Below are 68979 nucleotides of genomic sequence, written 5' to 3' on the forward strand. Positions count from 1 at the left end.
ATGCCGTACCTCCGGGAGACCGGCCTGCCCCCTGGCAGCAGGTTCACGGACGTGAGACCCCGTGTTGGTCAGGAGCCTCCAGAGAAACCGCGCCAGTGGGATGCGCGCATGCGTGCTCACTCACTCAGTCGTGTCTGACTCTTCGTGACCCCCTGGGGCCCGCCAGGCTCCTCTGCCCTGGGATTCTCCAGGCAAGAATGCTGGAATGGGCCGCCATGTCCTCCTCCAGGGGATCTTTCCCACCCAGGGATGGAACTCGCATCTCTTAAGTCTCCTGCATTGGCGGGCAGGTCCTTTACCACTGGTGCCACCTGGGAAGCCCACCAGTGGGATATCTGTCTCTATACCCATCCACGCATCCTCCGTTCATCCACCCATCTATCTCTCCACCCTTCCATCTCTCCATTCTTCCATCTCTCCACCCTTCCATCCATACACCCATCCACCTATCATCCAGCTATTTACCTACCTTCCTGTCTATAAAATATGTACTACGAGGAAATAGCTCTCGTGGTTATGGGGCTGGGAATGGGCACACTGGTGGCTCAGGAGGGTCAGTTTGGTGACGTCATCCAGCCCAAGTCTGGAGGCCTGAGCCCCAGCGATGCTGTAAACCTGGGTCTGAGGGCAGGAGGAGGTGCCAGGAGCTGCCCCAGCTCAAGGGGTGGGGCCGGAGGAGGGCGCGTTCTCTTTTCCCCCCATTGTGTTCCGTTCAGGCCTCGGGGGACCGGCTTGTGCCCCCCAACATGGGGGAGGCCACCTACTTTCCTGCGTCCACAGTTCAGTGCCAACCTCCCCGGAAGTCACGGCCCACCTGGCGGGTTATGCTGGTGAACACGGCCCCCGCTTCACGGGAGGGGCAGCGATGGTTCCCATCGGCCGGCCCTCGTCCTGCTTGTGAGTGCCCCCTGCCCGCGCCCCTGCTTCCCTTATTTACCGACTTAACGCCCTGCTGCCGTCCTAGTTCCTCACGGATCCCTGTTTCTGGGCAGGGAGCTGACCTTACAGCCAGAGGAGCAAGGCAAGGGGAGGTGCCCTGGGCTCCCCGAGGGCCACCCCGGACCACGCTCCTCAAGGAGAAGACCCCATGGGATGGCAGCCCAGCCCTGGCATCGTTTAGGACCATGGCCGGGACAGTGGGGTGACAGTGGCCCTGTGTCCTGTAGGACATGCTAGTCAATGCCACCATCTCCCCCAAATCAGGATGCACCGGGTGGAGGCCGCGTGGGGGGCGCCTGCTTCCTGTGATTAGAGTGAATGGGCGGCTGGCAAACATTCCGCCTCTCGCCCCCGTTGGTCCCCGCTTGCCTGGTTTTCAGTCCCAGCAAAGGGATGCTTTGAACAAAGCAGTGGTGACCTTGGGTTGGAAGAAGGTGGGGGCCCCACCTGGCCCACCGGGGCTCCTCTGCCAGTGGATTCAGGGGCCGGAAAGGGGGCCACGGTGATGGGTGGGTGACGGGATCAAGAGGAAATGGGGTCCTGCTCCTGAGTGAGGGCGGGACGAGGGGGTGATGAGCCCACGGCAGAGGTGACCCCAGGAAGGAGGCCTTCCTTCCCAGCACCCTCCCCACGAGGAGTGGGCTCACCAACGGGAGAAGCAGGGGAGGGGGCCTGGGCCGGGTGGGGCGAGAGAGGGGCGGCGCGCCTGGCCGCGGAGGGAGCGCGCGCGCCTCCGGCGCAGACCCTTCTCCCGCGCGCTCATACCCGTGTCTACGGGATCTGACCCTGACGCACGCCCTCTCCTCTCTTCCTCTCTGGTCCTCCGCCCGCTGCCCGGCCCCTGCGGTGGAAGCGCCGAGCGTCCAGCGCCGGACTGCCGGGGAAATCCCTACTGCAGGCCCGTTCCCGCTTCTTCCCACCAGTACTGGTGCCTTCCTTCAAGTTTATTTTGTAAGATGAGAAGAACAGAACCGGGAGAGGAACGCACCTCCCTAGAAGCCCTGGACGGTTACCAAACCCAGAACCGCGGAACCGCGAGGCTTCTGCCCACGAGCTTCCGGCGCAAGTCTGCTTTGTCCCGGGGGCAAAGCTCTGGGAGCTGTACTGCGGGGAGGGTGTGTGACTGCAGGCAGCGGGTGTTGGTCACTCTGTCCCCTCACAGACGCTGCTCCTTGCTGGGGAAGAAGCCGACTCTGCCCGTTTCGGTGGGGGCGGAGCTGCACCCCCTTGGTGGAAGCTCAACGGGCCGGGCCGTGTTCCCTTGTCCTTTGGCAGCTACGATGGGGCCCCCGAGCTGGGCTGGGCCTGTCTGGGGTCCCGCCCAGGACTCTGGGACTTGAGCCCAGGATGCCAGTTGTCAGGTGGTCGGATGGCGGGCAGCAGGCAGGAGTTCTCAGATGCAACCCCGGGACCGTGCGCACGGCATCACTACACACGTGATTTCTCCTTATGCTGGGGAGGTCACCGGGTGGTCATCACCTAACCACCTGGGCCTGCAGACAGCCCTCCCGCCCGGAGGGTCAGAGGGGAGCAGGAGCCCTCCTGCCTGCGACGTGAGGATGGGGGGCCGTGTGAGGAGGGGAAGCGGTCTCCGGAGGAGAGCAGCCCGCGGACAGCCCACGCGGGTGGGGCCTCAGTCCTGACGCTGCGCAGAACTGAACTGCTCCCAGTCTGCCCGAGCCTGCAGTGGGTCCTCCCATCTCCCCAGAGCCTAGGGGTTGGGGGCCAGGGAGCCCTACCAAGCCCACCTTCTGCTCCCTCTGAGTGCACTCTCACCCCGCTAGCCTCCCCAGAGTCTGCGGTTGACCCCTGCTCCCCCAGCCCCCTGTCGGCTTAAATGGAGGTGCTGTCTAGTCAAGCTTCTCCCCCCCACCCCACCAAGTGGAGGGAAACAGCGCCTCCCCTCCCACAAGGGTTACATGCGAGTGCAGACCGTAGCGTCTCCGCTCCCATGGGCAGGCGGGTGGGTGTCCCGGGGCAGCAGAAGCTGACCAGAGCGTCTGCTTGGACTCAGACGGCCCTTGGGAGCGTCCGCTTTGGACGGGCGGCGAGGAGACCGGGATCCCTCCTGGATGTGTCTGTAGACTCTGTGCTCCTGGGGAGGGCAGCTGTGGGCCCTGAGGGGCAGAGGGGTGGTGAGAACGCAGAGGGGCGGGCCAGGGATCTGGGCCTGGAGGGCGTGCAGGTGGCCAGAGCAGAGGCCGGGTCAGTGGTGGCAGAGCCTGCGGCGTAGATGCAGGCAGGGGGCTCTCCTGGGGGCCCCAGCAGCCCCGTCTCCCCACAGTGGTGGAGATGCCACAGTGAGACCCCGTGTCTGCAGGGGTGGGGAGGGGGCGGAGCCTGCTCGGCTGAGTGCTTGCTGCCCCCAAGCACCTTCCCTAGGGTGTCCGCCTGGGCCCTTCGTCCAGGGGCCCCACAACTGGGCAGAGGCGGGATCTTGGGAGTGGGAAGGGGTGGTGCTCTCTGCCCTCCTCCCGCACCTGCAGGCCTGTAGGACCCTTCTGGGGAGGTGGCGGCACCGGGGCGGGCGGGCCTACCGTTGGCTCACGGAGTATCTGCCCGAGTGGATGGTGAACCAGATGAAGGAGCTAAGCAGCATTGCGTACACCTGGGGCGGGTGGGGGGAGCACTTGTCCCAGCAGCTCTGGGGGCTCACTGTCCCCCCCCCGGGGGGAAGGGAGTCAGGGAGGCCACGTCACCCCCAGGCCTGCTCTTCCCTGCTCCCCGTGCAGGGCGAGCCTGCAGGTCCCCAGGACCCTGGGGGTGGGGGGCCGCGGGGGACGAGGGCTGTGGGGGGGGGGGGCAGTGAGAGCTACCGTGAAGGCGAGGCCCAGGCCGATCAGCGTGGAGACGATGTTCCCGTGCACCCTCAGGAAGCTCTGGATCCCCCGCAGGCAGTCCTGGGCAGAGGGCAGCGTGTGGGCCTGGACTGCCCCTCCCGGCCCGGGCACGGCACCTTCGCAAGGGGTGTGGGGCCGCAGCGGCCACTGGGACCCAGGCTAGGGGTGCGGCCTGTCCCGGGACCCGCCCCGAGCTCCGGACAGGCACTGAAAACAGGCAGAGACAAGCAGGAAGGAACCTGCCTCTGTGGGGATGAGGGGCTCCGGAGGTCCAGCGGGGCCTGCCTCTGGGTGAACGCTAAGCAGCGGTGTTGGGCCGTGTGTCTGCCCCCAGGGTAGGCTGAGACCCAGTTACTCTGGGTCCCAGGTTCCCTGTTGCGGGTGGGATGCAGATCCTGGCTGAGGAAAGGGCGCTGGCTAAGAGGGAGGGCCGTTCTTGCTCCATGCTGAACCTTCCCAGCCTCCCCAGGGCGTGGTGTCCACAGAGGCACGCTGTCTCCAGGGAAGAGGGAGGGGACCGCCCCCGCTCTGAACCACTTCGGCTCCGGGGAAGGACTTGGTGCTCCGGGGGCAGGCTGGGGCAGGGTGTGCGGTGGGGCAGACGGCATTGGGCTCTGAAGCCCGAGTTGGGGGAGAGGAGGCCGGCTTGGTGTCTGTCTGTCCATCTGCCCGTGAATCCCTTTGACAGGCTCTCGTCCCCGCCCCCGAGGCTGCACTTCCTGTTAGAAAGCGACAGGGGGTCCGCCCTCCCTCCCCCCCCCCCAGGGGTGCCTTCCCACAAGGCCTTCACCGGCTCCCATGCCGCCTGCCCTCTCAGAAGGTGCAGGAGGCTGGCCTTCACCCCCACTTTGCAGGCGAGGACCTGGGGCCTCCCCCTGCTGGTTTAAACAAGCCTCCCACCCCCCCATCCCTCCTCTGCCCTCGCCCCCCCCCAGCGCCAGGGCCCAGGGCGCTGTGTTGGTTCTGTCCTGGACTGGGCCTCCAGCCATTTGCATCCTCCTGTCTGTTTCTTGGAGGGTGGCCAGGAGCCTCTTGCCAGAGATGGGGCGAATTTGTTCCTATGGGTGGGGGAGGGGAGCCAGGGGATGGGGGGAGGGGAGGCCACTGTCTTTGGGAAGAAGAGGGTCCCTGCCTCCGACGCCCTCCTGGCCAGATTCAGGCCCGGGCTGACCTTCCAGGAAATGTCCTTCTGGCTTCGGGGACCCCAGCCCAGGCAGAGCCACCCACCACACTCTCTGGGTGCTCGGCACATCTCAGCCCCTGGGTCTCCTACCCTCCCCTGCCCTTCTAGAGGGTTCTGATGGGAGGGTCTCAGTCCGCCAAGCTGAGAGCTGTGCGAAGGAGTGAGCACCTGGGCCCAGCCGGGTCAAGTGACCCCAGCCCAGGCCAGCCCCCTCCCTGGGAGGGTCTGGGGCAGCCAGTGGCTGAGCCCCCAGGGATGGTGGCGGGCCCCTCCCCTCACCTGTCTGGTGGCCTCCTCCCCCTGACACAGGTCGGCCTCTGAGCCCCCCAGGAGCCCGAGGGGCGAGCTCTTGCCACAGCACCAGAACTGCAGAGGCAGAAGAGGGAGGCAGTTTGCTCTGAGAACCCCAGGGGCAGAGGGGAAACCGAGGCGCGACGTCCTCCCTGCGCCCCACCCCAGGCCAGGATGGGGGCTCAGGGCCAGGCATGGGGGCACCCAGCTCCCAGCAGCCTGGCCTGCGTGCCCCAGGATGGGCTGTGCCACCTCCATCTGGAAGCTCACGTGTGGACGCGGGCCCTCGCCCTCTGCTCTGGGCCCGCAGACTCAGAAGCCGGGCCTCCCAGGGCGGACGGAAGACGGGTGCGCTCTGCCCTGCGCCTCCCCCCCGCCGTGGCGTGGTGACCCAGGATCCTCAGCTCAGCACCCGGCCAAGCTGGCTCTGGGGGGCTGCTCCCCTGTGCCCCGTTTCTGGATGGCAGGCCGCCCAGAGCTGCCCTGGAGGGGTCTTCCTGCACGTGCTCACCGTGTCCTGGATGGCCACCAGCTCCTGCCGCCCGGTTCCGGATGCGCTCCTCACCGCCTGGTCATAGGCCCGGTCGTAGGCATCCAGCACGGCGTCCTCCACCTGTGCAGAGGGCACCGGGAAGGCCGTGCTGGTGAAGCTCACGTCCCTGACAGACCCCCGGAGGGTCTCAGGTGCTGAGCAGCGCCCAGCCGGCCTCCTCCTCCTGCTCCCTGGGGACCGGGACCCCTGGAGCAGGGCCTGCGTCCCCCGGGTGCTGGTCACAGGGATTCCCATGCTCCAGCTGTGGGGACCTCCCCCCAAGAACGATTGTTGATGCCACCCTCGCCCCTGGGGGTCCTGCAGGGTAAACCAACTCTTGTCTTACGATGGGAGGAGAGCCCGGCCTAAGTGTCCACCTGCTTCTGCTGATCTGGAAACGCACGGTGGGGAGGGAAAGGCAAGGGTGGGCCTGGGGGAGACGGCCAGGAGCCGCCTCGTGCCGGGGCTCAGCTCACAGGGATGCTCCAGGTCTTCCCGCAGATCCATCCGGTATGTTCTGGAAAGCCCAGACAGCTGGGCTCCAGGCAAGGCCTAAGTACCCAGCACTGACGAGGCCCCTTGGGGATGATGGAAGAGAGGAGCTCTGCCTTCACACCCTACCCCTCCCCCAGACCTCCTTCCGTCTGCCTAGCTTCTGTGCCTTCTGAACTGTCCTCCCCTTGCAACTTATTTCTCCAGAGGCAAACTGGAACCCTGCCTCCTCCAGGGAGTCTTCTGTGATTGCGCTGGGGTCACTGGGCTGGCATGGACAAGGCCTCTGAGCTCCCTGCCCTCCTTCCCCACCTCAGAGACCCTGAGCCCAGCCTCCCTTCCCTTCCTGCCCTCGAGTCGCGCGCCCGCTGGGATGGGTGGGAGGGTGCTCGGGGGTACCCTGCTCTGGGCAGCCACCCCGCCCTCCAGAAAGGAAGCGGCTTCCCCAGTCCCAGCCTGCAGGTCTTGGGGGCAGGCGGGCGGGGGGGTGGCGTTGCCCAGTGCTGCCCAAAGTCCTGGTGCCCCTGTAGGGATGGGCGGGTCTGCACCCCCAGCATCGCGCTCAGAGCTCATCACCCCTTGGTGAGACCTGGATCTCAGAGCCGCCCGGATGCTCCGGCGGCTTTGTTCCCTACCCGAGGGGGAGGTGGGCAGCGTCCTGGGCGGGGGGCCAGGCGCCAGGCTGGCCCCTCCTGCAGGAGGCCTGGCGAGGAGCCCTGTCTTGGGGGTGGAGATCGGCCAGGCTGTCCTGGTCTCTGTGGGAGGAGGTCCCGGGTGGGGGGCCTGGAGCCAGCCTGGGGTCAGGGGTGCAGGAGGCTGTGACGGGGGTCTAGCTCTCCCCAACCCCCACTAGGGCCCAGGGAGACTGCGGCCCCTCTGAGGTGGGGTGCTGCTCCCAGCAACGCTGGCTGGAGGGGACGCCACTGGGGCTTGAGCTGTGCGTGTCTTTCCTGCCTCCCCACCCCCACCCATCCCCAGAAGTGGGGGCCACAAGCCCCTCCTTTGGGTGAAGAGGTGGATCCGACAAAGCCACACCCTGCCCGAGACCCCTGGCCTGGACGCGGGGGCCAGGCAGACTCTCCCAAGGCCCAGTGACTGGGTGGGTGGTGCCCCTTGGGGGCCCAGGCTCAGGGGCACAGGGGTCCTGTGTGTCTCTAGGAGAGAAGTTGGGGGTGCTGGGAGGTCTCAGAGGCCCTTGGGCCCTGAGACTTGGGTGCTCCCTGCAGGGCACCCTAATCTTTAAGCTCTGTCTCCCAGGGCGCCAGGGCTGCCCCTCGGGACAGGGTTCCTGGGCTGCTGAAGTCAAACCGGGGGCCTGGGGTGCCCCTGCCAGGCCAGCTCCCCACGAGGGCCCCTCCCAGCCTTGCTGACCAGCCTCCCATAGTCTGCTAGCCTGCCTGGCGGGGGACGCCTAAGGGGCGGGGGCAGTGGGAGCTGCAGGTGGTCCGCAGACCAGCCCCCGGTGGCCCAGGGCCGGCTCTGGCAGCTAGTGGACCTTGGGGGAGGAGAGTGGCCTCCAGGGGCGGGGCCCAGCCCGGGAGCTGGGGGACAGGCAGCCTTACACCAGCTCGGGCACCGCCGTACTCAATCCGTGCCTGAATTATTAAGCGGGGCCTGGCAGTTAATCGCCCGCAGGCCTGTCTGGGGACTGGGCAGAGCGGCTCTCAGGCGCCCTCAAGCTTTGTATTCACAGCACGGCCGCCTAGTCCTGCTGAATGCCCGCCAAGCTTCAGGGCAGCTACCAGGGCCTGAGGCTGGGAGGGGGGCTGGGGGCCTGCGGGATGGCTCCGGGGCCACCGGAAGTCACGGCCGTCCACAGGTAGACGGGCCATCTGGACCCCGTGTTTCAGGGTCTCTCGGGGGGTTCCAGGGGAGAAATGGGGGTGACAGACCCCCTTAGAGCAAACGCACTGCCCTTTGAGAGTCTCTGCTTCTGCCTCCAGGAGGACCCCAGGGAAGAAGGCGAGATCTGCTGGCTTGGGTTGGCCTTGACGCCAAGGCCCCCGCAGGTTCCCGGGGTCCGGGGCACAGGACAGGCGGCTCCTCGGCCCCTGCCACCCGGGGCCCGTGCCCTTATGAGTGCGGGTACGGAGGTCAGACCCGGGCTCAGGGGCTGCAGGCAGGTTCCGCTCATCCCTTCACCTGTGCTCGTTCATTCCTGCACAGGGAGGTCTTCATACTCCTTTACAGATGAGGACATGGAGGCCCAGGAAGGTGGGCTGATTGCCCAAGAGCGCCGGGCACGAGGCTGACCCCACCCAGACCCCCCTGCGCCCACGCAGGTGTGGGAGGAAGCCCCAGCCCGCCCCAGGGCCAGCCAGGGCCCAAACACCGGACCCCGAAGGCCAGCTGCAGCACAGACCAGACCAGAACGACTTCTTTGGGGGGGCGGGGGCCGTGCAGGGAGGAGGCCCAGCTGGGTCCTGTCTGTTTCCACCCCTTCCCCTTCCCAGAGCGGGAGCCCCAGAAGGGTTTCGGCCTGTGAGCCCCGCCTCCACAGACCCACCAGCCATGGACTTCAAGCTGTAAACACAGGGTCACAGCCAAGAAGGGGGCTGCAGCTGCCCGGGAGGAGCTGCCCGGCCCGGGCACCCTGGCAGTCGTCTTGGCAGGGACCACCCTGCGTGGCGACCCAGACCTCGCCTGGCCCGGCGGCTCCTGGGTGGTGGGTCAGCAGCCTGGCACAGTGCTTCTGGGTCACTGAGAGCCGAGGCTGCCTTTCCGGGCTCTGAACCCCCAAGAACCAGAGGGAATGTCCTCTTCCCCCTCTGGTCAGGGGTGGGTGACCCCAGATGATGCCAGGGTGGTGGTGAACAGTTTGGGGTGATCTTTGGGCAGAAACAGGAAAAAAGGTGTTGACTCAGGGCTAAGAGTGCTGACGGTGGCCCTGCCAGGGTGACCTGGCTCCCTCCCTATCCCCGTGGGCCTGAGTCCCTCCATCTGTGGACCAAGAGGATGGCACCGCCCTGGAAGGTCTGGGGATGGCCTCCTCAACTCCAAGGAGTTCAGCGGTGGCAGGGGGACGGAGGAACTAGGCCTGTGCTGCGTGTAAGGGAGGACAGGGCCAGAGTGGGTAAAGAAAAATGTGAAAGTGTTAGTTGCTCAGTCGTGTCCGACTTTTGTGACCCCATGGACTGCAGCCCACCAGGCTCCACTGTCTGTGGAATTCTCCAGGCGAGAATACTGGAGTGGGTTGCCATCTCCTTCTCCAGGGGATCTTCCCAACCCAGGGACTGAACACGGCTCTTCCGCACCGCAGGTGGACTCTTTACCCACGGAGTCGCCAGGGAAGCCCCCTGGGCTTCAGAGTGGTAACCACACACCTCAGAGCACGCAGCACGAGCTTGGCCTCCTGACCAGCCGTTCTCTGCATGGAGCAGGAATGTCTCGGGGCGCCCGTGCAGCCAGGGCCGGGGCCGCTGGGATCCCTGACACACGGTCAGACACGCCACCGGTCACCTGCCTGTGCGGGGTTCTGCCTGGAAACCCAGTATCCTCCAGGGCTTCCTTAGTGGCTCAGTTGGTAAGGAATGTGTCTCCAATGCAGGAGACCTGGGTTCTATCCCTGGGTCAGGAAGACCCCCCCGGAGAAGGAAGTGGCAACCCACTCCAGTGTTCTTGCCCAGAAGATCCCGTGGCCAGAGAAGGCTGGCGGGCTGTAGTCGCAAGCGCCAGATACGACTTAGTGACTAAACCGCCGCCCCCCAGCAGTGTCCTCCAGCAGGAGTGGCCATGGTCTCCCCGGGCTGGTCCTTATGGAGTGCAGGGGAATCTGAAGCCCAAGGAGAGGAGAAAGGCGCGCTCAGGGTCTCAGAAAGTCTGGCTGGACAGGGTCTGTGGGGCTGGGCTCCCAGGGACTGCTTTGGGGTCTGGCCTGGGGCTTGGCTGTCTCAGGCAAAGCCTGGGCCCGAGTTCTCCTGCCTGGCTTTGTCCAATCCTGGGGGCTGGGGGGAGACCCCTGCAGGCCCTGGCCACTCAGTCAGAGCAGCCCCTTTGGGAGGGGCACCCGGGGGCTGCCCTTCAGCCTACTGGCTCGGCTGGGGAGTGAAGCTGAGCCTGTCGGGGCCACGGGCACGGGGCGTGGTGGGCACTGGTGTTGGCCAGCCTCACTCTGCCCAGCTGAGACCCGCCATGTGGACCCTCCCGGCCCTGCCAGTCTTCGGCCCCTGCAAACAGGAGCCCATACGGGGCTGCGTCCTCGTCTCTCTGAACCTCTTGAGCACCCATTTCCTCTGTCTGGCCACAGAAGTTCTGACCTTGACCCCCAGCCCTGGTCTGGGAGGACTCAGCTCTGCTCATGGACTTGACCAGTCCCGTTTCCCAGGAAGGCTTTCAGCTCTGTCTCAGGGCCTGGAGCTCAGGCAGAATTTCTGGAAGGCCAGGCTGACCCCGCCCTGGTCACATGGGAGCAGTCTCTCCAGAGCTGTGGTCCTGACCTCCTCCCTGGGGTTGTGCGCACCCTAGACCCGGGCCCACAGGCGTCAAGCCCCGTTGGCCGGGGGCCGGCGTCCCACGTGACTGCATGATCAGAACTGGGGCCTCCCTCCCTGCCAGCCTTGAGCCGCCCCGGGGTCGCTCGGAAGCAGCAGCACCCAGGGAATGGAGGGGTGGGTGGACGGAGGAAGGAAAGGAGACCAACGGGACCCACGCCCACCATCGCCATGGTCACCACCGACGTGAGTGTCCCTGGGAAGAGTCCGCAGTGACCACGGAAGGAGCGGGTCGCCCGGGCAGCCCACCGACAAGCAGGCCAGGGCCCGCCCTGAAGGGCCACTGGACACCGCGTCCCCTGTCCCGCGCCCCCACTGCCAACAGGCCTCTCTCCCGGCCAGGCCCGGCCCCCGTCAGGAGTGCAGTCCTCGGAGCTGCGTTTTCTGGAGCCGACCCCCCCAGTCAGCCCTGCAGGCCTGGGAGGCTCCCCTCCCCCAAACCCCAGGTGCCATCTCCCAGGCCTCTGGGGGGCCTTAGAGAGAAGCGGGTATCCGCGGCCTGCACCTGCCTCCTTCCTGCCCCGGGAGTTGCTGCTCTCAGCCCAGCAGAGGGCCGGCCCGCAGGCAGAGAGTGTCCCCAGTGTGGCCGCCACACCCGCCCATCTCCCCGGGTGACCGCAGGAGAGAGGGAGCAGGGGCCCTCCCCAGCGTGACGGGGCGCGCTCACCTGGGTGGGGTTGTGGAACCTCCAGAAGGCCGCCTGCGCCAGGGCGCAGAACACCAGGGCGAAGCTCAGGAAGGCCTGGGAGGGGGTGGGAGAGGGGGCACCTGAGTCCAGGCCCCGCCGTGGCCCGGCGGCTCCCCCTGCCGAGGGCAGGCCTGCGGCGGCGGGCACACTGGCTCCCAGGCCTCTCTAGGCCCTTCTCGGGAGGCCCCCACAGCCGGCTTTGGCTTCCCAGGGCCCCAGGGAGGCGGGCGGTCAGGCCCCGGGATGAGGGAGAACCCTGCCGTCTGAACCTGCGGCCGGGAAAGGCACCGACCCCAGAAGGGCTGGGGGCGGGGGCCTCCCCTGAGCCTGAGATTCAGATTCAGAACATGTGCCCCCCTTCAAGTGGTCTGGCCCGGAGGGCGGCTCGGTGCGGCTGCCCTGGATGTGCTGCGCTTCGTCACTCAGCCGTGGCTGACTCTGACCCCACGGACTGTGGCCTGCCAGGCTCCTCTGTCCATGGGATTCTCCAGGCAAGAGTACTGGAGCGGGTGGCCACGCCCTCCTCCAGGGGATCTTCCTGACCCGGGGATCAAACTCTCCTGCATTGCAGGTGGATTCTTTACCGACTGAGCCATCAGGGGATTGCTTGCATAGGAAGGGCCTTTTCCAGAAGGGACAATTGGTTTTGCTTGGTTTTCTGAAACGGGCCTCCTGGAGGTTCAGGAGCTGGGGTTCTAGCCAAGAGCATGGCCCAGTGGGCACCCTGAGATGGGGTGACCCCCAGCAGAGGTGCTTCTCTTCCCACCAACGTGCACTCCAGGACCCAGGGGGCCCGTCCACCTCCTGCCAATCCCCGGGCCTCGGGCTCTGGTGGACCCTTTCTCTCACGGGGTTTCTGAAGCTGATATTTGTCCCCTCCCCTGAAAATACACACGTCCCCAGAGCTCTTTTGTGGGTCGTTTCAGAGGCTCACCCCAGGCTGCCCAGGCCTCTGTGCTGCCCTGGGGACGCCCCCCCCCCCCACCGTGGTCTGACTGGTCACCTTGTGCTGGGGATGCTCCCATTCAGGCCTCGGGCTGAGCCGCCTCCAGGAGCTCTGGATGGTCAGTCCGCCTGCTGACCACCTGGCTCAGGGGTCTGGAGTCCAGTATTGCTCCCTCCTGGGAGTGGGACTGTCTGCTGCTGGGCCTGAGTGGCCAGGCTGTCCCGACCCAGGGCCCTTACTGGGGTGACACCAGAGAGTACGTGGCCAGCATGGGGTCCATGGCCAGCATGGAGGGACACCCTGGTGCAGAGACACTGACACTGCCCGGGCTGGACGGGGATGGAGACTGTTCCTTCTGCTCCACACTTGGTGGGCGTGTGGCGGTGCGTCCACCAGGCTCCAGGAAAGGGGGCCAGCCCGCCGGCTCCCAGACTCCACGCAGGGACAGGGACCTCTAGCTCTGCTCAGGGGTGGAGGCCCACCAGCTTTCACCCCACGTTTCCTCCTGCCTGCCCAGGGGTCCACCAGGCCTCAGTCTCCAGATGGCTCTGGGATGCCTCTTCCTCCTCTCCTCCCCATCCTCCCTCTATTTCTCTCCCTCCTCCCCTCCTCCTCTCCCTCCTCCCCTCCTCCTCCTCCCCCTCCTCCTCTCCCTCCTCCTCTCCCTCCTCCCCTCCTCCTCCTCCCCCTCCTCCTCTCCCTCCTCCTCTCCCTCCTCCCCTCCTCCTCCTCCCCCTCCTCCTCTCCCTCCTCCTCTCCCTCCTCCCCTCCTCCTCCTCCCCCCTCCTCCTCTCCCTCCTCCTCTCCCTCCTCCTCTCCTCCTCCTCCCCCCCTCCTCCTCCCCCTCCCCTCCCCCCTCCTCCTCTCCCTCCTCCCCCCTCCTCCTCTCCCTCCTCCCCCCTCCTCCTCCCCCTCCTCCTCTCCCTCCTCCTCTCCCTCCTCCTCTCCTCCTCCTCCCCTCCTCCTCCTCCTCCCCCTCCTCCTCCTCCCCCTCCTCCCCCTCCCCTTCCTCCTCCCCCTCCCCTTCCTCCTCCCCCTCCTCCTCCTCCTCCCTCCTCCTCCTCCTCCCCCTCCTCCTCCTCCCCCTCCTCCTCCTCCCCCTCCCCCTCCCCCTCCTCCCCTCCTCCCCTCCTCCCCCTCCTCCCCTCCTCCTCCCCTCCCCTCCTCCCCCTCCTCCCCCTCACCCTCCTCCCCTCCTCCCCTCGTCCTCCCCCTCCTCCCCTCCTCCTCCCCCTCCTCCTCCTCCCCTCCTCCTCTCCCTCCTCCTCCTCCTCCTCTTCCTTCCCCTCCCACTCTTCCTCCTCCTCCTCCCCCTCCTCCTCCTCCTCCTCCTCCTCCCCCTCCTCCTCTCCCTCCTCCCCTCCTCCCCTCCTCCTCTCCCTCCTCCTCTCCCTCCTCCCCTCCTCCTCCCCCTCCTCCCCTCCTCCTCCCCCTCCTCCTCCTCCCCTCCTCCTCTCCCTCCTCCTCTCCTCCTCCTCCCCCCCTCCTCCTCCCCCTCCTCCTCCTCCCCCTCCTCCTCTCCCTCCTCCCCTCCTCCCTCCCTCCTCCCCTCCTCCTCTCCCTCCTCCCCTCCCTCCTCCCCTCCTCCTCCCCTCCTCCCCTCCTCCTCCCCTCCTCCTCCCCCTCCTCCTCTCCCTCCTCCCCCTCCTCCTCCTCCTCTCCCTCCTCCCCCTCCTCCCCTCCTCCTCTCCCTCCTCCTCTCCCTCCTCCTCCTCCCCCTCCTCCTCTCCCTCCTCCCCCTCCTCCTCTCCCTCCTCTCCCTCCTCCCCTCCTTCTCTCCCTCCTCCTCCCCCCCCCCCCAGGCTGGCCACGGGCCTCCTTCCCCATCTGGAAGCCATTGCGCAGTGCCGCCTCCCAGGCTGGAGGCCCGGAGCCAGCTCAAGGGACCAGCATTTTCCAGGAACTGTTCCATTCCTCGGGAGAGGGAGCATCCCTCCGTCCCGCCCACCCGTCCGCCTTGCACGGAGGGTCCTGGGTGGCACACGGGCCTGGCTCCCGGGCCACCTGTGCGCTGAGGCACGGGGTGCGGTGGGCCCTATGCCCGCCGCCCTCTCTCCTGATTCTAAACAACAGCATAAATAAATCCAAATGGCTTCCTTGGCGCAGCGGCCAGCCCTGCTCTCAGCCGCTCATTTCCTGTGTGCGAGGCTGGTTTGGGAGGCGGCGGGGGCAGGAAGGGGGAGCAGCAGGAAGGTGGGGGGCAGGACGGGAAAGATCGCCCTCTCCCAGCCCCCGGGGGCTCTCACGCTGCAGACACACACAGATGCCGGACGCAACACCGCACCCCAGGGTGCACACAGGCCCCCGCTCGGCGGGTGGGCACGGCGGTGGGGTCCCCCAGCCCCCTACTCCATCTCAGCCGCCCGGGGGCAGTGCTGGGCTCCCGTCTTGGCTGCGGGCCCACGGGAGCCCGGGGTGCAGCAGGAGGCCAGTGGTGGCGCCCAACCCGCGTCCCGGGCAGGGAAGCAGACCCGAGGCACTGGTGCTCCCGGGTCCCTGCCCCAGAGCAGGGCGCAGAGCGCGGTGGTCGGGGAGAGAGGGAAGGGCCTGGCCGGAGCTCCCCGGCCGGCAGCAGGAGCCTTCGGCAGAAGCAGCTTCAGGCCGCGGCTTTGCGCCCGGCACCATGGCGCCCCCTGGCGGCGGACGCGGCAGGCTGGCCCCGCCCGGACCTCCGGGTCTGGCCCCGCTGCCCGCAGCCTTGACCTCCAGCCGCGAGTCCCTGCAGCAGGCCCAGGCCTTAGGGCTCCCCTCCAGGGAGGCAGTCCACTTGCCTGGTCGGATGCCCCTGGGGCCTCCCTCCCTCCCCCGCCCAGCCGGACCACCCAGGCCAGGTTGGTAGCACCGCCCACGGTCCTGTGGGGTCCTGATTGGGACCCAGCTGCCAGATGGGCCTCTAGCACACCAGGGCCCGGCCCGGCTCTGGGAGGTGACTCTGCCCCTGGCCTTGGTGTGTCGCTCAGTCGTGGCTGACTCTGCAACCCCGTGGACTGCAGCCCACCTGGCTCCTCTGTCCATGGGATTTTGCAGGCAAAGATACTGGAGTGGGTTGCCATTTCCTTATCCAGGGGATCTTCCTGACCCAGGGATCGAACCTGGGTCTCCCACACCGCAGGCAGATTCTTTACCAACTGAGCTACCTGGCCTTGGAGATGTCTGTAACCCAGGAGTCATTCAACACGCTTGCTGACACCACTGGCCACAGACCCCGCCAGCCGTGGGGACTCAGAAGGCTGCCAGGGAGCCCAGGCTTGGCAGCCCCAGAGTCCACCTGGGAAACACGGCCCCCGGCAGGAGCTCCCGGGGGGGCTGCCCCATGAACTGCTCCCAGGGTAGGGGTGGGGTCTGCGGGAGCAGAGGGCTGGAAGCCGGAAAGTGGGTGCCGCAGGGACCCGTGGAGTCCCGGGAAGGCTAGACTTGGTGTCTCGGGGAGCCCCAGAGGGGTTGGGGGTGAGGTGACAGCACCAGCCAGGGGCCGAGGCCCCGGTTCAGGCGAGAGGGGGGCTGGCAGGTGCAGTAGGACCGGCCGCTTGGAGCAGCAGGCGTGGGGGCAGCAAAGGCCCCTGCAATGGGGCGAGGTCGGGGCGGGAGGGAGCCCCACCACTGGCGCTGCCACGGAGGGAATGCTGCTCGGGAGGAGCCCGGGGCCTTGGGCTCACGGCCCGGTCCTGACCCACGGGGGACCCATTGGGCCTGGCCTCATCCTAAAGGGTGGAATTCATCCAAACTGTGTTCCTAGAGCCTCCAGTATCACAGAACCAGACCTTCCGGGCCTCTGACCAGCATCCAAGGCCGGGAGGGACAACGCTGCCTTTCAAAGCCCCCATGGATGATGGGGGTGAGGTAGAATGCCCATCACACCACCCCTGGGGAAGGGTGCCCAGATGGAGGGGTCCTGGCTGTCCTGGGTAAAAGGTCCCGACTCTCCTGAGTTGCGGGGGGTCCTGACTCCGGGCGGAGGGGTTCCAACTGTCCCGGGTGGAGGGGTCTTGATTCCCAGGTGGGGGGTCCTGAATCCCGGGTGGGGGAATCCTGACTCCTGGGTGGGGAGGTCCTGATCTCTGGGTGGGGGGGATCCTGACTCCTTGGTTGAGGGGTCCTGACTCCCGGGTTGGGGGTTCCTGACTCTGGGTGGCGGGATCCTGACTCCTGGGTGGGGGGGTCCTGACTCCCTGGTTGAGGGGTCCCGACTCCCAGGTTGGGGGGTCTTGGCCGTCCCACACCCCTTGGGCTTCGCTTTCCTTAGGGACACGGGGGGAGGTGGGCTCCCTCGGCCCCCAGCTCGGAGCACTCACCGCAGCCATGAGGCCCCTGGCCCCTCTCACAGTGGCCGTGGTGCTCAGCACGGCCCCCAGGGTCAGGAGTGCAGCCAGGACGATTCCAGCGAAGAAGGCTGGGGGCGGGGTGGGGGGGCGGTCAGGGTGCCTGGGCAGGGGTCCCAGGGGTGCAAGAGTGGACTCGAGGCTGCTGGGCTTCCAGGGGCCCTGAAGGGGCCTCATCTTATCAGCAGGGATGTGCCCACCACGCCCCCCTGCCACCCCGCACTGCCCCCTCCCCCTCCCCTCCACCCGTCCCCCCGCACTGCCCCCACAGACCCCCCCCCCCCACCATCAGAAGCCTGTTCCTGCCCCCAGGCCCTGCTGACAGGCTAGTAATCTTATCAGTCCAGGCCCAGCCCCAGGCTTCCTGCTCCCGGGGGTCTGGGGTTTGGGGCTCGAGATAAAAACAGGAGGCCTGGGTCTAGGACCACCGTTCCCCGCTAGCCTCAGTTTTCACCATATCTGCCCTCCTCAGCCTCTGGTGATCTCTCCTGAGGCCACGACCCCCAAGGGGTGGGGTTGGGGGCACATGATGCCATCTCTCTGAGCTGCTCAAGGCCTCAGCGTGGGTGAGCACCCCTTCCTGGACGTGGAGGACAGGGCCTAGATACCCCCCGACATACCCACGCTGCCCCAGGGGCCCAGGAAGATCCAGGCAGACCCAGACTCTGCCCAGGGGAGCTGGGACCCCAGGGCGGCCCCTCCTGCCTCTGACCCCGCTGCCTGCCCCAGCCCAGCTTCGCTCAGCGGTCCTCCCCCCGCCCAGGGCTCCTCCCCAGCCGCCTTTGCCCCTGAAGCCCCCTCCCCGGCAGTGGCCACCCACAGCGTCACTCACCCCAGTGGTGCACGGCCTCATAGGTGCTCCTGTCTGTGGACACGTGGCTGATGACGGCAAAGTGGGGCCCGAAGTAGCTGAGCGCGGCCGTGGCAGCCATGGCGGAGCCCAGGAGCTGTGGGCAGGCATGTCCAGCTGGTGGCCACGGGGCTGGGCTCCGACACCCACCACCCATCTCCGCATCCTGGTCTCACGAGACACAGGGTCAGCTGCAGGGCTTCTAGGTGTTCTGGGGGTGGCCTCAGTGGGGCCTTTGCTGCAGACACCTACCCCCACACCCTCACACACAGACATCCCACATGGAGACACCCCAGCACACACACACAGACACCCCATCACAGGCATGCAGACACCCCATCACACACAGACACCCCATCACACACACTCCACTACACACACAGACATCCCATCACACACAGACACCCCACTACACATGCAGATACCCCACCACACACAGACACCCCACCACACACACCCCACTACACACACAGACACCCCAGCACACACAGACACCCCAGCACACACAGACACCCCACCACAGCACAGACACCCCATCACAGCACAGACACCCCATCACAGACACAGATACCCCACCACACACACAGACACCCCATCACAGACACCCCACTACACACACAGACACCCCACTACACACACAGACACCCCACTACACACACAGACACCCTGCCACACACAGACACCCCACCACAGACACCCCATCACAGACACCCCATCACACACCACACAGACTCACATTCACATCCCCCCATTGCCAGCACACACACTCACTGTCCAGCACCTCCAAGGGCCCAGAACCTCCGATGGTTCCGTTTGTGGACCCCCAGCCCTCTCAGCTCCCCCCATCCTGTGAGAGCACCTCCAAGGGCAGGAGGCCAGCCCCCCCAGGCCCCTGGGAGACTTCTCTTCGACCCCAGTTCACCAGCCACCCAAGGCCCTCCAGGTCAACTGCCTGGCAGGAGGATGAACACTGCTCGTGGGGCAACCTTTTGCCTCCAAGACTTTGCCCACAGGACCCCAGGTGCACGGGCACGGGGCAGCAAGGCGGGTGTGTGTGTTAGGAGGAGGACCCACAGTTCTGGAGGCCCAGGAGCACGGTGCACCCTCCCCACCCCCACCCCTCACCGCCTCCTGCCCAGCTTGCCTGTTACCAGAACAAAGAAGCTGGTGGCCAGCATCTGGCATTTGGCCACCCTGACTCGACGGCAAGGCTCCATGGAGGTTCCTCTGCTCTCCTCTGCCCTCCTTCCCCTGCCCTCCCCTGCCCTGCCCTGCCCTCCCCTCCCCTCCCCTCCCCTCCCCTCCCCTCCCCTCCCCTCCCCTCCCCTCCCCTCCCCTCCCACTGTGGTTTTGTTTTCCAGCTGGGTGGGGACCTCAGACCACAGTTGCCCGTGAGGAGCTGGGTCGGTTGGTCACCCGTCTGTCTGTCTGTCAGCATACACGGGAACTGAACCTCTGGGTGTCCCAGAGAAAGCGCAGGGAGGAGGCAGGGCGGACAATGCCAGCTTCCATCCTCCTGCTGCCCCTCCCCTGGCCCAAGCCCCCAGGACTCGAGCAGGTAAATGAGGCCTCCCTGAAGGGTGCGCCCTTGCTCCTGGCAGGGCGGTGGAGGACCCTGGGCGGAAGTGGGCGGGGAGAGAGGGCCCCTGGGTGGGGGTGAGCTTCCCGTCCCAGGAGTGTGCAAGCAGAGACCGGACCCCCGGGAGCCCCGCCTGGGGCGGCTGTCCTCGCAGGACTTTGGGGAGAGGCTGTATATGAATTTCTCTATCGAAACACTGTCTTACGAAACACCTTTCGAAATGTTCTGTGACATCAACATTTTCGAAAAAGCCACTTGATTTTCGATGCTTCAGCGGCACAGATGAGTAATTTAGAGCAGAGTGTGCAGGGGGAGGGGGCTGGGCCCCTCTCTGCACCCACGTTGAGGCTCTGTCGGAACTTGAGTCCGTGATTAAACCTCCTGACATGAACCCGGGGCTGAGCTCGTGGGCGGTTGGACCCAGCGCGGCCTGAGGGCGGGGACATGTCCTGAGCCCCCGATCTGGGTCCCTTCTGGGCCAGCTGGAACAGCGGGGGCCCCCTCTGCGGTCCTCCAGGGCTGACCGGAGCAGGCTACCTGGGCACAGCTCCCCTCCCGTGCTGGAATCACCCCGCTTCCACATCTCATCATGTGGGTCCTCAGGGCACTGGGTGGCCTCAGCTGGGCAGGACAGGTGCCCCAGACAGCTGTCACAATGTCTCCCGTGACGCCTTGGCCTTCTAGAAGCCAGCAGAGCGCGGCCTGTGCTAGCCAGCAGCTCCGCCACCTCCTTCCTCTCCCTGTTCAGAGCAGGGGCAGCCAGGACCCCTCATCCACCGCAGTGCCCCCAGCTGCCCCATTGCACCAGGAATCCCGCTCTGTGTCCGCAGGGGCAGGAGGGGAGCCCCGACATCCCAACCCGTGCTTCGAGCTGGTGAAGCTGAGCTGCGGCCCAAGGGGCCAGCGGGAGTGGAAGTCCTGGACGGGGGTGGGAGTCCGGGCCGTGGGCTGGGGGCTGGCCGCCTGGACCCGCCCTCCTGCAGAGATGAGCCAATCGCCACCCTGCTGGCCTCACTTCTGGAACTGTCTGCCTCTGACTTGGAAGCAGATGTCCTGACCTTTTCCCAAAGGTCAGACCTGGCTTCTTGACCTGCTCCCGCCGAGTGCCGACCTGCACCAGGCACTTGGCACAGGTGACCTGACTGTGTTTCCCCACATCAGCCCCTGGCCCTCTGTGGGCAGGAAACAAGGCTTCCTTGGGGACGGGGCTGCGGGCGACTGAGCCCAACTCAGACCCCCTCAAGTCCAGGCCTCTAATTGAGGCCCTCCTGCCCTGGGCCCATTGCCTGGGGCGGGGGGGAGCCTGGCCCACGTGGGGTGCCGTCCACACCTGCCCCAGGAAGCCCGTTTCCACACCTTCGGGCTACAACAGCCGGTCTGAGACAGGAAGTGACATCTGGAGGGCAAGTGCTGGCTTCACCCAGCTGCCTGACCCTCAGCCACTCACTTCCCCTCTGGCACCCAGGGCGGCCGCCCCTCCCGAGGGCAGCACGGGCTCGTGGAAGCCAGCAGGGCGCTCAGAACAGCAGCTTCTGTCGGAGGCGCTGGGCCGGGGGACAGACCCCCACCCTGCACGGACCCTGTGCCAAGGGTCCCGCCATGAGCTGCCTGGGCCGCTTCTCTCTCTGTGTCCACGGGACATGTGTGTGCACATGCGTGCCAGCCCGTGCACATGTCTGCGTGTGCATACGTGTGCACCCGCCTGTCTGTGTAACGGTCTTTGCCGGCCAGTAACCTCCTCCTTTCTCCCTCTTCCTGCCCACGTCTAATAGTTGCTCAGTTAATAGAAAGCTATTTTGTCAGGGGAGCCAACTGACATAGCTCCCCATGGCCATGGCTGGGACACTGTGAGCAACAGAATAAATAACAGATTGATGACAACCCACGATGTTAAACAAACATCCATATCTGTGCTGGTCCAAAGGAAGGCTGAATACACCAGTGAGAGAGGAGAGAGACTGCCTGTGCAGAAGAATCCCAAGGAGCAGGTGTGGCTCCTCCCCCATCAGGGGAGCACCTCTTTCCGGTCCCCCTGGGGCTCCGGCAAGCACTCCTCAGCCAGGTGGTCATGGGCAGCGCTGCCAGGGTGAGGCGTGTCGAGGGCTGTGTCGATGGGACACAGCGGGCGGGTGCCTCACCCCTGCATCTTCCTGCCCAAACCCACAGCCCAGGTCTGACTGCGGCGCAAATACCCGGCAAACCCCAGCAGAGGGGTGTCCTCCTGCACACCTGCCCCCCACATGGCCAGGGTCACTGAAGCCGTCACGGCCCAGAGGAGCCAAGGAGATGGGACAGCCGTGTGTGTGGGTCTTGGGATGGGCCCCGTTCAGAAAAGAGAGGGCAGACAAGGACTGAAGAAAGCTGAGTGCCATACGGGCTCTAGTCAGTAATAATGGACCCCTGTTAAGGGAATGGCTGTGACTGATACCCCGCACTCCCGTCAGACACTGGTATTGGGAGGCGGTAGGGGTGCAGTGGTATTGGTGAACTTATCTTTGCAACTTCTTTTTGTAAATCTGAAACTATCCTCATATAAACTTTATTTAAAAACATGGTGTTGGCTTCCACCCCCGTCTCAGGGTGCAGAGGGGTTGGCTCCGCCCGTCCACTTACTGGGGCGTGAACTCTTGGCCCCAGGCCTGACCGAACCCCACTCCACTAACTGCTCATCACCAAGATGTTCATGGACTCGGTGATGGCACTTTCCCCCCACCCACCTGCCCCCCTGCTGACCCGCCCACCTGCCCCCCTGCTGACCTGCCCCCTGTCCCCCTGCTGACCCGCCCACCTGCCCCCTGCTGACCCGCCCACCTGCCCCCCTGCTGACCCACACACCTGCCCCCCTGCTGACCCGCCCACCTGTCCCCTGCTGACCCGCCCACCTGCCCCCTGCTGACCCGCCCACCTGCCCCCCTGCTGACCCACACACCTGCCCCCCTGCTGACCCACACACCTGCCCCCCTGCTGACCTGCCCCCTGTCCCCCTGCTGACTCGCCCACCTGCCCCCCTGCGGACCCGCCCACCTCTCCTCCCCCCTCCCCCCTTCTCTCCCTTGGCCCCTCTCACGCCCTTTTGCGCAGTTGTGGCTTCACCACTTGGCCCCTTGCTCCTGTCTGCTGTCTGCCGCCTGCCTCAGTTTACCTGGGCAGTGGCCTCTGGGAATCCGAGCAGGGGTGTTAGCCATGAAGCAGGCTGCTCCTACCATGAGGCTACTTCCCTGGGCCAGGAGGTGGCAGCCTCCGCCCGGCTTCCTAACAACTGCCCCGAGGGACATGTCCCTCCTCTCCATCAGAGATGTTCGGCCTCACGGGCTGCTGCCACGGCCTCCTGACCCAGGAAGGAGTCCCCGGGCCGCCTGTGAGCACATCACCTTCCTGCAGCGTGGAATGTGGGGCTCTGCCAGCCTCCCGGGCGGTGCTGAGGGCTGAGAAGGACCCCGAGTGCAGTCTCTGGCTTTCTCTCTGCCCTCCGGCCAGATTCTGACGCTGTCGCAGCTGCCCAGACGTGTCTGCCCTGGGCAGCGTCTCCTGGGGAGGGTTTTCTTCCCGGACATCTTACATCTGGTCAACTCTGTGAGCTCCGGGGCTCCTGGCCAGCTTTCTCTCCACAGGGTGTCATGTTGGTCCATTACCTCGATGACATCCTGCCGATCGGGTCCCGTGAGCAGGAAGTGGCGGTCATTCAGACACTGTGTTACCACGGGCCATGCTGGAGGGTGGGAAATAAATCCCGCAGAACTGGCTGCCTGCTACCTGGTGACCCTCGAGGGGTCTAGAGCGCGTCTGGGGCACTTTGAGGCCCACATCTGGCCCTTCTTACTGCTTAAGAAGATGCCTGATGCCCAGGGGGCCTCTTCGGTTTTGTGTGTGTGTGTTTTAACATTCGCATCACTTCATGGCCGATAGCTAGAGGAAAATGGAAACCGTGGCAGATCTTATTTTCTTGGGCTCCAAAATCACTGCAGATGGTGACTTCAGCCATGAAATTAAAAGACGCTACTCCTTGGCAGAAAAGCTATGACAAACCTAGACAGCATATTACAAAGCAGAGATAGAACTTGGTCAACAAAGTTCTGTACAGTCAGAGCTATGGTTTTTCCAGTAGTCGTGTACGGCTGTGAGTCGGACCATAAAATAGGCTGAGCACTGAAGAATTGATGCCTTTGATCTGTGGTGCTGGAGAAGACTCTTGAGAGTCCCTCGGACAGCAAGGAGATCAAACCAGTCCATCCTAAAGGAAATCAACCCTGCACATTCATTGGAAGGACTGATGTTGAAGCTGAAGCTCCAATACTTTGGCCACCTGATGCGAAGAGCTGATTCATTGGAAAAGACACTGATGCTGGAAAGATTGATGGCAGGAGGAGAAGGATTATCAGAGGAAGATTATCTGACGACAGAGAATAAGACGGTTGGACGGCATCACCGACCCAATGAACACGAGTCTGAGCAAACTCTGGGAGATAGTGAAGGACAGGGAAGCCTGGGGTACTGCAGTCCGTGGGTCAGAAAGAGTTGGACACGATTGAATGACTGAACAACAACAACAAATGTGTAAGCTAGGTAACTAATGAGAACCTACTGCATAGCACAGGGAAGCTCTCAGTGCTTTGAGATGACCTAAGTGAGAAGGAAATCCAGCAAAGAGGGGATACATGTACAGTTATCACTGAGTCACTGTAAAGCAACTATACTATAAAAAAATTTTTTAAGTCCAACAATAGCAAAGACAAAGGAAGGCATGGCAGATGAAGAACAAAGAATGGGTGTCCCACCAGAGACCAGACCAGATGGTGCAGCTGGGTTTACACAGTCTCAGGCCATGAAGCTGGGCACACACAGTCCTGTTCCACCATCAGAGAAGGGGTGTATGTCAGACAGGCTCAGGGCAGGTTCTGAGGATACAAGCAGGTCATGTGAGGAAGCAGCTGCAAAGCCTGCTGTGCCCGCCCCTGGCTGTGTCACCTCTGGCATCAAGGGATCTTCCCGTGACTTGGTGACCAAGGAAGGAAGAGCCAGGGCCTGTCTCTCCGGGGGTTCTGCTCTGCGTGGGGTCACCACCCGGAGTGGACAGCCCGGAGCTCCAGGAACTCAAGGAGCATCTCTTCCTTTGACTTGGCCTGGAAGGAGGGTAGGGGGTCCCAGGTCTATAGACATCATAGCTTTCAACGGTGTGGCTGGACAGCCAGGGACTTGGAAGGGGCACAGTTGGAAAGTTGTTGGCCGGAGGTCTGGGAAAGAGGGGGCAAGGTTAGACTTCCCCAAAGGACACGGAATGGGGAGGCGTTTGGGGCCCATGTGAACACCGAGCTGCCGCCGCGGCCAGCAAGGACCTGTTACCAGGCGGACCGCTGGCCCTTCTGTGGACCCCCGCCCACCTCTGTCCAGAGGGCTCGTGGCTGCCACAGCGGAGGTGATGGGTGGGCTTGGCACATGGACTGCCCCCTCCACACGGCTGTCCGCCGAGGGCCTCTCCCGAAACAGCAGAGATGACACCGATGCCCCGATGCGGTCCTGGCGGTGCGGCACCATCCCAGGGCCGCAGGTGAGGCGGCTGCTTCCAGGTGGGAAGGCACCAGGCGGCTTCCGAGAACAGATGCTCCGAGTATGGAGTCACGTTCCTGCCCCCATGTGGCTGCAGATGCACCACCTGTGCCCAACGGGATGCCTGACCCCCCGTCACAGGCCTGACAGCAAAGGAGCCCGTTCCCCAGCCAGCGGGGGGCGCAGGCTACCTGACTCGTAGGTTTCCCGAGGACCCCCGTCGCCCCGAAGCCGCTGGCCCAACAGGACAGAGTGACGAGGTTTTGAAGACGCGGCAGGAGCACCTGCAGGGGGTGCGGGGCTGGGTGCTCTGAATCACGCTTTCTCTCTTCGCTCGGACGTGTGGTTCTGGGGTGCGGGGCTGGGTGCTCTGAATCACGCTTTCTCTCTTCGCTCAGATGTGTGGTTCTGGGGTGCGGGGCTGGGTGCTCTGAATCACGTTTCTCTCTTCGCTCAGACGTGTGGTTCTGGGAATCACAAGGCAGAAATGGCAATGAGCTCTCACCCTAATGCAATGCCCTCAGTGCATCTTTGTCTCCTGTCCCCCGACTCTAGGTTTTCTTGGTCTAGAAATTCAAGTTCCCAAGGGAGGAGGGCTCCCACCAAGGACACATAAAGAGTTCTTTAATGAACCCGGGCCACCATGGGGTCCTCGTGACAGAGAATCAACAGGCAGAGAGGGGTGACGATAAGGTTGGGGTGATCTGTCCCATCGGGTGGGAACCGGTGCTTACACCAAGGAGGTGAGGATGAGAAAGAACATGTCTGGAAGGCAGAAGTCCCCTGGAGCACGGAGATTCCTGGTCCTGTGATGGAAATCAAACGGGAATTTCAGCCTTCGGCCCAGACCTCTCAGGAATGAGGCCTTGGATTGACCCGAGGCAGGGAGCCAGCATCAGCTGAGGTGCCTACGGAGGCGACGAGGATGTGGAGGTGGGCGTGGGGGAGGTGCTGGCAGAGACCAGCCGTGGCCGTCTGGCCAACCACGGAGCTTGGAGGGTGTGACTGCTGATCCCGGCCCACCGTTCTGTCTCTGCAGGTAAATCATAAAGCGTCGGAGTGGGAATGTGACCGGGCCAGAAGGGAAGTGGACACCACCCCGGGCGGGGTGAGGGGCCCCCTCCCCTTTGGGGGGAGGGGAGCACGCTTCTGGTTGTACAGGGAGCCTGTGCCTCGTTAGGCAGAAGCCTGACTTTCCTTTGCCTTTATTTGGAAGCTGCGCGCGTTGGTTGCTCAGCTGTGTCTGACTGCTTGTGACCCCATGGGCTGCAGCCCTGCAGGCTGTTCTGTCCAGGGAGTTCTCCAGGCAAGAGTACTGGGGTGGTTCGCCATTTCCTTCTCCAGGGGATTTTCCTGACCCAGGGATCACACCTGGGTCTCCTGCATTGCAGGCAGATTCTTTACCATCTCAGCCACTGGAAAAGTTAAGTACAGTCCAAATAAAGCACATGGCATTTTGTACGACAACATGTGTATGAAAATTCCAGAACAGGCAAATCCAGAGACAGAAAGTGGAGTTGTGGGACTTCCCTGGTGGTCCAGTGGCTGAGACTCCGAGCTGCCAATGCAAGGGGCCTGGGTTTGATCCCTGGTCAGGGAAGTAGGTCCCAGTGCTGCTTCTGCTGCTGCTAAGTCGCTTCAGTCGTGTCCGACTCTGTGTGACCCCAAAGACAGCAGCCCACCAGGCTCCCCCGTCCCTGGGATTCTCCAGGCAAGAACACTGGAGTGGGTTGCCATTTCCTTCTCCAATGCATGAAAGTGAAAAGTGAAAGTGAAGTCGCTCAGTCGTGTCCGACTCTTAGCGACCTCATGGACTGCAGCCCACCAGGCTCCTCTGTCCATGGGATTTTCCAGGCAAGAGTACTCGAGTGGAGTGCCATCGCCTTCTCCGAGTAGGTCCCACAGGCCACAACTAAAGACCCCGTGTGCTGCAACTGAGACCCGGTATAGTCAAATAAATAAGTAATAGAAGGATGTGGTGTGATGCACATGATTTACCATATCCCTAAGTGCACGGCTCCGTGGCATTAAGGGCAGGCACTGCGGGGGACCATCACGTCAGCCTCCTCCAGAACGCTCTCATCTCCCTAAACCCACACTCTGTCCATGAAGCGTTCATTCCCTTCCCCTCCCCTAGTCTGGCCCCACCGGCCGCCTTCTGTCTCTAGGAATCTGACTCCTCCGGGGGCCTCAGGTGAGGGGTGACATACAGGGCTCCATCCTTGATGAAGGATGAATCGCATCGGAGTTGTCCTTTTGTGTCTGGCTTTTTGGCAGCAGGTCCAGAATATTCTACACAACTGCACTGCTCTCCTTCATGGCCATCAGCCTACGGCCTCACTCATCCGACCTCAGTAGCCATCAGCCGGACTCACCGGTCCTGCCTGCGCATCCACTATCCCCTCCAGAGAAAGGCAGTGCCTATTCCAGCCCCACAGCAGGATTGGCCGCTAGATGGGGACACCCAGGATCAACCATGGAGAAACCCTGGAAGCTAGAGGGAGGAAGGGATCTGAGGAAAGGTCAGCAAGTGCGATAAACTTCTGGCAGCATGAAGGTGGTGGTGAACTGCACTGCAGTGTGTCTCTGTTTCCCTCTCTCCATGGGTCTGTCTGCAAATCCTCCTTCCCTCAGCCTCCTTGAACTTAGATTTCCACCTCCCCTCGGCCTCCTTGAACTTGGATTTCCACCTCCCCTCGGCCTCCTTGAACTTAGATTTCCACCTCCCCTCGGCCTCCTTGAACTTAGATTTCCACCTCCCCACCTCCGGGAAGCCTTGGGTTCAGTTGGAGAATCAGCCCCTGGCCGCCTGGATTGTTTCACTTCTCACACACCCCCTTACTCCCCGCTGTCCGTGTTTGAACACAAGGTTACACGTGCTGTCTCCTGTTCTCTGCGGACAGCAGGTAAATGTGGTCCCAGTTCTCCACATGGCCAAGAGGGGACCACCTGGAGATATGAACTTTTAACATGTGATTAAATGTAAGTCCCAGGTTTACAGTTACTTTACAGGGTGAAGTTAATGTTTTGCCCTTTGTAATTTTTATTTTGTGGGGAGGAACCTCGAGACTGTGTAAATATCCTGCTACCCTTCCCACTTTTACCCACTGCTTTAGCATTGATTGGTGATTTGCCCCTACATAAACCAGCACTGCGATGCTGTGAAATGGACTATCAGAGGGGACCCTGAGAGTGTGGGGAGGAAAACGAACACAAGATAACTGGACGAGAGGAGTCACAGACGGAAAGAGAAACAGCAGGAGGAAATATTTGAAAATGGAGCCAAATTAAATACCTTAGGAGGAAAGAAACGAGAAAAAGCTCTCAGGGGCCAAAAAGGATGAAAAGGAAGAAGCTAGATTCTTCCTATCATAGTGCCACAGAGATGAAAGTTCTGGAACGTTCCAGAGCAACCTGAAGATGAGCTTCACATCGTTCTTCTCAAGGGCAGTGCTGGATACATGGAGAAGTCATATTTATAAAGTGCAGAGGACCAATAATTTTCACAGAGGACTTTCTAAGATATCATTATTATTTAAATGTGAAAGTGGGATAAAAACACTTTCAGAGACACCAAGCTTCAGAGTATTTAGAATGTTTGCCACAGTTACACCCACTCTGGCAACGAGGTTCTCAAACAATAAGATAAATTCCAGAAGCTGCTGCAAGGGGCATGAAAGTGGGAGAGACCAAGGATCTTCTCTCCATGCCTGTAAAAATCACCAATGGGAATATACAACAGCATACAAGACATCACCTCTAACTGTAACAAAACCAAGAGCAACCAGAAATTCATGGAACAGGAATGCACCAGGCCTCCCTGTGCTAAATTCTAGACTCAAGTAAAGACCCTGGTGGAGGTTGTTGAAGTGAATAGACACACATTTCATGTTGGAATGCCTCACTATGACAAAGACGTCAAGCCTCCTGAAATTAACTCAAACTTATCCAGTGCCACCCTGACTCACATCTCAGCGGGTGTTTGAAACGCTCCGAGCACTTACTGTAATGTGGATTACCGTTCAGTCGCTAAGTAGTGTTCGACTGTTTACGACTCCATGAACTGCAGCATTCCAACTGTCCTTCACTATTTCCCAGAGTCTGCTCAGACTCATGTCCACTGAGTCAGTGATGCCATCCAACCATCTCATTCTCTGTCATCCCCTTCTCCTCCTGCCCTCAATCTTTCCCAGAGCCAGGGTCTTTTCCAAAGAGTCGACTCTTCACATCAGGTAGCCAAAGTATTGGAGCTTCAGTTTCAGCATCAGTCCTTCCAATGAATATTCAGGACTGATTTCCTTTCGGATGGACTGGTTTGATCTCCTTGCAGTCTGAGGGACTCTCAAGAGTATTCTCCAGCTCCATAATTTGAAAACATCAGTTCTTAAGCACTCAACCTTCTTTATGGTCCAGCTTTCACATCCATACACGACTGCTGGAAAAACCATATGGACATCTGCCTGCAAAGTCATGTCTCTGCTTTTTAATATGCTGTTTAGGTTGGTCATAGTTTTTCTTCCAAGGAACAAGGGTCTTTGAATTTTGTGGCTGCAGTTACCATCGGCAGTGATTTTGGAGCCAAAGAAAATAAGATCTGTCACTGTTTTCACTTTTCCCCATCTATTTGCCAAGAAGTGATGGGATCAGATGCCATGAGTTTTGTTTTTTGAATGTTGATACTGAAGTATAAAGGTCCATGGAGTAGGTAGATAAACTTTGAATAAAAGGACAAGAAAGAGGGACTTGCCGTGTCTGATGTGAAGGCACCTGATGGAGCCTAATGTGAAAATCCCCAACGGCATGGGATTGTAACCTGGGTGAAGTTGGAGAACAGAAAGCTTGGAGAAAGACTCTTGTATACATTTACTCCATGCTTAAAAATATTAATCTGTTCATGACAGCCCTTTTGGGAAGTGAAAAGCCATTAAATGGGAAAAGAAATCCATTAATTTTAATGGTAAAAATTATGATGTGTTTCATCCTAACCTGATAACTTCCAAATATTCAAGATAAAATATCAATCAAGGCATGAAGATGAACTAATTTGAGTTATAAAGAACACAAGGATTTTAAAAGTTTGTCAACTTCTACAAAAAAAAATCTGCTGGGATTTTGATTGAGATTGTATCAGATCTATAGATCAACGTGCACCCAGGCGGAATGATACAGCGGGACCCCATGAGCCTCAGTTGGCCTCGGACAGCCAGTCCCCAGCGGTCCCCGCCAGCGGGCCACTGCCCACGTCACCCCCGCGGTGCAGTGCGCCCCACCGCGTGGTGGAACCAGGGTCCGGTGAGGAGAGCCCTTCCTCCTGGGACATGGGGCGCAGCCGGAAAGGCGGCCGCCCCCTCGCCGCCATGCACTGCTCCTTTGTGGGGAACCTGGTTCTAAACCGTTAGTAGACGACCTGCTTCTGGTCCCAGCTTTGTTCAGTTGCAGAGCAGCTCCCTCCCTGCCATCTAGTGAAGTCAGTCCTTGGCATGAGGGTGTGTAGAAAAAGAAAGAAGAAAAAAGCAGAAACAAAGCAAAACAAGCAGAATTAAAAGATTAAAAAAGAAAAATAAAAACAAATGACAAAAATATTAGATCAATGTGGGGAAAAATAATATCTATTGGATCTCCTAATCCATGAACATAATCCATGAATATAATCCTTATGATTATACAGTGAAAGTGACAAATAGATTCAAGGGATTAGATCTGATAGATAGAGTGCCTGAAGAACTATGGACGGAGGTTCGTGACATTGTACAGGAGACAAGAATCAAGACCATCCCCAAGAAAAAGAAATTCACAAAAGCAAAATGGCTGTCTGAGGAGGCCTTACAAATAGCTGAGAAAAGAAGAGAAGCTAAAAACAAAGGAGAAAAGGAAAGATATACCATTTGAATGCAGAGTTCCAAAGAATAGCAAGGAGAGATACGAAAGACTTCCTTAGAGATCAGTGCAAAGAAATAGAGGAAAGCAACAGAATGGGAAAGACTAGAGATTTCTTCAAGAAAATTAGAGATACCAAGGGAACATTTCAGGCAAAGATGGGCACAGTAAACGACAGAAATGGTATGGACCTAACAGAAGCAGAAGATAATAAGAAGAGGTGGCATGAATACACAGAAGAACTGTACAAAAAAGATCTTCATGACCCAGATAATCATGATGGTGTGATCACTCACCTAGAGCCAGACATCCTGGAATGTGAAGTCAATTTGGCCTTAGGAAGCATCACTACAAGCAAAGCTAGTGGAGGTGATGGAATTCCAGTTGACAATTTCGAATCCTAAAAGATGATGCTATGAAAGTGCTGCACTCAATATGTCAGCAAATGTGGAAAACTCAGCAGTGGCCACAAGACTGGAAAACGTCAGTTTTCATTCCAATCCCCAAGAAAGGCAATTCCAAAGAATGTTCAAACTACCACACAATTACCTTCTTCTCACATACTAGCAAAGTAAAGCTCAAAATTCTCCAAGCCAAGCTTCAGCAATACGTGAATCGTGAGCTGCCAGATGTTCAAGCTGGTTTTAGAAAGGGCAGAGGAACCTGAGATCAAATTGCCAACATCCACTGGATCATTGAAAAAGTGAGAGAGTTCCAGAATGACATCTACTTCTGCTTTATTGACTATGCCAAAGCCATTGACTGTGTGGATCACCACAAACTGTGGAAAATTCTTCAAGAGATGGGAACACCAGGCCACCTTACATTCCTCTTGAGAAACCTGTATGCAGGTCAAGAAGCAACACTTAGAACCAGACATGGAAAAACAGACTGGGTCCAAATTGGGAAAGGAGTACGTCAAGTCTATAGATTGTTACACTGCTTATATAACTTATATGCAAAATACATCATGTGAAATGCTGGGCTGGATGAAGCACAAGCTGGGATCAAGATTGCCGGGAGAAATATCAATAACCTCAGATACGCAGATGACACCACCCTTACGGCAGAAAGTGAAGAAGAACTAAAGAGCCTCTTGATGGAAGTGAAAGAGGAGAGTGAAAAAGCTGGCTTAAAACTCAACATTCAGAAAACTAAGATCATGACATCTGCCCTATCACTTCATGGCAAATAGATGGGGAAACAGTGGAAACAGTGACAGACTTTATTTGGGGGGGCTCCAAAATCACTGTAGATGGTGATTGCAGCCATGAAATTAGAAGATGCTTGCTCCTTGGAAGTAAAGCTATGGCCAACCTAGACAGCATACTAAAAAGCAGAGACATTACTTTCTCAACAAAGGTCCGTCTAGTCAAAGCTCTGGTTTCTCCAGTGGTCATGTATGGATGTGAGAATTGGACTATAAAGAAAGCTGAGAGCTGAAGACTTGCTGAAGACTTGATGCTTTTGAACTGTGGTCTTGGAGAAGACTCTTGAGAGTCCTTTGGACAGCAAAGAGATTCAACCAGTCCATCCTAAGGGAAATCAGTCCTGAATATTCATTGGAAGGACTGATGCTGAAGCTGAAACTCCAATACTTTGGCCACCAGATGCAAAGAACTGAGTCATTTGAAAAGACACTGATGCTGCGAGACATTGAAGGCAGGAGGAGAATGGGGGTGACAGAGGATGAGATGGTTGGATGGCATCACCGCCTTGATGGACATGAGTTTGAGTAAGCTCCAGGAGTTGGTGATGGACAGGGAAGCCTGGCATGCTGCAGTCCATGGGGTTGCAACTGAGCGACTGAACTGAACTGAACTGAACTGGGTTTGTCATAGCTCTTCTTCCAAGGAGCAAGCTCTTTTTAATTTCATGGCTGCACTCACCATATGCAGTGATTTTGGAACTGAAGAAAATGAAGTCTGTCACTTTATTTTTGTAGATTTGGTCAGATGGTTATGTTTTCTATGAATTAAAACATTTTGCTCTTACTTTCAGGTGGTTTCTTTTTCTTGCCATATTGACTCGGCTAAAACTTTCAGAACAATGTTAGACAGCAGTCTTAACAAGAGACATCCTTGTCTTATTCCTGATCTTAGGGAGAGATCAACCTGTTTTCCACCATTAAATTTGAGGCCTTTTATTATGTTGAGAAAGTTTCCTTTGATTCCTAGTTTGCTGGCACTTTGAAAATTGTGAATGGCTGTTGGATTTTGTCAAATGCCTTTTTTTAATCTTTTGAAATAATGATATGGCTTTTATTTTTAAATTTAATGTGGTCACTTAATTGAGTTGACTTTTTTAAAAACTTTTTTAAAATGTTGAACAAACTTGCATTTCTAGAATTAATACCCACTTGTTTTGTTGGATTTGAGTTGCAAAACTTTTCTTTAGATTTTTTTTGCCCCTTACGTTCATGAGGAATATCTGTAGTTTCTTTTCTTGTGTTTGTCTCTCTTTGGTATCAGTAAAATGCTGGCTTCATAGGATGATTGGGAAGTATCTCATCCTTTTTAATTGTTCTCAGTGAGTTTAGGTAGAATTGGTTTTATTTCTTCCTTAAATATTTGAAACAAGTCACCAACTATTCTATCTAAGCTTGGAGTTTTTTTGAACAGTAAGTTTTCTTAACTACAAATTTAACTAAATAGATATGAAGCTACTTTGGTTATTTCTTCTTGAATGAATTTTGGCAGTTTGTGATGAGTTTGTTATCTGTGTGCAGAAACTCAACTCATTTCTGTATTTGATTTTGTATCATGCAACTTTGCTGAATTTTGTTGATGAGTAATAACCATTTTTTGTCTTGCTTGTTTTTGATTTGTGGAATCTTTAGGGTTTTCTATATATAAGATCAGGTCATTTTCAAAAAGAAGCAGTTTTACTTCTTTCTTCATGATTCGGATGTCTTTGATTTTTTCTTGCTTGATTGCTCTGGCTAGGACTTTCAGCACTTTGTTGAATAGGACTGTGACAGTGGGCACACTTGTCTTTTCCCTGATTTTAGAGGAAAGGCTTTCGTCTTTTCATCACCGAGCATGATGCTAGCCATGGGACTGTCATATGTGGGCTTCACTATGTTGAGGTGTGTCCCTTCTATACCCACTTTGTTAAGAGTTTTCTCTTTTTTTAATCATGGAAGGATGTTGAATTTTGTCAAGTGCTTTTTCTGCATTTATTGAGATAATATGATTTCCATCTTTCCTTCTATTAATGTGATGTATCACATTGATTGTGTATGTTGAGGCATCCTTTCATCCCAGGGATGAATTCCATTTGATCATAGTGTATGATCCTCTTAATGTGCTGTTGAATTTTGTTTGATAGTATTTTGTTGACAATTTTTGCCTCTATATTCATCAGGAATATTGATCTGTAGCTTTCGTTCCTTGTAGTTTCCTTATCTGGCTTTGGTGTCAGGGTAATGTGATCTCGTAAAATTAGTTTGGGAGTATTCCTTCTTCTTCAATTTTTGAAGGAGATTCAACCAGTCCATCCCGAAGGAGATCAGTCCTGGGTGTTCATTGGAAGGACTGATGCTGAAGCTGAAACTCCAATACTTTGGCCACCTCATGCAAAGAGCTGACTCATTGGAAAAGACCCTGATGCTGGGAGGGATTGGGGGCAGGAGGAGAAGGGGACGGCAGAGGATGGGATGGCTGGATGGCATCACCGACTCTATGGACATGAGTTTGAGTAAACTCTGTGAGTTGGTGATGGACAGGGAGGCCTGGCGTGCTGTGATTCATGGGGTCACAAAGAGTTGGACACGACTGAGCGACTGAACTGAACTGAACTGAATGTGATCTAGTAAAATGAGTTTGGGAGTATTCCTTCCTCTTCAATTTTTGAAAGATTTTGAGAATTGGCACTAATTTTTCTTTAAATGTTTAGTAAATTTCATCAGTGAAACCATCTGGTCCTTGGTTGGGAGGTTTTTGATTAGTGTTTTTAATCTCCTTATTCACTTGTCTCTTAAGATTTTCTGTTTCTTCAGATTTAGTGTCAGTAGGTTACATCTTTCTAGGAATTTATTCGTTTCTTCTAGATTGTCCAATTTGTTGGTGATAGCTGCTCATAGTAGTCTCTTATCATTCTTTGTGTTTCTGTGGTATTAGCTGTAATGTCTTCTCTTTCATTTGTAATTTTATTTATTTGAATCCTTTTTTTTTTCTTGGCTAGAGGTGTGTCAATTTTTCTTTATGCTTTCAAGAACCAATCCTTAGTTTTGTTCATCTTTTCTATCATTTTCCTATTCTTTATTTCATTTATCTTTGCTCTAATCTTTACTGTTTTCTTCCTTTTGTTAACTTAGGGCTTAGTTTTTTCTTTTCTAGCTCCTTGAGATGTACTGTTAATTTTGGTGGGAGATCTTTCTTTTTTCTTAATGGATGTGACTCAGGTTTCTTTTGATTAGTTTTGACACAGGATTTCTTTTGAAATCTGTACCAATTATTTATTGTTGCTTACCAAATACCCCAAAGCTTAGTGGCTTAAAATAATAAATCTTTTTATCTCACAGCTTTTTTTGGGCCAGCAAACTGGGCATGATTCAGCTGGGTTCCTCTGAATCAAGGATCCCCATGGAGCTGATTTTTTCCTTTTCCTCAGGCCCCAGTAGGGCTTATCTTGGCAGAGCATCGAACTGTTACTAATCCTATTTTTATTTAAAATTTACATTTTAATTTTTATGAATTTTTAACTTGAATTTGTATTTTTAAAAAAATACTGCAATAAGATAGTATTTGTCTTGATTGATGAGTTTCTGCACGCTTTCTTGTATTTACTGACTGAGGTAAGTGCCTCACCCGCCTCATCTTAGACTCAGCCCTGGACATGTCTCGCAAGATAACCAGGGCCTCCTTAGCCACTATTTATCAGAGCATTGTCTTACTTCTAACGTATCTTTGTAGCTTTATATTTGATGTCTATTCCTAAAAGGCAGCACAGAGATAGATGTTTCTTTTTTTGTCCATTATGACAACATCTGCCTTTTAACTGGGATATTTAGACCATTTACACTTAAGGTTATTATTGATTTGGTTAGGTCTGTCATCCAACTGTTTGTTTCCTTTTTACTTATTTGCTTTTTGCTCCTTTTTCTAGCTTTAGAAAAAATTAATTAAATATTGTAAATTTAATATGCTGTTAGTTCCTGGCATCTAATCTTGGATTGGCTTATTAACTAATGTTGTTGGCTTATTAACTACAACCTTCATGGTCTTATTTTAGTAGTTGCTTTAGGATTTGTAGTTTATATCTTAAATTTATAATCTGCCTTCAAGTGATATTATACAACATTCAGTTCAGTTCAGTCGCTCAGTTGTGTCCGACTCTTTCTGACCCCATGAATCGCAGCACACCAGGCCTCCCTGTCCATCACCAACTCACGGAGTTTACTCAAACTCATGTCCAACGAGCCGGTGATGCCATCCAGCCATCGCATCCTCTGTCGTCCCCTTCTCCTCCTGCCCCCAATCCCTTCCAGCATCAGGGTCTTTTCCAATGAGTCAGCTCTTCGCATGAGGTGGCCAAAGTATTGGAGTTTCAGCTTCAGCATCAGTCCTTCCAATGAACACCCAGGACTGATCTCCTTTCGGATGGACTGGTTGGATCTCCTTGCAGTCCAAGGGACTCTCAAGAGTCTTCTCCAACGCCACAGTTCAGAAGCATCAGTTCTTTGACGCATCACACACAGTGTAAGAACTTTTCAAGAAGCTCTTTCGTGCCTCCTGCCCTTTGTACCGTTGCTGTCATGCCATTTACTGCTGCATATCTCATAGCCCCACACCATGTCGTTATTATTTTTGTTTAAACACTGACTTATCTTTTGCACTTATTTTTATTTTGGCTGTGCTGGGTCTTCACCGTAGCATGCAGGCTTTCCCTAGCTGTGGCTCATGGCTCTCTAGGGGTGGGCGGTGTGCAGGCTTAGCTGCTCCGTGGCACGTGGGATCTTAGTTCCCCAGCTGGGGATTGGACCTCCACCCCCTGCACTGGAGGGTGCATTGTTAACCACCAGACCACCAGGAAGTTCCCTGACTTAGCTTTTTTATTTTTATTTTTTCATATATCTAGGTAATAATAATTTAAATATATTTACGCATATAGTTGGGCTTCTCAGGTGGTGCTAGTGGTAAAAACCTGCCTGCCAGTGCAGGAGATAAAAGAGACTCAGGTTTGATCCCTGGGTCAGGAAGATCCCTTGGAGGAGGGCATGGCAACCACTCTGGGTATTCTTGCCTGGAGAATCCCAAGGACAGAGGAGCCTGGTGGGCTGCAGTCCACGGGATCACCGAGAGTCAGACCTGACTGAAGCAGCTTGGTTCACACACACTGACACAGTTGCCATTTCTGATGCTCTGCGTTCTGTGGACATCTATATTCCACCTCATATAATTTTCCTCCTGCATGAAGGATGTCCTTCTTATTTTTTTTAGCTGCCGCATTTGTCATGTGGAATCCTAGTTTCTGGACCAGGGACTGAACTCATGTCCCCTCTATTGAGAGAGCAGAGCCGTTGTGCTGCCAGAGAATTCTCATGAAAGACAGTCTTTAATATTTTTCTAGTGTAGTTCTGCTGGCAATGAATTGTTTCATTCATTCAGCTTTTAATGAATGAAATAAAGCTGAGAAAATTCAGCTTTTAAATGTCTGAAAAAACCTTTGTATCTCTGAATTTTTGCAAAATACTTTCACTGAGTATAGAATCCTAGGTTAACCGATTTTTTTCTCTATATATTAAAAAATTATATTCTTGCATTGTTACCAGTGAGAAATCTGTATTTTCTTTATTTTTGTGCCTTTATGAGTACCTTATTTCCCTGGTGTTTCTTCCTTTTTGGCCATCCCACATGGCATGTGGGACCTGGACCACAAGGGAAGTCCCCAGTGGGTGTTTTAAAGTATAGATTTTGTTATTATTCAGGCATAGCAAGGCCAACAGAGCCGAAGATGACCCTTGGAAAGATAGTTATAGTTTCTGGGAGGAGAGGGCAAGATGGGAGCTGGGGCTGGGTCGGGAGGCAGAGGGAGTGGAGGGAGTGGGAAGCGTGGAGAGGAGCCTCTATTGTGGTTTCCACAGATGGAGTGGGAGAGGCTGGATGAGCAGGCTTAATGCTGGCTGGTTTTAATAATGCTGGGGCACCGGCCTCCCCCGGCTGTCTGGTCCCTGATCTGGGATGACGAGGGCAGGGGTGGGTGGTCCTGAGCGTCAGAGCCCTATAGAAGAGGTGGTGGGTCTGTGCTCTGCCTGAGATGGTCTGCACATCTGTCTTTTATCCCTAAGAGTCAGCCCCTCCCAGGGATGGGCAGTCTCTCCAGGGTCCCTGGAGCCCCAAGATGTCAAAGCACCAAATGCAGACTAGAAAATGCAGTATTACGATGCAGCTTGGTGCTCCCTCTGTCTGGGCCTGTTGTGGCTCAGTATGGAAGCATGAGTCACACATATGTTCAGCATTTGAAATGTGGCCAGCCCAGTGTAAGTATAACAAAATACACATCTGATTTCCAAAACTTAATATGAAAAGAAATTGTGAACTATCTACTCAAAGGTTTTTATATGATTATATGTTGAAATGTTATTCATTTGGGTGTATTATTAAAATCCATTTCTTTGTTCCTCTTTTTTTTTTTTTTAAATGTGGCTACTAGGTAATTCAAAGTTACATTTAAGGTTCACGTTATATTTACCTCGGGTGGCCTGTGGCTCTTCTAACCTGTGTTTCAGGGACTTCACAGCCCTGGAGGTGGGAAGGGCCTTACACCCCTCCTCCAGATGGGAACACCTTACTCTTCTCTCCAGAGCAGGCTATGAGTCTGCTCTCCCAGCTGGGGTGTTTAATTTTGAGTCAGTGTGACTGGTCCCTGGGAGCTCAGCTTCCACACGATTCTGGGACGTCTGGGAGGGTGTGTCCCGGTGAGGCTGGTGTTGATTTGTGGATGCGGGAGAGCAGGTGTCTTCCCTGTGTAGGTGGGCACCATCCCATCCAGCAAGGCCTGAAGAGAACACAGACAGAGGAAGGAGGACTCCTCCGCTTCCTGACTTGTTTCTCAAACTGGACACTGACCTTCCGCCCTCAGTGGCCTGAGACCTTCAGGACTTGGGCTAAATCTCACCACTGGCTCTCCTGGGTTGCCCACTTACAGACAGCAGATGGTGGGACTTCTCAATCCCTATAATCAAGTGAGCCAATTTCGCAAGATGAATCTGCATCTCTCGTGGTTCTCTTTCTCTGTTGCTGCTACTGCTGCTAAATCGCTTCTGTCGTGTCCAACTCTGTGCCACTCCATAGACGGCAGCTCACCAAGCTCCCCTGTCCCTGGGATTCTCCAGGCAAACACTGGAGTGTTGCCATTTCCTTCTTCAGTGCATGAAAGTGAAAAGTGAAAGTGAAGTCTCTCAGTCGTGTCCGACTCTTTGCGACCCCGTGGACTGCAGCCCACCAGGCTCCTCTGTCCATGGATTTTCCAGGCAAGAGTACTGGAGTGGGGTGCCATTGCCTTCTCCTCTCTTTCTCTAGAGAACCCTAACTATTAATAACAAAGATTTGGGTACTGAGAGTGGTTCCAGAGGGTACAGAATGTTAAGAATGAATTTTCTGAATTCCAGGTTTCTAGGATCAGTTTTCTAACCTGATGAGGTTTAAAGACACCAATGACTCTATTTCCAGCCAGAGTGAAAATGCTGGTAATCCACAATGGGATCTGGCAAGAGAGATACTCAAAGTATTAATATCTGCACCCTCCCCATCAACCACTTAGTGAAGCAAGGAGATGCACTGCTGTAGATCATACTTTAGAACATCTTTGGAAAACTGAAGAATGTCGTGACATTGGCTGGTGTCTCCTGGTGTCTCTGGACAGAGTGGTTCAAGAAAAGTGTGAGTTTGAGATTTCAAATTCCCAGCTCAAGAGTCTCCGAAATAATCTTAAAGATAATCTCAGAAAATGATCTCATAGTCATAAATATCTCATAAATAATCATAAAGAGCTTCCGTGTATGGCCTGAGGAAAGCCTTATCTCTTTCTGCTGCAAGATTGAGATTACTGACAACCACATGCCCAGTCTCATCCTGACTCACCATATGAATTGAACTCCCAGCCTTGCAGGGTGTCTACGGTTAAAGTAGGAGGACCAGGAGACTGTGTGTTGGGATGAGGACATGTGGGAAGATCCTGGAGGAATGAGGGGTCCTGACCCTCAAATTCTCATGAGTCCTCTTTGTCAGTGGAAGAAGTCTCTCCAGTCCCAATGAGTAGGAACCTTCCCACCTCCATCTGGGGGGGCTGACCCTGCATTGCCTGGGGATATGATGACAGTCCCTTGAAGATGGTTGCATGGAGGATGCTACTACTTCTTCTCAGGACCCGCCCTCACGATCTCTTGGCTTCTAGACCCTTAACTCTACACAAGTGCCAGCAGGTCCCCAAAGGTGAGGGGCAGATTGTGACTCAGGACAAGGTGCTCTGTGCTGCAGAGTGAGCGGAGTTTCCTGACCTATACAGACAGAAGCCGAGGGGACTTGAGAGATGGATGCTGAAGGTGTAGGATGCTGGAGGGTGGCGTTTGTGGGACCGAATTTGTGGACTCGAGCCTGTGAGCAGAGATTCTGGCTCTCCAGAGAAGGGGGTGGGGGTGGGGCTCTCACTGTTTGTTTTGCTGCTTGGCTGAGACAGGGGCCAAAACATGACCTGTCACGATGGCCCGAACTGGAGGTGGCCTACCTACCTTGTTCAAAGCTTTGGGGATATAGCATGTGAGAGTGGGTTTATTGAGTAAGACCTGCCCACCCTCCTGGGAGGGCCCAGAAGGCCCTCTCAGCATGACTGTGGGGAGCACACTTACGGGGAGCCCCAGCACCCCCAACGGCCATATCCTCAGAGGGCTGCATTCTCTGCTGTCCAGACCTCATGGTAGGGGTCATGGTCACTGAACTGGGTAGCCTCAGTGAGCAGGGTCGCTGGACCCCAGGGTGGCAGGAGCCTCGTGGGGGCACTCGCTGCCGAAAGCAAGGTGGGCATGGTGGCGGGGATGGCCATCAGGGGCAAGACAGTGGCCAGAACAGCCGGACTGCGCTGACCCATGGTCTTAGCTGCTTGACCCTGGTGCTGGTGTGGCAGCCTGCTGGATTCTTACTGCACCTGGATAAGGAAGAAGTCATAGGTCAAGTGAAAAAACATCTACCTGAATCACAAAGTCAGAGGGTCACGGCCACTCAGTGAGGCCCCAGGCTTGAGCCGGTTTTCAGACCCAGGACCTTGAAGGAAGGGGAGGCCAGCTCCTCTTGAGGGTGGACCCAGGACACCCCTGGAAATGGATGCTGTCAGTCTTTCTCCCAGCCTTTCCCAGAGGACCTGCTGCTGCTTACAGGTGACTGTGTGCCAGGGAAGAGGAATAATGAGAGTTTCCAGGGGCCCCTATAGTGGCTCTGAACCCGTACCCACTCCAGGAGACCCCAAGTCTCCCTGGGGACCCCCCAATCAGACGGGCCCCTGGAGGTCAGGGGGTCAGGGCAACTCCAGCTCAGGTCTGTCCATATCAGGCCCACCAGAAGGCACAGCTGGAAGATAAACCCTCGGCAGCTGGCAGAGTCCTCACATCGGTTCCCTGACTGTACAGTGAGGGCCACTGTACAGTGAAGGCCGGGTGGAAGCCACTAGAACACCTCTGCTGAGGAAGACAGCACACCAGCCAGCCCCTCTGGTCGGACTGCAGAGGTCAGCGCCCCCACCTAGGACCTCACGGGTGGAGGGGTGGAGGGGTAGTGATCCCCCGACACCCCATCCTATTTGGCTTACGCAGAAGACAGTGGGTCTTGGAGAAACGACAGTGGGTCCTCTTAAGCTTAATGAGGTGGTGACTTCAACTGTAGCTGCTCTTTCAGACGTGGTTTCATTGCTTGAGCAAATTCACACATTTCCTAGTGCCCAGCATGCAACCCTGGATCTCACAGGTGCCTTTTCCTCCATCCTTGTGCCTAAGGCCCAGCAGAAACAGTTGCTCTTACGTGGCAAGGCCAGCAGTACACCCTCACTGTCCTACATCAGGGGTAAGGCAACTCTCTAGCCCTGGGTCACAGTTGAATTCACAGGGATCTTGGTTACTTTTCCCTTCCACAAGACATCACACTTGTGCACTACACTGATGACATTTTACTGATTTTTGCACCTATTGAGCAAGAAGCAACTACTCTAGGCTTACAACATTTGTATATCAGAGGGTAGGAAATAAAACCAATGAAAATTTAGGGGCATTCCATCTCATTAAAACTTTTAGAGAGTCTAGTAAAGTGGCAAGATACCCTTCTAAGGTGAAGGATAGAGTATTTCATCTGGTCCTTCCTGCAACCCAAAAATGGAAACGATGTAGTCCTCATTTGGGTGTGTTACTCTGGCCCACTGACCGACTAGACAACTGCGGGTTTGGGGTGGGGAGGTCTGCAACAGGTCTAGGCTGTGCACTCCTGAAGTCAAGCGATCCAGCAGGTCCAGTGGTCCCTGAAGTGTCAGGGCAGAGACGGATGCTCCTTGAGTCTTTGGCAGCCCCTGGAGATGAATCACAGGGCAGGCCCTTAGGATTTGGGAGTAGGACTTTGCCATCTGCCCCAGAAAAGTGCTCTCCTCTTGAGAAAAATCTCTGGGCCTGGTACTAACCTTAGCAGAGACTGAACACTTAACCACAGGTCACCAAGTTACCATGTGACCTGCTCATCATGAACGGGGTGTTATGTTTATCTGACCCACCAAGCCAGAAAGCTGGGCGTGAAGGGCAACACTCCACCATCCAATGGAAGTGGCATGTAGGTGAGGCTGCCCAAGCAGGCCCTGAAGGCAGAGGTTAGTGACCTGAAGAAGTGGCTCAAATGCCCATGGCTCCCACCCCTGCTATACTGCCTTCTCTCTTCCTGCCTGAACCTATGGACTCGGCGGGGAGGGGGTTGGTTTCCTAGGGTCTACCAACAGAAGCAGTAGCACCTCGGTCTTGTTTACAGATGGTCCTGTGTGATATGCAGGCTCCCCCCACCAGAGGCAGACATCCCTCAAGGACATGGTGAAGGGCAGTCTTCCCGGTGGGCAGAGCTTTGGGCAGTGTACCTGGTCCTGCACTTTGCTTGGAAGGAGAAATGGCCAGATGAGTGGTTATAACTGGATTCATGGGCTCAGGGCAGTGGTTTGGTTGGGTGGTTAGGGACTCAGAATCAACATGACTGGAAAATCGGTGACAAAGGAATTTGGGGAAGAGGTATGTGGATTGGCAAGAAACCTGAAAGTATTCATGTCCCACATGAGTGCTCACCAAAGGGTGGACTCAGCAGATTTTAGTGACAGAGTGCGCAGGAGGACCTTCCTGTAGATTCCAATCAGCCTCTTTCCTGGCCACCCTGTCATCGCGCAGTGGGTTAATGAGTAAAGTGGCCATGGTGGCAGGGATGGGGGGATGCATGGGTCCAGCAACATGGATTCCACTTACCAAGGCTAGGTGTCCAATCTCCCAAGACCAACACCAAACCCCTGACTTGGCGCCATCCCCCAGAGGGGCCAGCCAGCCACCCGATTAATTACACCAGCATGTAGCTGAGCAGGACACGAGGGAACCTTCCCGGAAGAGAGCCCGCCACGATGTCTTGTCTGTAGAGAAACTTCAGCCTCCCAAACCTTCCCTGAGTTGCAAAGAGTAAATTTAATCAGAGAAGTGAGAAAATGCAGAAAGAAATGAAAACAGTCAAACAAGACAAAATAATAATAGTTTAGCCATTAAAGTTAGGAACCTTGAGTTCCTCCTTCAGGGCTGTAGATGACATTCTGAGCTGTGTCCTCGGAGCTGCTTTGCAGACGCTGAAATCCCTACCAGGTGGAGGAGGTTAACTGCATGCTGCCCACCAGCACAGAGACCCCAGATCGCTTGGAACCAGAGGGCAGATGATGTTGGCTCTGATTAGTTCATCACCAACCAATCAGAAGAATGTCCATGGGCCGATCACCCACCCCACAACCTCTCTCTCTTGCCCTTCAGGGAGTTCAGGCCTTTTGAGCACCGACTGCCTGGACTCCTTGCTTGGCACCTGTAACAGACGCTGCGCTTTTCTTCGCCACAACCACCTGTCAGTAACTGGCTTTACTTCTCCCGAGAGAGCGGACCCAAATTCAGTAACAGGGCTGTTTTCATCCTGGCTTCCCTGGTAGCTCAGTTGGTAAAGAATCCGCCTGCAGTGCAGGAGACCCCAGTTCGGTTCCTGGGTTGGGAAGATCCGCCGGAGAAGAGATAGGCTACCCACTCCAGTATTGCTGGGCTTCCCTTGTGGCTCAGTGGTAGAGAATCCGCCTGCAATGCAGGAGACCTGGATTCGACCCCTGGGTTGGGAAGATCCTCTGGCGAAGGGAAAGGCTGCCCACTGCAGTATCCTGGCCTGGAGAAGCCCATGAACCATACAGTCCATGGGGTCACAGTCAGGCACGGCTGAGTGGCTTCCACTTTCATCATGGGAGAGACAGTGTTTTGTTCCTCCTGGGACAGACACTCACGCTGGATCCGGATTTGCCCTCTCTGCCTTCAGTACTTGTGCCAAAGCGGGTCACAGAATACCTTATCCACCGTGTGGTATTCCACACAGCGTTGCTTCTGATTAGGGAAGAAAGGGTGGCAACTTTCTGCCTGTGGAACTCACAACGTTCTCCACCGTCATGAAGCAGCTGGCTTGACAGAAGGTGGAATAGCCTTCTGAAGACTCAGTTATAGCACCAGCAAGGTGGCAATACCCTGTGGGGCTGGGGCAGGTTCCCCAAGAGGCTGTATCGCTCTGAGTCAGCGTCTACGATACGGTGCTGGTTCACAGTGGAGACTCCTGGGTCCAGGAATCAAGGGGTGAAATGGCAGTGGCACCCTGACTGTGCCCCACCAGCATAGCGGTTACCTCCTGTTTCGGAGACCGTGCACGCTCCCGGCTCAGAGCGCTCAGTTCCACCAGGAGATACAGCAATGATTCCACTGAACCGGAAGTTAAGACTCACCAGGCACTCTGGGGTCCTCGTGTCTCAGAACCAACAGGCAGAGAAGGGGCTCTCTGTGCCGGCCGGGGTGGCTGATCCCCGAGTGGGGAGACTGGGCTGTTGCTCCCTCCGCACGGGAGGTGAGGAACGGCACGAGGGAGCCTGGGGTCTGGGCTTGGGGCCACGGGAAGATGACAGCAGCCCAGTCCAGGCAGGGCCACTGATGACCCGACCCTCTGGGCACGAAGGTTTGGGTCAACCACCGAGGACAACCGCAGCCAGCCGAGGGGCTCGCTGAAGGCACAGGGGGTCCAGAGCAGGTGTCGGGGGAAGGTAGTTACGAACACGGGCTCCAGCCTCACGGCCAGTCACAGAAACCAGAACCGAGGACAGACCCGCAGCCAGCCGAGGGGCTCGCTGAAGGCACAGGGGGTCCAGAGCAGGTGTCGGGGGAAGGCAGTTACGAACACGGGCTACAGCCTCACGGCCAGTCACAGAAACCAGAACTGCCGCTGTGGAATTTATTTCCTCCTTCTGCTGTCGTTATCGTTCGGTCACCAAGTCGTGTCCAACTCTTTGCGACCCTGTGGACTGCAGCAGGCCAGGCTTCCCTGTCCTTCACCATCTCCCAGAGCTTGCTCAAACTCAAGTCCATTGAGTCGATGATGCCATCCAACCATCTCACCCGCTGTTGCCCCCTTCTCCACCTGCCCTTCTGCTCTAAGTGTCACAGAAACAAACAAACCTGGGGTTGCTCTCCTGCGTGCAGTGGAGCCAACCTCCTGACATACGGTTGTGGGGAAGGAAAGCCCAGCCTTTACCGCAGGTGCCAAGCAAGGATTCCAGGCAGCTAATGCTTAAGAGGCCTGAACTCCCTGAAGACTCATAGGGTGAGGGAAGGGAGTGATGAGTGATCAGGATGAGTGATCAGCTTGTGAACGTTCTGATTGGTTGGCAGTGAGGTAATTGGGAGTTGATAACAACCTCTGATTAGAACAAGTCTGGGGTCTGCCTGCTAGTAGGCAGCATGCAGTTAATCTCTGCCTGGTGAGTCTCAGTACCTGCAAAACAGCTCAAGGGACATGGCTCAGAATCGCATCTACAGCCCTGGAGGAGGAACTAAGGGTCCTCGACTTGAATGGCTAAGCTATTCTTTTGTTTTGCTCAACTGTTTTCTTTCTGCATTTTCTCATGTCTCTGATTCCATTTAAAGTTTTCCTACACACAAGGCAGGCAGGGGACCTGGCAGGGTGTGCGGGGAGGGAGGCTGTGTTCTGGGAAGGTCCCATCAGGTCCTGCTTGGTATTGTAAGCATGAGTGTATCTCTGTTTCTTTCCTGTCTTCTCGTCACGTCACATGAGATGCACTGACTTTGAGTCACAGCATTGAGACCTGGGATCTTACACTACAGTGTTTAAGGACGTCGGGAGAGAGGGACACACCCCCAGGCCTTCTCCTCCTCTTCCGGGGCAGGAGCGCACATGCTTTCACTTGTAGGCAGGACACCTGTACCACGTGAGGCAGAACTATGACCTTTCTATCGCCTTTGTCTGGAGCTCAGGCATGGTTTCAGGAGGTGGGTACAGGTGCTGTGTTGACAAGGGGTGGACATGAGATGGTCAGTTTTGAGTGTCAACCGGCCCAGTCCACAGGTGCCCCGATTAGACTTTATTTCTGGGTGTGTCGGGGGGTGTTTCTGGATGAGGTGAAGATTAGAATCAGCACCCACTCCAGTGTGGACCAGCATCACGAAGTTCGCCGAGGGCTTGAACAGAACAACGGATGCGGTGGGAGGAATTCACCTTTCCTCCTCCATCCATCTGCTGGAGCTGGGACTGCCCAGCTGGCTGTCTCCCGGCCCTGCACTGGGGCTTACACCACCAGCCCCCCAGGTTCTCAGCTCTCCACACTTGGACAGGATCCCACCAGCACATGGGCTTTCTGGGTCTGCTTCCTGCAGACAGGAGATATGGGGCTTCCCACACTCTACCATCACATGACCGGGTTCCTCATCATAAATCTCTTGTTAGGTATCATCTGTTTCTCTGGAGAATCCCAACTGGTCATTAGTGGGTATGATGCTTTACATCTGGAAGTAGTCCATGTCCCATGACTCCTGCCCACCCCACTGGGTTCCAGAAGGTTCTGGACTGCCAAGTGACCTGGGCACACAGGTGGGACTCCGGCACAAGGGCTGCAGCACAACCTGTGGGCCTGGAGAAGCTGCTGGCTTGGCCCAGAATGACTGCCCGCCTCCCACTTGTGCCCTGACCCAGAGAGTGCACTTAGGCAGCCAGGGAGGAAGGCCCTGGAGGGGTGGACAGGGAGGTGGGCAGCAGCCTTGGGCTGCAGGAGGAGTGAGGAGCCCAGGCCAAGCCAGCTGGCAGTCAGCCCCGCTCGCCCTCACCCAGGCATGGAATTCGCCCGGCCTCTACCTAGCCCAGTTCCTCCCCGGGGGAGGCCCCAGAGGGTCCAGACAGCTCCATCACTCCAAGAAGGGGGACCCAGAGCGTCTCCAGACCTCACGTGTCCCCAGGGTGCCCCACACTTTCAGGGTCTGCACCCCAGGCCCACGGGGCCCAACGTGATTTCAGAGTGGGCAAGCGCTCAGCCTTGGTCACCCTGGAGCAGCGGTTGGTGTGTCTCCCTGGAGCAGCAGGACACTGGGCTGCAGGGACCTCTCAGGGTCAACGGCAGAGCTGGGCCTGGACTGCAGGTTCCCCTGTGCCCCGGCCACTGCCCACTCCTGCAGTGGCCAGCTCCAGAGCCACCTCTTCCTGATCCTTTGTGCTGGACATGAGGTCCCCTTAGCGAAGCAGGGTCATGCATGACCTGGGCACGGGCGGTGCCCTGTGGACACAGAGAGAAGGGCACCTGTCATCCCGCGTGGAGCCCTCAGATGGACACCCAGGATGAGGGGCACGCTGTGTGCAGACGGATCCAGGCAGGGTTCCGGTGATGCGGCCTCAGAGCTGAGCTCGAGGCCAGCGCAGAGGGGGGCCTAGGCTTAATCCCCAGGGCCCGGGCATGATCTGACTCGCCGGGGTAATGACCCTCCTGCTTCCAGGCAGTGGACAGATGCGAGGGGGCAAAGCCGGAGCCCAGGAGGCCGGGTGGAGGCGGAGGCAGCCCCCAAGACTGTCCGGGGCCTGGAGGCCCCGCGGAAGTTCAGGCAGGGCCTTGTTTGCAGGACTCAGGAATTTTCCCTGGCACCCTTGACATGGGCAGGCAGATTCCTATCTGGCTGGGGGTTTGCCAAACAACCCTCAGGGAAGAAGGGGGCGGCTCTTACCAGAGAGGGGGTGCAGAGGCGAGCCAGGCCTTCCGTTCCAAAGGGACCCGATTCCTACCTGGATTGCTCCACTGGCCAGAGGTGTGACTGTGGACACATTCCATGTCCTTTCTGAGTCAGCTTCTTCCTGAGAAATGGGGCCCCACACCCACCCGGCTCCTGGCAAGTGCTAGACTCCAGGTCATTTCCTACAGCAGGCAAGCCGAGCAGACTTGCCAGAATCCTTCATGGGAACAGGAGCCAGAGGGCACCACCAGGCAGGCAGTAAACCCTCGCCGTGGTGCCCTGCGGGGTTCTTGGGAGGCGCCCCAGCCTCCCACCCCTTCCCCATGCCAGCACAGTAAGTCAGCTCGAGGTAGCTGGGCCCGCCCCTCACCCCCGCCCTCCATTCCCAGAGGTCCTGGCCCGAAGTTTGGTCACTTTTCGGGAAAAACCTGCGGGGTATGGCCTCCCGAAGGCACAGCCATTTGGCTGGCCTTCCCAGGCCGCGGGGCAGGACAAAACTCTCCCATAAACGGCGCACGTCCAAAGTCCCTGCCCCCTCAGGCCCCGAAAAGTACCCCCGTCGGCCAGGGGGAAAGGCGGCTGCCCCTGCCCCCCAACCCGACTTCCCCCACCGGCCAATCCCAGCGCATGGGTAGGTGGCCGGTGCTGGCACTGAGCGAAAAGGGTCATGAAGGCGGGCAGACATCCACGGGTGAGCGGCCCGAGGGAACCGGTCCAAGAAGGGAGGACGGTTTGAGGGGAACATGGAAAGCGGAGGAAGCTTCGAGAGCGGGGCGGGGGGAGACGGGCAAAGGAGAAAGGCAGGCGGACTGCAGCCCGGGTCCGAAGCAGACTAAGCGAATCTCCAGGCCCTTCGCCCCAAAGATGCGCAAGGCCAGGGGAAGACAGGCAGCTGGGGGAACGCGCCCCAGGAGCCAGACCTTCGCACCCCCCGACCCCACCCCAGCGCGCCGAGTCTCCACCACTTCTTAAGCCCCGCCTTGGCGGGAGGACGGAGTGGCCCTCTCGCAGGCCCCGCCGAATAAAGATGGGCGCCCGGCCAGGAGCAGGTGCTCGTGGGAACGCGCGCCCACCAGGGTCGCCGGGAGGGGCGGGGCGGGGCCGCGCGGGCGCCGAGCTTTGTTAGAGACGCTCCAGGAGCCACGCGTCTGGCGTACACGCTTCCTCCCAGGGGCCGGGCGTGGGGCCGCGCCCGCCGCGATTGGCCGAACGGGCGGCCCGCCATTGGCTGAGGCCCCCCCACGCCCCTCGGCCTCAAGGGGCGGAGCGTGGGTGCCGGCTGCCCGGCGCGTGCTGCCCCCGGGGGGCTCACGAGCCTCCGGAACGGCCGCACCGCGGCGGTAGACACACCCTACCCCCAAAGGCGGACGGGGCTGGGGTCGTACCCAGGACCTGTGAACAGCAGCTTCGGGAGGCGGGGGGCGGTGCTGCGCACGCGGGACCCGCGGACTGCATCTCGGGGGCGCACTGGGCCCCTACTGGAAACAGGGACCCACTGGGGGCCTGCGGGCTGTGCCTGGGGGGCTGGGTGCGGTCTCCGGAGGCTCACGGCTCGGTCTTTGCAGACTGTGCGCCAGGGGTTGGGCGAAGCGTGGCGCGAGGGGGAGGCAAGGGAAGGAGGGCGTGAGAAAGGAGGCGGCGGAGGGGAGGAGGGTTATCTATATATTCAAAAACGCGCCGCCTGCGCCGCTCAGGGAAGACCTGGCGAGCGTCTGACAGCACGCGCAAGTCACGAGCCCCCCACGCTCCTTGGCGCGCACTGGCCTCCCTCTCTCTCGGTCTCCTGCGCCTCGCTGTCCCCGGACCCCGGACGACCTGGGGTCGCGTACCCCGGGGAGTCTTGGCAGAGCAGTGCCCGATCGTCGTTGAGACTTGACCGGCGTTCCTCCGCCCTCGGTTCCTCGCCCTCCACCTTCTTGCGGCGCGCAGAGACTCGGGGGAGGCGCGGAGTGAGTGGATGCAGACGCGATGGACAGCCGCGCGCTGCCCCGGCCCGCGCCCCCGGCGCCTGGTGTCCCGGGCTGCTGCGCCGCTCGGCGGCGACCGGAGTCCCCAGAGCTGCTGCGCTGCAGCCGCCGGCGGCGGCCCGGCGCGGTGGATCCCGGCAGTGGAGCGGCGGCCGTGGCGCGGCGCAATGAGCGCGAGCGCAACCGCGTGAAGCTGGTGAACTTGGGGTTTCAGGCCCTGCGGCAGCACGTGCCGCACGGCGGTGCCAGCAAGAAGTTGAGCAAGGTGGAGACGCTGCGCTCCGCGGTGGAGTACATCCGCGCCTTGCAGCGCCTGCTGGCGGAGCACGATGCTGTGCGGGCCGCGTTGGCCGGGGGGCTGCTGGCCCCGGCCGCGCGCCACCCCCTGCCCCGCGCGCCATCGGGGACCCCCGCCACCGCCGCCTCGCCCTCTTGCGCCTCGTCGTCCCCGGGTCGTGGGCACAGCTCGGAGCCCGGGTCCCCGCGTTCCGCCTACTCGTCGGACGACAGCGGCTGTGAGGGCGCCCTGAGCCCCGCGGAGCGCGAGTTGCTCGACTTCTCCAGCTGGTTAGGGGGCTGCTGAGCGCCCGGCCCCGCAAGGTAGGCTCCGGGAGGCGGGAAGGAGGGAGGGCCGGAGGTTGGGCGGCTGGGCGCGGCGGAGACGACGGCCTCGCTGCTCGCGCCCCCGAGAACCCGCGAGGCCCCGGGCGACGGTCTGGATTTCGCTCACTCTTTATTCCCCCCCAGACTTCTTCAAGCCTGTGCAAGACCAGCGTTTGTTTGTCCGGGATTGCAAAACTTCCCCCTCGCTGCTCCGCCGCTGTAGGGGGAGCGGGGAGACGGAGGGCTGGGGCGGGTGAGGCCCGAGTGTTTGCGGATCTCGGGGCAGACTAGGGCGCTGGGAGGCGGAGAGACTTTGCATTGCAAATTGCGCGCCCGGCCCGGTGGCAGAAATGAGTCGGCGGGGCGCGGGAGCCCTGACTCACCCCTCCGAGCGCTCGCCCCGCCCGGAGCCCGGGCCGGGCCACACACCGAAGCCGAGGCTCCCACGGAAACCTGGGCTCCAAAACCCACCCAGAGAACGAAACTGCCAACTCCGCTTGTGGGGGTGGGGGAGGGCCGGGCTGCGCGGGGTCTCCGGGCCGGCTCCCGCACTAACGCGCGTGCCTGTTCCCCCTTCCCTCCCAGCGGCGGGAAGCGCGCTCACCCCTGCGGAGCCAGCCGGTTGGAAAGGCACCCGCCTCCGTGTTCCTCGTTCCGCGGGCCAAGCCACCACCGAGCCGGGGATCCAGCCGACGCTCCCCGGCCATCCAGCCTGACCCAGGGCTAGTGTGGAAGTGGGTCCAACCTGACCTCCTCCTCCCGCTGGCAGCTTCCCTGGATCCCAGCCACCCTGTCCGCAGAGACCTTCCACTGGACTGGGGCTGTGGAACCGACATTTGGAGGTTTGAAGGGGAAAGAGCTTTATGACCTCGCAGATTATGTTTTTTTATGAACGCATGGACTTGAACTGCTCAGGGACACTGGCGGTATGAAGGCTTATTTTTGTACAAAGAACCCTTAGATTTAGAACACAATAAAGATTGTTTATTCCCGCTATTCCCTCTTCCTGGAAATTTGGAACCTGGCTGACATCTCCCGTGCCACAGCCCTTGGGCACAGTCCCTGGTGGGCGTCCCCTTGCAGCTCTGCCAGATGGGGAGAGACCAGCGTCTGAACACCTGTTTTAGGGAAGGTGGATCTATAAACAAACCAGTGCTGTGTATCAGTGTGGTGGGGGTTCCCACTCCATACTCCTGAGGCCCCCCATGGCCCAGGCGAGGGTCCCATGTGGGTGGGAGGGTGGAGGCTTTGGCCCTGGACCCAGCAGGCCCACATCTGTGGCCGCGTCTCCCTGGACTCTGCCCCTCCTTCTGAGGGTCGACCTGGTGGCCGCTCTGCCAAAGCAGTTCACAGCGGGGCTGGGGCTCCCGTCGCGTGTCGGGACGCTGGAGGGTGGTCCAGGCAGGGCTGCCTCACGGCTGGGACGCTGAGGTCTGCAGGCTGCTAATTGGAGCGGGGCTCTGGGGCAATGCCCAGCATAGGGCTCAGCCCAAGGGGCTCCGACCTTTGGGCCCCCAGGCCGCCCTCTGTCTCGGGGTCCAGGTTGCTGCATTCAGATCCCCGCTGTCCACCACCAGCTGGGTGACCCAGGGCAAGGAGCTCCACCTGCCAGTGGGGGAGACCTACAGTTGTGGAAGGACGGAGGAGAGGTGTCTGGCTGTGTCCAGCCCACCATACCTTGCCCTCCATCGCCACACCTGTGGCTCCTGGCCATGTGTGCCCTGCAGACTGCAGAGGCCTGGGCCCTGCCCACCTATTTGAGGGTGGGGGGTGTGAGGGCCTCCTCTCAGAGGAACAAGGAGGCCCCCCCCCAGGCTCCCCGAGCCCAGAGGTGATTACTCAGCCCTACCTTTGACCGGAGCCTCGGCGGCTTTGAAGTCTCACCCTGCCCAGAGCTCTCTTATTGCATGGCTGGGGGTGGAGCTGATGGGGATCCCCAGGCTGCTTCCGGATGCTGAAGGCACCCCTTCCTCCTGCGGGGAGTGGTTGGGTCACAGCCGTTGGAAGCCGGGCAGGTTGGGGCGACTGGTGTTGGCAGAGAGAATGTCTCCCTGGTGAGCAGGGTGACAGGCTGGGTGGGTGTGACGAGGCTCAGGCTTGGCGGGGTCAGCAGAGCGGCTGGGGACTGCGGGGCCAGGAGTGACCCGGCCTCGTCCAAGAGACAGAAGGAGGCATGTGACGTGGCCACCCGGCAAGGGCCGTCCGCAGCCTTCCCCGAGGTCCACAGCCTGGTCGTGGCCTCGCCGAGCCTCTGGCTCCAGCCTCTGCTGGCTCTCCTTACCCTGACCCAGGGAAGGGCATGCAGCTCTCAGGACAGCGTGGTGGTGGGCAGGGTGGGCCCACACATAGGTGTTGGTCGGCGGCGGGGGGCGGGCATAGGGGGGATGCGTGGGAGGGGCAGGCCAAGGGGGACTGGTGATGGAATTCTGCCAAGGATAAGAGCTGCCATTTTTGTGCTTTTGGTTTTACGGAAAATCCCAAGCACGTGCAGAAGTTCCAGAACTTCCACTGGACATGTTCTCTGTGCCAGGCACGGAGGATGCACTGGTGCCCGAGTAGGCCCTGCCCTCATGGAGCTGATGTTCTAGCAGGGTACACAGGCTCCATCTAACCCACAAGTGACATTGTTGTATCAGGCGTCCAGTATCCAGTCTGGTCAACGATGGACACGCCAGATCTGGGAGAAGGCTCTGAGAAGCCCCCATCACCAGCACCAAAAACTGAACACAAACACATGGCTGTCCATGCTCCCCCCACCCTCACATGGTTCTGAAGCAGACCCCAGACATCATACAGTTCCACCTGTAAATTCTCCAGATGAGCTTCCAAGGAGAACCCCAATACCTTGATCCCCCCAAATGAACAACAGCTCTTTTCTTGTCAAACACCCAGTCAGTGGCACAGTCCTCTGACTGCTTCTGTTTTCCAAGTTTGTGGTTTTTTTTTGACTGCCCCATGCATGACCACAGATCAGACCCGTGCCCCCTGTGGTGGACGCACAGACTCAACCACTGGGCCCCTGGAAGTCCTAGGTTTTTTATCATAAGGATCCGGTGCAGATCCACACTGGAGTCAAGCCTCTCTTGAGCATCCCCTCCCCAGCTGCTTCACGAGGAAGCGAGGTCATCCGTGTCCCAGCATTGCTGATGGCACCACGCCTGCTGGTGTTTGCTGGGTACTGGTCCTGCATCTCCTGTGACTGGAGGGGGCGGCTCAGAAGCAGAGGCGTGATCAGACTCCAGTTTGGCTCCTGGTTCCTGCGCTTCAGAGCATGTCCCCGGGTCTGCATCCCATGTGGTGACTGATCACTGATTGTCCGAGTGGGCTCATTTTTAAGAGAAGAGAGGGCTGTGTTTGATCAGGCAGGATGACAGGTGTTCGCGTGGGCAGGGTGGCCTGCCTGCTCACCCCAGGCAGAAAACGCCCCGTCCCCCCGCCAGTCGTCAGCTAGTGAGTGGGTGCCGATTGCTGCCCCCTGTATAGAACTGGAAAGCACAGCTCTGAGAGATGAGGTGCTGGAGGTCATAGGGCCTGAAGGGGGTGGGACACGGGATTCAAACAGGGATGGCTTCATTCCTGAGTCCTTGCAGTGGCCCTCTTCCAGGAGGGCGGGGCTGCCTGGGGCTGTCCTTGGGGGCACACCTTAGCAATTCCGTGTTCCAGGCCAGCATGTTTGCTCAGGTCCCCACCATCAGCTCCGTGGTGGGGGCAGCGGGGCTCTCCTGGTGGCCTGTGACCCAGGCCTGGCCCCCCCGCTGGAGATCGGAAGCCGATGGCAGACAGCAGGAGCCTGGGGCTAGGTGAGGAGCCCCCCTGTGGTGCGGAGGGAATGGTGCCTTGGGGTAAAGCTGGGTGGGACCAGGGGAATCTTTTCTAGAGGTGGACAGGTGGGTAGCATGGTCTGGATGACCACAGCCCCCGGGGGCACTCTGGGGGTGCTATGCCATGGGGGGTCATTATGATGTCTCCTTTATTCATGACAGCGGGTGCCCCAAGGCACCCTGCTTTATAGTCCCAGGAGGGTCTCTGTGGCTAAAACTCGCCCAGTCAGAGAATGATGCGTCCCTGGGGCCAGCCTCTCAGACGCTGGAGTCCAACACGGGTGCCCGCTGGCCTCGTCTGATCTGCCAGGTCCCACGCTTGATCCTTCTGGAAACTTCACTGGGCTCCTTCTCTGTGTCCAGGTGCACCAGCGCCCAAGGGAGGCCCTGCCCTCCTGGGACCCGTGTTCTAGGGCCCACGGTACTGCCTGGCCCTTGGTGCACACACTGCTTCTGGGGAAACATCAGGGGCCCTGGGTGTTGTCTGCGTCACGGAGCGTCTCGGAGCCGTGTTCCCTGAAACGGAGGCTGCGGTGCTGACCTCGCAGAGCTGTTGCCTGTCCCGGGTGCTGGAACCAGTGCATCCCGAGAGGGACAGTCGAAACCTCCGTGGTTCCTGCCTGTTCCAGGGCAGCCCCACCCTGGAGCCCCTGGCCCAGAGCTGGCTTCCTGATCTGCAGGGCCCACCTGTAAGGGTGAGATCACAGCGAGACACCCTTGTTCAAATATGGGGGGAAAGTGACGCTAAAGGTCTGGAAATAGCTTTTTCTTTTTTTTCCATGGCCTGTCTTGACTTGGTGTTTCAAACTTGATATTTAATGCCATTCAAGTAAAGAAAATTAATAATTTATTGGCATAAATTTTTATACTGTGCGATGCTAGTCTTAGATGTAGAGATAAGCGCGTTAACTGCCACACAGAATCACTGAAATGACGCTGCTGAAACATTGCAGCTTGCACGTGATTTTACCATTATGGAACAGTGGAGTCGCTGCAAAAACTAGATAGCCATGAGCTACCTGCACCCGCTCCCATCAGCTGTGGCCGAGGAAGGGCTGAAAGGAGGAAATTCTGGGCTCACCCATCCCCGCTTTCATCCTGTGGTTATTTTCCACCTAAGCGGTGGCCAGTGCATGTGGTCCCTCGAGGAAGGAGGGATGGTGGGTGCCGTGCGTGTGCATGTGGAGCAGGCTCTGGCTGGACTGAGGACGTGGCCCTGGGGCTGTGGCACCCCGCCTGCTGGGTGGAGGATGCAACCTGCATCCTCGGGTCTCCCTGGGCCCCCACGTCGCGGGTCCCCGTGAGTGCTGGTTCCTCCGAAGGGCCGGCTCGCACGTGGCCCGCATCTCTTTGCATCTGTGCATTCTCTGCTGGCCTGTCGACCTTCCCCTGCGAACAGTGGTGTTTGCCCTGGTGTCCGCCGAGCTCCAACGACTGGGAAGCTGCCCCTGGTGCGCACCGCCCCCTACCCTTCACCCCTGGCTGGACTGGGGGAGCCATGCGGGGAGGCAGCCAGTGCAACGCGCATCATCTGACCCTGCTCCACGAAGAGGAGTGGCCAGAACAAGGGTGAGCCTGACCACGGAAGGGACCGGACATCAGCCATGGGATTCACGGGCTCGCCTTTCCACTTGACAGAGACTGAGGGTTGGGTGGCCATTCAGGGCAGGGGAGGGGCCACGCAGACCCCTCCCCAGTGACGTGGGCGCTGGACTCCTCACCATCACACACAGGAGCAGTCCCGCGTGGCCTCGAGGGCGGAGGAGGGGGGACATGCAGGTGGCTGGATCCCCAAGGAGCTGGCGTGGAGAGGCCTGGATAAGGGCAGGGGCTGCATCTGCCCCCACGGCCTCGCCCAGGCCAGCCCTGCCTTCCTACCTGCGCTGGGTCCCTCCAGGCCCCTGGATCCTAGTGGGGGGTCCTCTGGGGGGAGGGCCAGGGCGAGGGAGAGTCCTGGGGCTCTGAGGCCAGGGGGCCACGAGAGGACCCTGCGGATGGAAGGGGCGCGGCCACAAAGGCCCTTTGAGAGGGTGAGGCTCTGCTGGACCCGGAGGGCGCGAGGGGGGTGCAGGTGGGCCCAGCAGAGCCCCTGCTGTTGGGTGGGAGCAGGGGGCACTTGCGGGCCTGGGGGGAGAGCAGGAGGAGGCTGGAGCCAATCAGGCGGGGCCAACAAGAGAAGGGTCTCAACTGTGGCTTTGTCGGGGGGCGCTGCTGGTCGGAGGGGGCTCTGGGAGACTGAGAAGGGGTGGCAGAGCGCCGCTAGTGGGTGAGGAGGGGGGGCCGGCAGGGCTCGTGGACCCAATCCAGACAGCGCCGGTCAGGGTGAGGGCTGCCTGGGGGCCGCCCGGGGCGGGGTGCTGGACGACAAGGTCACACCCTGGTCTTTGTTGCTCCAGAGTGGAGAGTGGGCAGGGGTCTGTGGGCTGTGAGTCCGCCTCGAGCTCTTTGGGGTCACGGTGCGGGCAGGCCCCCCAGGAGCCCCTTGTCCTCCCAGCCCCCTCGAGGGGTCTCGCCCCCACGTCCAGGCCCCCGCAGGCTCAGCAACAGGCCCAAGGCTCACAGAGACGCCGGGTTCTGAGCCGGCAGCTGAAGCCCCAGGCACAGCTCCCCGCTCCTGCCTCCTCTCCCAGCCCCCACCTGCCTGGAGGGCACCCTTGTTGGTGCTTCTGCTGGGAACACTGCCAGGGAGGGTCTCGTCTGTGATCGGGGACAGAGAAGGGAGCGGGAATGTCAGCTCTGGCTGCCGACACCCCGTCTTCCAACTGGAGGGACCTGGGGAGGCACATGTGGTGAAGGGGGAGCAGAGGCCTGGCTGGGCTCTGGAGGCAAGTGCCCGGTCCCTTCGCTGGCTGCCCCCGGTCAGGGCCACATGCGGGTGGATGGAGCCTCCCTGCTTCCCGGAGGGGGGCCCAGGACCCCCTCAGGCCCCACCCCCACCCCGGGGCAGATTGTGATTAATGAGGCAAATCTATCAGCCCTCGGGTGGCAGGGGGTGTGTGTGGAGGAGACCAGACCAAACCTTTGTCTCGGCGCCAAGGAAACTGCCTTCAGCCTGGCCGCGTGCCCCCAGCAGGGCCCCCTGCTGGGCCTGGGCCCCCTGTAGCCCCCCCTTACACGTTGAAACGGGCCTTTGTCACCAGATCGCTGAACCTCAGTTTCTCAGAGGGGGTCACTCTGGGAGCACCCGCAGAGCAGCCCCTGCCCAAGGCCACTCACCACATGGCGGGAGAAGCCGGGGTGGGTGCCCACTCCCCTCTGCATGCCACAAGCCCGGGGGTTGGGGGCGGGGACTCTGAGGCAGGTCCTGTCTGCCCGTCTCCCTTCAACAAGGCCCTTCCTCCGTAGTGAGCGGGAAAGCCAGGCCCAGCGCTGAGGCTCCCAGGGTGGACTTGGAGAAACTGAGGCAAGAACCCAGGGGCCTTGACAGCCGTGGAGGCAGTGCGTTAGTGACAGCCGTGGAGGCAGTGCGTTAGTCAGCCAGGGATGCTCGAACAAACATCAGACGGGGCGGCTCAAGCAGCTGACATTCACTGTCTCCAGCCCTGGTGGCTGGACTCCCCGGGGCTGGCCCCTCCCCTCTCCCAGGCGCGCATGGCCGCGTTCTCCCTGGGTCCTTCCAGGTCCTCCCCGCATCCTCCCGCATCCTCCCCACGTCCTCCCCGCGTCCTCCCCACGTCCTCCTCGCGTCCTCCCGCGTCCTCCCCACATCCTCCCCGCGTCCTCCCCGCGTCCTCCCCGCATCTTCCCCGCGTCCTCTCCACATCCTCATGCGTCCTCCCTGCGTCCTCCCACGTCCTCCCCGGGTCCTCCCCGCGTCCTCCCGCGTCCTCCCCACGTCCTCCCCGCATCCTCCCCGCGTCCTCTCCACGTCCTCATGCGTCCTCCCTGCGTCCTCCCACGTCCTCCCGGGGTCCTCCCCAGATCCTCCTGCGTCCTCCCTGCATCCTCCCCGGGTCCTCCCGCGTCCTCCCTGGGTGGTCCCCCAAGTGTGTCTGTGCCCTGACCTCCTCTTCCTGTGAGGACCCCACTCACATTGGACTAGGGTCCACCCTCGTGACCTCCTTTCACCCTAATCACCTCTTTAAGGTCCCAGCTGCAAATACAGCTCCATCCTGAGGTCCTGGGGGTCAGAGCTCTTAAGAGGACTTGGAGGGGCCCAGTTCAGTCCTTCACCGGCAGGGCTTTCCAGTAACCCCAGCCCCTCCCTGCAGGACACCGGCTGCACATCCTGCCTGGGACCGCCCCACCCCTCGGGGCCCTCTCTACACCCTTGCTGCAGATGGGGGCCGGCGGTGGGGGGACAGGCACAATCAGGCACCCGTGCTGCAGACGGGGGCCGGGGGATGGGCCCAATCAGGCACCCGTGCTGCAGACAGGGGCCGGCCGGGGGACGGGCACCATTGGGCACCCTTGCCGCAGACAGGGGCCGGCGGGGGGATGGGCCCAATTAGGCACCCGTGCTGCAGACGGGGGCCGGGGGATGGGCCCAATCGGGCACCCTTGCTGCAGACGGGGGCCGGCCGGGGGATGGGTCCCATCAGGCACCCTTGCTGCAGACTGGGGCTGGCCGGGGGCCGGGCACCATCGGGCACCCTTGCTGCAGATGGGGGCCGGGCAACATCGGGCACCCTTGCTGCAGACTGGGGCCGGCCAGGGGACGGGCACCATTGGGCACCCTTGCTGCAGACGCGGGCGGGAACCATCGGGCACCCTTGCTGCAGACTGGGGCCGGCCAGGAGACAGGCTCCGTTGGGCAATGGGCGCTGCTGAGGACGGAGGGGCCTGGGTGGACTTGGATGAGCTGCCCCTCGCCCTGGGGCCCCAGGGAGCCCACAGGAGGCCAGGACAGGGGAGGGTCTCCCCAGGGAGGGTCCCTGTGTGTGCAGTGCCTGTGACTTTGGTCCCAACAGCCTGGAAGGGGCGGGTGTCCCCTCAGTGGGGGGACGGGCCACTATCAGGCTGATGGGCGCCATCAGGACGCTTTCTTCTCCCCGCTTGTCCCCCTGGTGCTCTGCGTGGGGTACGGGCCCGGGACCCGTGTGGGTGGTCTCCCCCTGGTTCAAGTTTGGTACCCAGAACTATTGAGGAGGTGCTGGCCGCCACCCAGGGCTCCCCAGGTCCTTCCCCTCACCATGGACCCGGCATTTGCCTACAAGCCTTATGCCTGGCCACAGAGGCAGGCCATTGCCCGCATTGATAAGCATGCAAATCCCTAAACGAAGTCCAATTAATACCCAAATGAGGGCCTGGGAGCAGCTCGGGCTGCCCGATGAGGCTGCGCTGGGCTTTATCTTCAGCCTCAAATATTTGTCTCTCATTTGAATGCCTTCTGTGGGATTGAAAGTGGGCAGGGTTCCATCCGGGGAACCAGCCCTGGCAGGCCAGGTTTAGGGAGCTCACCCCCGGTCACCCTTCCCACCTGCACTTCTGGCAGCGCCTCCTGGGCCCCGTGGCCTCTCCCTGACCATCCCCTCCCAACCCCGGCCCTGACAGGCCTCTCCTCTAGCGGGTCTCTGTGCTGCTCACGCCCTCCTGCGGGGCCCAGCGGAGGCACAGGGTCCCAACCGGAGCCCCGGTCTCTTCCCCATCGGATGCACAGGGGCTCGGGCACCAGGGGCTCAACGCTGCCAGGCGGGGTGTGGAGTGGTCCCTCCTGGAGGGCACGCATCATCCTCAGGGTGGGCATTAGCTGGTGGCCGAGGTTGACCACTGAGCAGGTGCGGTCATGTGTGTGCTGGTGTGGTTAGCACGTGCCCTACCCCTGCCTGCTCAGCTCAGCCTGCTGTGTTGTGCCCATTTTACAGGCCTGGAAACTGAGACTCTTGGATGTTGGACGAGTTTCTGGGGCTGAGGATCCAGGCAAGACTGGCTGGCCCAGGGCTCTTACCAAGGAGGGGACGGGCAGGGGCGGCCCTGGCAGGGGGCATGGGCCCAGCCAGGGTGGGTTGTCCTTCCCACACTCTCCTTCCCACTGTCAGCTCCCCTGGCAGTCACCCCTTTATCCTCAACCGCCCCTCAGCTTGGACATGACCCGTCCTCCGGAGCCCTCTCCTCCCGGACGCTGGCTCTTCCAGGAAGGCTTCCAGGGCTGCCTCGTCCTGGTCTCAGTGGTCAGGGCCAATAAGGGCATCCTGTGAGCTCTCTCTGGGAGACAGGGAGGGAGGTGACCTGGGGGCGGGGGCAGGCGGCCAGGAGAGGGGAGCCCAGGGGACCCCGTGCACCCCCGGGCCCTGTGTGTGCTCCCTGCGCCGTGGCAACACCGCCTGGCCCCTGGCCCGCCGTCCCTGGGGCCAGAACCTGAGGAGGGCAGAGGTGGGGGGATTTCAGAGCAGGAAGGGCAGTGGGCCAGCACCTGAGGGCTCAGCATTACGACTGACCGGTCTCTGAGTGAAGCTGGGCAGCAGGATTCCGGACCCAGACCGGCTGCCCTGCAGGGCCTGCTGGGGCCTCCTCACCTGGGGAACAGGCCAGAGGGCACCTGGGAAGCCCAGGGGAGGGGGCTGAGAGGCTGCGGCAGAGGCCGGGTGGGTCCCCCGGGGGAGTGGAGAGGACGGGAGGGACGAGCGCCTGCTGGGGGGACACCAAGGGGCAGGCTGCCGGCCCGCGCTGTGGGCCCAGCCCTGCCTGCCCCCCGTAACATGGCCTGCCCTCTCCCGGCTGCCCCTGTGGCCAGAAAGAGGAAGTGGGATTGGGAGGGGGCGTGAAGCCTCGAGGTGGGCGCTGGCCTGGAGAGACAGCCTTTGGGACTCACTTTGGAGTCCCGTCTCCAGCATGTCCCACCCCTGGCTCCCCGGCCCAGCCCCAGGGGCTGTCTGCGGCGGGGGACTGCTCTGGGTCCAGTGGACCCCCCCCCCGCCCAGGATCCCTGGGGCCCTTCTCCTCCGCCGCCTGCTGCGGCCCTGGTGGAGGGTTTCCGGATCTGCGGGGAGCTGCCTGGGCAGTCTCTCATCTCCTAGCTGGTGTATAATTTACTTAAAATGCACCCATCTGGAGGGTCTTCTCACAAATTTTGCATGTGTGTACCTGCGTGTAACCTCCACCGAGGTCACCACGAGAAATGTTCCTGGCCCGGCAAGTGGCCCCAGGACCCCCGCCCTCCACCCCTGCTCTGACCCGGACCACCAGGCGCACTGCCTGCTCCGGGATGTCGGGTCCCCCTGACGCAGCCTGGACGCGCGGCGGCCCGCCTCGCGCAGGCTCCCCTTGGAGTGCTCAGTGCTCTGGGACTTCTGTGTGCCTGTGTGTTGGTGTGTGCCAGCTCTCTTGCCCAGGCGGGGAAAGGCCAGGCTCCATCACTGACCTGCGTCTGCGTCCTGTGGCCGCACTGGCCCAGGGCCACCAGCCCTGCGCCCGTGGGGCCGTTGCCGAGGCCGCGGCCTGTGTGCGTGTGTGCTGGGGGACGCTGGGCTTCTCTCCAGGCCCCACAGGGTCCACATCCTCATCCCTGTCCTGCAGGATGTTCAGGGAGGCCCCTTTCTGCCGCCTCTCCTCACAGCCCTGTTGGAAGGAGTCGGTGTCAATAAGGTCAATAGATGCACCAATTTTAAATGAAAAAGCCAAAGAAGCCAGGTGTTGCCTGAGGTCTGACCTGCCGTGTGGTGCGGAGCCTGGCGGGGGCCGCACAGGGGTGAGCACCCTCCCTCCTCAGACAGGCCTACCCTGGTCCTCAGTCCCCAGCTGCGGGGGCCTGGGAGGGAGGTGGGTAGCCGAGGCTGTCTCGGGACTCTCCTGGGATTCCAAGCTTGGGTTCCCGGCTGGCCCGGAGCCCTTGTGGGCGCTGGGAGGTGACCTGAAATGAGAGGCAGTGATCAGCCAAGGGGGCAGAACCTTCAGGCAGATGGGGCGCCCTCAGGGGAGGGGCGCAGCCAGGCCTGGGCCCCCACGGCCCCCAACCCCATTTGCTCTCCCTCCCCAGCCCCTGCCTGCCCCAGGGCAGCCCCGGCCGCGCTCAGTCAGGTCCAGCCTGTTCTGGGCAGGGCCAGCTGCCGGGGGTGAATTCCAGGTTCCTCTTTGTGGTCTACTTCATCTGAAGGCTCACAACCTGCCTCTGCTCAACCTGCTCCTACACACACACACACACGCTCAAAGACATGCGCACACACACAGAGGAACACAGGACACACACACCACACGCGTGCAGAAAGACACGCACATTTACATACACGCACACATACATGTAACATATACACACAAAACATTACGCACTCATCACACACTCAGAGACACATACATATATACACACACTGACACGTATACACATGTATACACAGATAGACACAGATATTACACACATGTACACACACAAAGACACATGCACACGTGGAGGAACACACGACACACACGTCACATACATGCAGACACAAAACATTACACACTCATATACATGTACACACTCAGAGACACGTACACACATAGACACAGACACTACAACTGCACGCACAGACACACACTCAGAGACACATACATGTATACACAGACTCAGACACATACACACATAGACACAGACACTACACGCACAGACACACACTCAGACACTTGCACATACATATACACGCACAGACACAGATACTACACACACAGACACACACTCAGACACATACATGTACACACACGCTCATAGACACATACATGTATAGACACACATATGTTACACACAGACATAAATACATACATACACACCCAGAGACACAGACATATATACACACGATCTGAGCCACCAGAGAAGCCCCGTGCATAAGACATTACACACACACACATACATTTACACTATACACATACACATACACACACACATCACACACACTTACATATACGCACAATGCTTATGCATATACTCATGATACATATACACATACCTATTCACATACACACATACAAGTTGGACACGACTTGGTGACTGAACAATAGCAACATACACACTCAGAGACCCGTACATATATACACACACAGACATCACACACACACACACTCAGACATTACACACAGACACACACACACATATACACACATAGAGATAAAGCACAGTCACACATGGAGACACATACATATATACACACACAGACATCACACACACATATATACACACATAGAGATAAAGCACATTCACACATAGAGACACATGCATTATACACACACAGGCACAGACACATACACACACATACACTCACACACACACACACACATATACACACAGAGACACATACACAGGCAGGCACACACCTGGAGCAGGTGTGGCCTTGCTGCGTGCAGACTGTGCCAGCAGGGTGCTGGCTTCTCCCGCTGGTGGGGAAGCCTGGCACCCTGCGGTTGCCTCTGCCCTCCCGGTGCCCCCACCCAGCCTTCCGAGGCCCCCACCTGTGCCGAAGGCGCCGCCACCCAGGAGCACAGGTGTGCGACCCCAGCACCACCTCGCCCCCTCCAGCGGCGGCGGGCCCCACCGCCCGCTCCGCCCTCACCAGCACTGGGACTGTCCTTTCTGCCGTTTATGTTGCTCTGTTTTATTCCTAGCCTTTGAAACAGGCGTGTCCTGGTACCGCTGTGGCTTCAACTTGCATTTCCCCAGTGGCCGATGGTGCCTTTTCATGTGTTTATTTGGCATCGTGTATCTGCATTGCTGCTTTTTAAGTTGGTTTATTTTCTTATTATGAGCTCTGAGAATTCTTTGCATATTCTGGGTACAAGTTCTGTACCTGATACATGATTTGCAAGTATTTTCTCCCAGTCTGCTGTTTGCCTTTTAATGTCTTAACATTGCCTGTTGCAGAGGAAGAGTTTTAAATTTAACAAAATCCAGTGTGTCTGTTTTTTTTTTCTTTTATGGTGTGACATCTGAGAACTCTTCATCTAACCCAGTGGTTCTCAACTAGCAATCCTTTGTCCCCTTGGGGTATCTGGCAATGTCTGGAGATACTTTTGGTTGCATATTGTCCGGTATTTGGCTAAATATCCAATAGTGCATAGGACTAGTCCTTGCAACAAACAGTTGTGAGTGTGTTCAGTCACTCAGTCTGTGACCTCATGGACTGTAGCCCACCAGGCTCCTCCAACGATAGAATTTTCCAAGCCGGAATACTGGAGTGGGTTGCCATTTCCTATTCTAAGGGATCTTTCCGACCTAGGGATCGAACCTGCATCTCCTGTGTCTCCTGCATTGGCAGGTGGATTCTTTACCACTGAGACACCTGGGAAGCCCTACAAAAAAGAATTATCTGGCCCCAAATGTCAGTCGTGCTGAGGCTGGAGGCTCTGGCTATGCTGGTCACAAGGATTTTCTCCTGTTTTCTTCTAGGTGTTTATAGCTTTATATTTTACATAAAGGTATGTGATTTATTTTCAGTTAGTTTTTTTATTTTTTGCACCTGGTTGTGCAGTTGATCCAGTATCATTTGTTGAAAGACTATACTTCACTGAATTGCCTTTGCATCTTGGCCAAAGCACAATTAAGTTAGCTACTTTTGTGTGCGTCTATTTCTGGGCTTTCTATTATGTCCTGTTGACCTATGAGTCTTTCCCTTCATGGTGACACACTCTTGATTACTGTAGCTTTTAGTAAAATCAGTAAATAATAATATATAGTAAAATGAAATATGGATTCATTTTACAAGTGGAAATATGGGAAACTCAGCAGTGGTCACAGGACTGGAAAAGGTCAGTTTTCATTCCAGTCCCAAAAAAGGGCAATGCCAAATAATATTCAAACTATTGCACAATTGAGCTCATTTCACATGCTAGCAAGGTAATGCTCAAAATCCTTCAAGCCAGGCTTCAACAGTACATGAACTGAGAACTTCCAGATGTACCAGCTGGATTTAAAAAAGGCAGAGGAACCAGAGATCAAATTGCCAACATCCGTTGAATCATAGAAAAAGCAAGAGAATTCCAGAAAAACATCTACTTCTGTTCCATGGACTGCACTAAAGCCTTTGAATGTGTGGATCACAACAAACTGTGGAAAATTTTTTAAAGAGATGAGAATACCAGACCACCTTGCCTTCCTCCCGAGAAACCTGTATGCGAGTCAAGAATCAACAGTCAGAACTGGACACGGAACAATGGACTGGTTCCAAATTGGGAAAGGAGTACGTCAAGGCTGTATATTGTCACCCTGATTCTTTAACTTTTATGCAGAGTACATTGTGCAAAATGCCGGACTGAATGAAACTCAAGCTGGAATCCAGATTTCAGGAACCTAGAGAAGGAAATGGCAACCCACTCCAGTATTCTTGCCTGGAAAAGTCCATGGACAGAGGAGCCTGGCAGGCTGCAGTCCATGGGGTTACACGACTGAGCACACAGGCATGAAGGTGGAGAGAGATAGGTTGGTGGCAATAAACTGATAGAACTGAAAAAAAAGATTTTGGGGAGAAATATCAATAACCTCAGATATGCAGATGACACCACCCTAATGGCAGAAAGTGAAGCGGAACTAAATAGCCTCTTGATGAAGGTGAAAGAGGAGAGTGAAAAAGCTGACTTAAAACTCAACATTCGAAAACTAAGATCATCATGTTCAGCCCCTTTGAGCACGTGTGCTGAGTCACTTCACTCGTGTCCGACTCTTTGAGACCCCGTGAACTGTAGCCCGCCAGGCTCCTCCGTCCATGGGATTCTCCAGGCCAGAATACTGGAGTGGGGTGCCACGCCCTCCTCCAGGGGGCCTTCCCGGTGCAGGGGCCATGCGAGTGTCTCCTGTGGCTCCTGCCCGTCAGGAGGATCCTTCGCTGCGGAGCCCTGAGGAAGCCCTGCGGCCAGGGAGTTAAAGACGCTTGCTCCTGGGAGGGGAAGCTGACCCACCTAGACCACATGTTAGAAAGCAGAGGTATCACTTTGCTGACACAGCTTCGTATAGCTGAAGCTACAGTTTTTCCAGTAGGTATGTACAGATGTGAGAGTTGGACCATAAAAAAGCCTGAGTGCCAAAGAATTGATGCTTTCAAACTGTGATGCTGGAGAAGACTCGAACAGCAAGGAGATCAAACCAGTTGGTTCTAAAGGAAATCAGCGCTGCCTCAGAGTTGAAAGGACTGTTGCTTAAGCCAAAGCTCCGATTCTTTGGCCACCTGATGCAAAGAGCTGACTCATTGGAAAAGACCCCGATGCTGGGAAGGATGAAATTGTTAGATAGCATCACTGACTCAGTGACATGAATTCAAGCAAATATGGGAGAGAGTGGAGGACAGAGGAGCCTGGCAGGCTGCAGTCCATGGGGTCACAAAGAACCAGACACGACCTAGTGACTGAACAACGACAAATATACAGAAATGGAATTAGTTTGTATATTGACTTTATGCTGAGGTCTTCTCACTTTTCTTATTAGTTCTAGTTTTCTGTAGCTTTTGCAGGAGATTTTCTATATAAAACACTCATGTCTTTGTGAATGGGGATGGTTTTGCTTTTTCCTTTCCAATCTGTATGTCATTTGTTTCCTTTTCTTGTCTTATTACACTGGCTAGGGCTTCCCTGATAGCCCAGCTGGTAAAGAAGCCACCTGCAATGTGGGAGACCTGGGTTTGATCCCTTGGTTTCGAAGATCCCCTGGAGAAGGGAAAGGCTACCCACTGCAGTATTCTGATATGGAGAATTCCCTGGACTGCATCGTCCATGGGGTTGCAAAGATTTGGACATGACTGAGTGACTTTCACTTTCACTTTTGGGCCTTCAGTAAAACAGTGATTGGGAGCAGTCAGCGAGGGCAGCCAGGCCTTCTTCCCCATCATGGGGAAGAGCATTCAGTCCTTTCCCATTTAGTATGTTAACTTTTCTTTTTTTTGAAGATGACTTTTATTACGTTAAGAAGTTCTCTTATATTCCTGCTTTTCTAAGAGTTTTGTTTTTTTTTTCCAATTATGATTGAATGTTGAGGTTTTTTTCCTTCAGTTTTCGATTCCTGTATTTTGAACCTCCGTTGTTTGGAACATGCACATGTGGGATTGTTCTCTTCTCTTGGAAAACATGCTTTTATTACTGTGTGATATCTGTCTCATCCTTTGTAATATTTCTTGTTCCGAGGTCTACTTGGTCTGAGATGAGTACAGCCCCTCCAGCTCCATTCTGATAAGTGTTTGTAGACACGGTTTCCCTAACCTTCTACTCTCAGCCTACTCCTGCTTTGTATGAAGTGAGTTTCTCATAGACAGAATCTAGTGAGTTTTAATTTGTTTATTCAATTTCATCATCTCTTTTAATTAGTGCATTGGGATTGTTTAAATGGAATGAAAGTGAAAGTGAAGCCGCTCAGTCGTGTCCGACTCTTTGCAACCCCATAGACTGTAGCCTGCCGTGCTTCTCTGTCCATGGGGAGCCTCCAGGTAAGAATACTGGAGTGGGTTTCCATGCCCTCCTCCAGGGGATCGTCCCGACCCAGGGATCGAACCCGGGTCTCAAAATGAATGGGATGACCTATATGTTTGGATTAAACTTTACGATCTCGTTAGCTCTTTCCCACTTTCTCCATCTGTCATTTGTTCCCCCCCTCTTCTACCTCTTTAGGATGAACTGTTTGTTAGTATTTCATCTTATCTTCCCTGTTGCCTTATTCTTCTCTCTTTCTTCCTGAAACCGTTCCTCGTCGCCCCGTGCTTTGTGACGCACTCTTTAATTTGCTTGTTTGTTCTCGGCTGTGTCGCCCTGTGGCTAGCTGGCCCTTCACTGCTGCAGGCGGGCTTCCCCCGGTTGCGGGGAGCAGGGCCCTTCATCGTGGGCTGTGGGCTTCTCATCGTAGCGGCCTCTCCTATCGCGAGCACAGGCTCTGGAACTCGGGCTCAGTAGTTGGGTGCGTGAACTTAGCTGCTCCGCTGCACGTGAAATCTTCCTGGACCATCCATCGAACCCATGTCCCCTGCATCGGCAGGCGGATTCTTATCCACTGCTCCGCCAGGAAAGTCCGGTACTTGTCTTTATTCGGTCTATCAGACACTATCACATTGCTCGATGTGTCATGTGAGGAACTTACAACTGCATATTCTCAATTCCTCGCTTATTTGTGCTATTGTTGCCATGAATTATAGTTGCATTATGCTATAGACTTATACTACATTACTGATTATTTTTTTTTCTTTAGGCCAATTATCTTTTAGAGCAATTAAACTGAGGGAGAAATAAATTTCGTTTTTGCTGATATTTGTTACATTTCCAGTGCTCTTTCTTTCTTTGTGCAGATCCGAATTTCCATACGGCATCACGCTCCTTCTGCCCAAAGAACTTGTTTAATATTTCTTATAACAAAGGTTTTGTAGCAATGGTTTTTGCTTTCTAATAAAGATTTTGTTGTTGTTTAGTTGGTAAGTCATGTCCAACTCTTTGCAACCCTGTGGACTGCAGCGTGCCAAGCTTTCCTGTCCTTCACTATCTCCTGAAGTTTGCTCAAACTCATGTCCATCGGGTCAGTGATGCCATCCAACTATCTCACCCTCTATAGCCCCCTTCTCCTCCCACCCTCAATCTTTCCCAGCATCAGGGTCTCTTCCAGGGAGTCAGCTCTTCGCATTGGGTGTCCAAAGTATTGGAGTTTCAGCTTCAGCATCAGTCCTTCCAAAGAATATTCAGGACTGATTTCCTTTAAGATTGACTGGTTTGATCTCTTTGCTGTCCAAGGGACTCTCAAGAGTCTTCTCAAGCACCACAGTTTTCAATTCTTTGGCACTCTGCCTTCTTTATGGTCCAACTCTCACATCCATACGTGACTACTGGAAAAATTGTAGCTTTGACTATATGGACCTTTGTCGGCAAA

At 57.8% G+C, this 68979-nt stretch overlaps 2 protein-coding genes and 1 long non-coding RNA gene across 6 annotated transcripts; 2 read left to right on the forward strand and 1 right to left on the reverse strand.

Moving 5' to 3' along the window:
• Window positions 1–1868: 1868 nt before the first annotated feature.
• Window positions 1869–18807, reverse strand: TSPAN32 (tetraspanin 32). Of its 4 annotated transcripts, XM_070457852.1 has the most exons (10): window positions 18722–18807; window positions 17553–17667; window positions 16694–16791; window positions 11435–11509; window positions 5765–5866; window positions 5242–5328; window positions 3756–3839; window positions 3477–3547; window positions 2873–3056; window positions 1869–2391 (listed from the first exon to the last, which is right to left on the reverse strand). In XM_070457852.1, the coding sequence occupies exons 1-10, from the start codon at window positions 18785–18787 to the stop codon at window positions 2368–2370; spliced, it is 906 nt and encodes a 301-aa protein (XP_070313953.1). In that variant the 5' UTR covers window positions 18788–18807; the 3' UTR covers window positions 1869–2367. The 4 variants fall into 4 exon arrangements, with proteins under 4 accessions (XP_070313953.1, XP_070313955.1, XP_070313956.1 ...); XM_070457854.1 differs by lacking the exon at window positions 5242–5328; XM_070457855.1 differs by lacking the exon at window positions 5242–5328 and having other exon boundaries at window positions 1869–3056.
• Window positions 18808–18956: 149 nt separating this feature from the next.
• On the forward strand, window positions 18957–21698 carry LOC139031757 (uncharacterized). The gene is made up of 3 exons (XR_011484232.1): window positions 18957–19128; window positions 20922–21137; window positions 21316–21698. It is a non-coding gene; the product is annotated as an uncharacterized lncRNA (long non-coding RNA).
• A 27419-nt stretch (window positions 21699–49117) lies between these two features.
• Window positions 49118–51426, forward strand: ASCL2 (achaete-scute family bHLH transcription factor 2). Its single transcript, XM_020883278.2, has 2 exons — window positions 49118–50427; window positions 51016–51426. The coding sequence occupies exon 1, from the start codon at window positions 49829–49831 to the stop codon at window positions 50408–50410; it is 582 nt and encodes a 193-aa protein (XP_020738937.1). The 5' UTR covers window positions 49118–49828; the 3' UTR covers window positions 50411–50427; window positions 51016–51426.
• Window positions 51427–68979: the final 17553 nt, after the last annotated feature.

This window comes from Odocoileus virginianus, chromosome 28 (assembly GCF_023699985.2).
Source record: "Odocoileus virginianus isolate 20LAN1187 ecotype Illinois chromosome 28, Ovbor_1.2, whole genome shotgun sequence".
Lineage (NCBI taxonomy): Eukaryota > Metazoa > Chordata > Mammalia > Artiodactyla > Cervidae > Odocoileus > Odocoileus virginianus.

What these genes read in the sequence shown, in the direction of transcription:
- TSPAN32 (XM_070457852.1), bottom strand. Translation starts at nt 18,787, where the DNA reads ATGGAGCCTTGCCGTCGAGTCAGGGTGGCCAAATGCCAGATGCTGGCC. An exon ending in GGTTCCACAACCCCACCCAG is followed by an intron (nt 5,867 to 11,434) that starts GTGAGCGCGCCC and finishes CCCTCTGCACAG; the next exon opens with GTGGAGGACGCCGTGCTGGA. An exon ending in ATGGGAGCGGAGACGCTACG is followed by an intron (nt 2,392 to 2,872) that starts GTCTGCACTCGC and finishes TGACCTCCCCAG; the next exon opens with CATAAGGAGAAATCACGTGT.
- ASCL2 (XM_020883278.2), top strand. Translation starts at nt 49,829, where the DNA reads ATGGACAGCCGCGCGCTGCCCCGGCCCGCGCCCCCGGCGCCTGGTGTC.